This window comes from Lissotriton vulgaris, chromosome 10 (assembly GCF_964263255.1).
Source record: "Lissotriton vulgaris chromosome 10, aLisVul1.2, whole genome shotgun sequence".
NCBI classification, from domain to species: domain Eukaryota; kingdom Metazoa; phylum Chordata; class Amphibia; order Caudata; family Salamandridae; genus Lissotriton; species Lissotriton vulgaris.
The window spans coordinates 192,159,768-192,231,856 of record NC_141698.1 but is presented as its reverse complement, the minus strand read 5'-3'; positions in this window follow the sequence as shown (position 1 = coordinate 192,231,856).

Below are 72,089 nucleotides of genomic sequence, written 5' to 3'. Positions count from 1 at the left end.
AAGCAGGTGCGGAGGCCAGTGAAGAGGGTGGGGTCAGGGTGTTTGGAAGTGCCAGGGGCCGCCATGCAAATATGTATCCATTCTCAGAGGATTATTATATTAAGGATATATATTGGCGTGGCGGCGTCTGGGGTTTGGAGGCCCTGTGCAGGTGCACAGCTTGCACATGCCTAAGGCCGCCCCTGCAGCCCATCAGCCGTTCTTGCTGAAGCAGTGGTCTAGCTGTAGCCTCTCAGGGGATAGTATCTTTGCCTGATTCTTGTGCTCATCAAGAGTATCTAATATAGCACTGAGTCACATTAAAACAATGTGGTTTCATTTCACAGTTGTGTATCCTCAGGTTGCATGCAATCTCCAAAAAAGCCTCCTTAGTATTCACAGGAAAATGGATTTTGCCTTAAAACTTTGAATTGTTGCTGACATTTCCATTCAAATAATCCTCTACTTTCTTTACATCCTCTGTGTGCCTCGTCTCTCCGAGTACAAGTTACTCTAAGTCATATGTATGTTTGCCTTTATTTCTATTTCTGTATTTCTGCAAATTGCCAACACCTGATTTCAAAGATCAAAACCTACCCTTAAAAGAGCCCTATGCCTGTATTCTAACAGTAATTAATCTAATTTTGCTTATCTATTAATACCACCAACCAGGTGCATGAATTGATATACCCCCTTTCCCACTAAAGATCACGTATAAATCCTATAAATGTAATCTATCACATATAAAATGGAGTTAATGCATGAATGTGTTTCCTAAGATCACAAGGCTAATCTCATTAACTAATAACAACCATTGGAAAAAAAAATAACCTTGTGTACTGGAGCAGCATGTTTCCTGGTGGTAAGCACTTTAATGCCTCATCAAGAATAATAAGTGCTATATAAATGCAAATACAATGCAATATAGAACCTTCGAGGCCTACACAAATATTATTATGATAACGCTCAACGGTCGGGCAGTTGATTGTAGTTTATACAGGCTGCATAATAACAATTCCCTTATACTGCTTGACACAAAAGTTGCTATGGGCCCTGTCCATTGTTTAGTAGTGTACCACTTCATAGCAAAAAACCACCCAACTCCAACTGAACAGGCACAAAATAACTGAAGAGACCTGCCACATGACACTGGACAATAGAGAACGTTTATTTAGTCAACCACTTCAGGTCCCGGCAAGTTATACACTATGACTGCTTATTGATACCTCACTCTGACAATTATATATGGGATGTGTGAGAAAGGGAATCATTAGTTGGGGTGGTTGGTAGTTGGCCAAAGGTAATAATGGCACTATCTTTGTTTGGTCAAGTAAAAGTTTCAAGTAATTTAAACCTGAGCTCAGCCTCTCATAGTTATGACACAGGGCAGACAGATATAACTTATGTAATTGCATGAAGCATTTTAAAGTACCAAAATAGATCAACAGTAAAAACACAACACAATAAAAATCTCACACAAATGTATAAATAATTTAGAATATTTTAAAGAAAATTACACAAAAACAACAGAAATCCAATAAGGAGAAACAGAGCAATGAATGTAAATATTTTTAGATGAAAAAAGTGCCAAAAAGCGAAAAGCCCCAGATGCAGAAACTAGTTGCTCTAGACGGTGTGATGAGTATGGTTTAAGGTCAACAGCAATGGAGCGTGGGTCGGATGCAGAGACCAGGTTCATCCCAGTTGGAAGTTTTACCTTCTGATTTAGTCTATGAAATTGAAGTTAAAAACCATCAGTGTGGGTAAGGCAGCAGGCTGCAGGCAAGATGGGCTCCACGAGACCAGATAGCCATCAGAGGAAGTTCCAGTGTAGCTATAGACTTCTGGCGAGAAAGCTCAGAGTGGGAGAAATTCAAAAGTCAAGCCTAAGGAAGGTTTATCGCCAGCTGGACACCTGGTGAAGATTTCTACCTTTGGACTTGTCACTTTTTGGAGCTCTGATTCCTCCAGAGGAGCAAGGCAGCAAGCAGTATCTGAAAAAGGCTCCATGAGGCTGGCTACCTTCTCTGTGACATCCCAACGGGAGTAATCCCTGAATCTTTAGCCTAGCAGCTACATATCTTTGTCGGACTGGTTTGTCAGGCTAGCCCTGGTCTTCGGTCATTTGTCCAGGTAAAAATCCTTTAAAAAGTTTATAAGTCCTAGGTTTTAGGGTTAGGCAGGAGGAGTACAATCTGACACTTATCTAAGGGCCCCAGGACCTCAGAGACACCTCTTAAGGGTCAGGAGTCACTCCAGTAGAAGCCATTAGCAGGGTCTATGAAAGTTCCAGTTGGAACTAGTCAGCTGGGCTCGTCAGGATTTTGGAATTCTTGCAGCCTTTCTGTTCCTGTAGCTTAATAGGAGTTTAGCCAACTGATCCTTGGAGACAACTTTTCATTCCTGGGTACAAGTGGGAGCATGTCCAACCCTTAGGGTTTTTAGTGCAGTCTAGGTTCCCTGTGGGGAGAGGTGTCCTGCAGATTGAGTTAAGTGGGTGGTCTTGGTGTCAGAATGCCAGCGTAAGATTTCTGTGGAAGTGGACGCTTGGCTCATGGTGTGTCTGGTCAGAAGCCATTGTCACTTGTTACCACTAGCTAGGCAAGAGTACCAACGAGCAATGGAAAGTTATTTCCATAGTGTCAGTTAATGGTGGCGTATGTAGCAAAAGGGGTTCCGCCCATTTAATCCATCCAGATTTTTCACTTTTGATCAACCAGTTTTCAACCTTCACTGTGGGTGAGTCTCCTTTCTGAGTCTCATCCAGAATAATTTCCTGGTAATTGGACTGGGTGTGTCTATCGCAAGAGTCCACCTTTTTAAAATAAAGCCGCTGGGGTGTGGCTAGGGTAAGGGGCATTGGGCTGTTTACATGTGAACAAATATGCACATACGTGTTTGCACATGTGCAGGTTGTGTGTAAATTAAAAGCTGCAGCACTGACTTTGCCACCCACTGCAGGAGCACTGCAAACGGGTCTCCAGGCCTACCACTACAGCCTTTGTGTGCAGTTTTAAACTGCCATTTTGACTTAATAAATAAAACCTTTTACCACGCCTAAACCTTCCTTTTTAGTACCTACAAGTCATCTCTAAGGTAGGCCATACATGCCCATAGGGCAGGGTGCATGGTATTTAAAAGTAGAACATGTATATTCAAGGTTTTACATGTCCTAACAGTGAAAAACCGTCAAAGTAATTTTTTACTGTCTCAACACAGGCTCTCTCATGGGGAAACATTGGGTTACATTATAATAAATTATAATGTTCGATTTTAGTTTGGGATCAGCTATGAAAATGATCCAAGGACTTATTTTAATAGTAATATAAAATCCAACTTAATGGTCAAGTCAGATTTTATATTACAATTTTGAAAATTACACTTTCAGAAAGTTGCCATTTTCCTGCCTAAGACAAAAGTGCGTTGCTGCCACTGTTTAGTGCCACATGACTGGTGAATGGCTTCCCCGTGGTGGGATGTGGATTACTCTCAGACAGTGGGCAAAAGGTTAAAGTTGGAAGAGGTATTTTTCTTCCTTGAGCAGGATGGCCTGGGTGTTGTGCCCAGCCCATTTCTGAGCTTCAAAGGGTACCTACCCTGTTACTGGCAGATGTAGCTCACACCGAAGCCTGTTTCCCCTTTGTTTTCCTAGTCAGCTTGGCTCTAAACCCAATGTGGGGGGTGGGCGGGTGCGGCCGCCGACTTGTTTAGAGTGACCACAAGGTAGGGGTTTCCCATTATCCTAGCCACACCTCCCGGTGGGGGCAGGAAGTTGCAATCAAGAGAAGAATGGGTTTGCCATGTTAGATTTAGACAGAGAGAGGCACTGTGGGATAGTTTACAATATAACACACAGGAAGTACTGCAAAAGTGGGTATGGTCACCCCTGCAAACTGTTACCCCATTGGTTAGGGAGCAACCAGGAGTTTTCCCCACCCACAGGATGGCACTGGGCATCAATGTGGCATCCCCAGCACCTTTCTCAGAACACTTCTGGAACTGAGAATAACAGATGAAGGACTGCCCTGCTGTCTGTGATCTGAAAAGAGCCCTCAAGGCTGGATCACCTCTTCCTTTTGTACCTATGACTAAGAAGTGGGCTCCAAGCATGATACGGATGGCCTCTCAATAAATCGCCAGGGACACAGCAAGCTGTAAGAGGCCTTTTCCTGAAACTGCCCTTCTGGACCCTGATGCAGCCTCTACCTGCCACCATGTGAGTACCTAAGTGCCTCCATTTAGACCCCTTGGGGCTTTAGAAGTGTACTCCTGTGGCAACTTGGGACTTGCAGGACTAAAATCAGAAGGAAAAATCTTTGACCAGGACCAACCTGGTTAGTGTATCTCACCTGCACTCCCTCACAACCAGCGTCAAATTGTTTCTAGGTACTGTTCTACCATGACAATTTACCACTGTTGGCACTTTGTGCTTCTTGGTGCTGTTTGTACTTGAATATTTTGAAATTCACAACTCCGACACATCTTATTGGATTTTATTCTTTTTTCTATTATTCTTTTTTAATACATTATACTCTATTGTTCTAGTTCATTTTGAGACTTTTACTGTTTTTATTTTAACTTTACAACTGTTTTAGTACCGCATAAATACTTTACACATTGTCTCCAAGGTAAATCTGGCTTGTTTGCCAATCTACCAGAGGCTTAAGCACAGTTTTAACTAGTGACATTTTATGGTGCACCCTGGCAAGGATTGTGATTATTATTTGAGGCGAGTTCTCACCACGCAACTAATAACCCAATCTCTTACAATGACCGTTATCTGTAAAACCTTTTCTTGACTAACCCCCTCTTACAAACTCAGCAAGAACTGTATTTTTACTTTCCTATTCATTATAGGGTGTACAATCATCAAATTCCCATCATTCTTTCTTTCTATACTTTATGACCTCCAAATAATGCCTTCTCTGATATTAAAAGTGGATAACATTAACAAATCATCAAGTCAAAGCACAACCACACTATGTAGCACACATGTCAAGGTATTATCGTACAACACTCTTATATCTAGTGGTGCAAACTTTGTATTTATTCAAGTAATCACATTTACTGTTTCACTCAGTCTATGTATATCATCACCCAATACTTTCCTTTGTTTTCTGCTGTGCACCCTTTATTGCTTTTGAAATAATTCAATAAGTTCAAAAGAAAGCTTTCAAATACAATGGTGCTTGCTTGTTTGGTTCAGCCTTGGACACGAAAAGGCCTTGTTTGTTTAAACAGAACAAAATAACCATTTCTTTTTGTTAGGTGGAACAGAACTACAATGCTTCCCCATTTAGCTGTGGCAGACTTTCCTTTTGATAACCCACAAAGACCAAGATAGGATTGGAGTACAGGGCAACCAGGCAGTGCCCGATGGGCTGGTCTGACAGATAAGTGTGTGGGCCTTTTTTTGTAGTTTGTTGGCCGTTTTGTTGGCAAGGTGGGCCCATTATTACTGTTGATTTTCATGATATTCCTACAGGAGCTCACAGCGGGAAGGCCACTAACCTGGGAACTACTGTATGAGTCAGAGCATGGTCTTGTTCCCTTTAGGGTGAAATGCCTGGTGATAAGCTGAGGAGCCAACAACAACCAAAGCCACCAAAGAAGAGAGTAGGGCATGTCGGCGTTCTTTGATTTTAACATAGTTTCCCTATCAAAAATGGATAATTTTCTGCGTGTTTAGTGAGCCTCTCCCCAATTCTAGGTGGTGGGTGTTGGGTTCTTATTTTGCCCTTTTACTTTCTGGCTATTTATAACTATATAAGCAGTGCTGAAGCAAAGTAGCATGTGTTGAAATGCTCTGGCTGCTTCCTAGTTGGGGTTAGCTATTATTCCTGTCATAGTATGTAATCTCTCCTGAGGTTTACCTGTGTATTTTCTCCCACAGGATGTTTCCAGCATTTGCTCCAGTGTTTGGTTCATTTTTCTACTCTCCCCTCTGATTACATCTGGAGGGTTTTTAGGCCTTGGTCTTTTTCCTCCTTTAGCAGTGGTTTCTTCGTAAGGACACTTGCCAGCTGCTGTTTATTTCACCAGTAGGTACAGTGGCTGCAGAAAGGTATCCCCCCTTCTTTGGGGTCAAGCTGTCATGGATGAAGGAATGTTCATTAGGAATAGCCCTCGACAGATGGAGCCAACTCTATGGTCTCTAAAGTTCTGTTATGTACCTGTAACTTAGATGAATCCACAAAAGAGTGATTGAAGTCCACTGTTTCTCTCCTACTCTTTAGCACCATCATAGAAAAACTCCCCCCCAGTAGCATATTATGCACGCAAATAAATACACACCGCACAAGTTTAGACTTGGGAAAAATGCTGAAGGTTTATTACATACAATGTTATCTAATCTGGTGGGTTATCTTACGGGAGATCCAAGGGCAGGCAGCATTCTGGCCACTTGCCCGCCTGATGAGCCAGGCAGCATCATGGCGAACCACCTTTGTACTGCACCTTCTGGTGATCCCCTTCCCGGATCACATGACCATTGGTCCCTTATACTCACGCCCCTTTCAGGACGGAGTGTAGCTAGGCAAGTCCCCGGTTGCTCAGGCCCACAACCACCCGAAGGACTAACGGGGCACCAACACAGATTCCAGGAACCTCCCCTGAGGCTCCTGGGGTTAGGCTCTGGCACCCCTATGTGCCATGCAGAGGTACCCTTCTGTACCCATTTGCTTCCCCATAGCCCTGTAACTCCGCCTGCAATGAAAAAGTACAACATTACAAAGTTCTTGCCATGCCTCCTTCCGCCAACACGCCGGGTAAGCGGTAGGGTGGGAGACAAGGTGTCCAGCTCCCTGGCATCCGTGGCGTGTCCGGTGCAGCAAGAGGCAGAAAACCTGGTGAGGGGGACTTATTTACCCCTCACCCTGCCTGGCGCACCGGACATGACGCGGCACGCCCGCGACCCTGCAGGTGACTCCTCCCCAGGCCAGCCCCCCTAAGAGAGGGGGGAAGCCTGATGCCACTAGAGGGCTGCCCTCCTGAGTACCCCTCTGCGGTTGCCTCGGGCAACCGCATAGCACCATCATGGCAAAACCCTCCCCCAGTAGCATAATATGCACGCAAATAAATACACACCACACAAGTTTAGACTTGGGAGAACTGCTGCAGGTGTATTACATACAACGTTATGTAATCTGGTGGGTTATTTTACGGGCGATCCAAGGGCAGGCAGCATTCTGGCTGTAGGACGGTGGATATCTGACTATATGGTTACCCCAACTTTTTGCCTAGTGTTTAGCTGGTTTTCGACTTATTTGGTCTGGGATCCGGCTAATCAGGGCCCCAGGCTATCTGCACTCACTGTAAAATGGGCTCCATGTACTTTAGGTACATCTCCAATTGGGTATTGGGTCACCTTATGAGCCCCTGTATAGTGTACCATAGGTACCCAGGGCATAGGTGCATCCAAGGCCTACCAGGGGCTGCAGCATGTATTATGCCACCCTTGGCTGGCCATCCACATTGACACAACTGGCTGATCACTCAGCTGGGGCAAGGTTGTGTAATCACCCCTTGCTTAGGTATAGTATCCCTATACCTACCATTACATATAGACACATATATACCTATAAGTCACTCCTATGGCAGGCCTTAACAATCCTGAAGGCAGAGTGCTTGGTTTTATGTGAGATGGTGCTCTAGCATGAGCTGAGCCTGTCTGCAGCTTTCGGAACCATGTCCTTATAGCTGTTCTATGATATAGCCATACCATATACTCTTAAGTGCAATATAATCCTCGCGGTTAATGCTAACTTTGGTTTGGCTTTATCAAAACATGTTGTGTAAGGTGTCATACACTTTGGAATACTACCCCCTCACCAGTTCTGGTGACGGGGGTAGCATTCCACCCTTCTAGAGGGAGAAGACATGTTGTTCCTGTTAATCCCGGTTAAAGTTAACCAGAGCCTCAGCATCACAAAATGGACAGACACAAGTCTCACCTCCTGCTGCTGGGAGTCCTTCCAGCGAAGAAGGCTTGGACAATAGGTTTCCTGTCTTGGGTGGTGCTAGCACCACCCCAGACAGGCCATAGTGTATTGGGGCAGGGAGGGCTGAATGAAATGAGACACTGCCTGGGGCACACAAGGTGCTCTATGCATAGTCCGGTTGAAACCAGTTGCTGGGGCACTCCAGCCCCAGCTCTGGCGCGAAACTGGACAAAGTGAAAGGGGTGTATCAACCCCCTTCCCTGGTCCCACCCATAGGAGGGACCTAGCAGGTAATCCAGCCCCTTTAATTAGTATAATGCTAGGAGCTGAGTCTAGAGACTTTAGATTTATCCTGAACTGAAACTTGAAACAAAACTCTGGACCTTTGACATTCTACTGCAACTAGAATACTGAAGAATCTCCCTTGTGGTCAAGGAGTGACCACCCTGTGCAAACAGGCACCACCCAGCAATCTTTGGTTTGCTTTGTTGATGCTCCCGCTGGAGCCCGAGCACAGAGCCCAACAAGAACTGGTCTTCCAGACTTCTTTTACCTCAATCCACAGCCACAGCAAAGCTGAGACCCGTGGAGGTGACGAGAGACGTGGGACTGGCCATCTTGGAAAACTTGCTCATTGCTACTTGTGCAGCTTCTGAGACATCCTCGAAGTTGTGCATTGGGGATTGAGAAGCCCCAGCCCCGAGCACCTTCTGCACTGACGCACAGCCCTCCATACTCCACGAGTGCCGCGTGGGGCCTGCTGGTACTTTTGTGCTCAACACGTCTGTCCGGTCACTTGCCCGTTGGCTAGAGGCCTCTGTGACGATGAACCTTTGAACTTACACTGCTTGCCTGGTTGCTCCAGGCTGGCCCCTGCTTCCCTGAAAAGGAGAAGCCCCCCAGACCTTGCTGGTCTGCAACTGAACCCATCTTCGATTCCTGCGTGGGTTGCCTTTGCCAAGGCTTGTTGACTCTAACCTGGAAGCCGACAACGCCAACAGCAAGATCCTTTGAGGGACAGTCCGTATCCAGCTCCTGGTCATCGTCGGTGCAGAGACAAGCTTCACAATATCACCTGATTGCTTCACGACATCGCCTGGTTCCTTCCTGGTCACTGGCTAGTGACCCAGACTCTGTCCCCTCTGCTTTCAGGTACTCTTCATCCTCAATCCACCCTTGGATCCAACCGGACACTTTCTCTCCTGGTCGCCTGCAGCATCTTTTCACTGGTCTCCATAGGATTCAGCGACGAAACCTGACACAACTTGACACCTATGCACCCGGCTCCTGTGGGTGAGGTAGCAGGAGTACTCCGGTGCTCCTGTGGGTATTGACTATCCAAGTGTCCTAGTTTTCAGTAGCTTTCTCCTAGTCCATCCGGAAGTGTCCTAAATCAACTAGTTTCTAACTTTCATGTTCCCATTGTATCCCTATGGTAACTCGCGTGTGTGTTAAGACACTGAACACGCTTCCCGTGGGCCTCCTGCTTCCTAACCTTTGGTAGTCCAGTGTAGCCCCAGCGATTCCCTAGGCCCTGGGCCTATTCTTTGTTCGTGACGTGGTTCTTATACCACTATTTTAATATATGGTTTGCAATGCCCCTAGGGCTCGACTGTATTTTGTACAACTTATTGTATGACAATTAAGTATCTTGTTATGTGCTTGTGTCTCTGACCTCATAAAGAGTTCAGAGGGGTTGTGTTAGTAATAAATACATATATATTTTGTATATAACCTGTGTGGTGTCCTTTCATTTGGTATTCAAGGGGTTACATATGGTAAAACAGCTGGCTTCACATGCTCTCTGAAGTTTTAGCCTAAGACTGCTTTGTCCATGCTACCACTAGGATAGCTGGTCTATAAGGTTGACTTTATAACCATCACCATAAGGGTTGTTTGGACTGATACAGGGTGCCCACTAGAATAGTGGACATCACATATCAGGCCAACATCTCACACTGGCCACGTGCCCGTCTGATGAGCCAAGCAGCACCGTGGCGAACCACCTTTGTACTGCACCTTCTAGTGATCCCCTTCCCAGATCACATAACGATTGGTCCCTTATACTCATGCCCTTTTCAGGGCAGAGCGTAGCTAGACAAGCCACCGGTTGCTCAGCCCCATAACCGCCCAAAGAACTAATGGGGCGCCAACACAGGTTCCAGGAACCTCCCCTGAGGCTCCTGGGGTTAGGCTCTGGCACCCCTATGTGCCACGTAGAGGTACCCTTCTGTACCCAGTTGCTTCCAGATTGCCCTGTAACTCCGCCACAGCCCTGGAGGTGGAGTGTCCGGTGCAGCAAGAGTCAGAAAACCTGGTGAGGGGGACTTATGTACCCCTCACCCTGCCTGGCGCAGTGGACATGACACAGCACGCCCGTGACCCTGAAGGGGACTCCTCCCGAGGCCAGCCCCCCAAGGGGGGGAAGCCCGATGCCACTAGAGGGCTGCCCTCCTGAGTGGCCCCCTGCGGTGGCCTTGGGCAGCCGCTTTCTGTGCTTTTCCCTGGTTCTTCTTGCATTTGTGTGGTTACTTCCAAGTGTATGTGTAGGGATTTCGGGACGACAGGGGCATTCAGCTTCACTCCCACCCCCCACACAGGCACCTCCTCCCCCATTGGGACATTACACACTTGTATTTTTCTGAAAGGTGGAATTCCCATGTATGTGCAAGCTGTTTCAGGGAAAAAAGTCATCAATAATGAAGTACTCGACTTGGCATTCAGGCTGGATAGAGGCTGCCTCAGAAAAATGTATAATATACGAATACGTTATTTAAGAAATGAAGAAAGGTGGCTCAGCTTAATAAAGACATTGAAAAGAAAAGAAAGTGTAACTCTTTCAGCATGGAATAGTCAGTGGCATTTTTTGTTGGTTACCAGTTATACTGCGTAATTTATACTCTGAACTTCTCTATGAGTAGGTGAATTTCTTGTAACACGATTTGTGTTAGATTTGCAAATTTATACTCAAAGTAGATGTGAATTACCAGGCTTCACAAACCATGAAGTTTTGATGTTGCCAGACAGGAAGATGGTGGGAACAAGTCCAGGAGCAACTCGCCCCAATGGTCCTTGAGGCTCAACACCCCCTTATTTTTTTGTTCCTTTTTATTACTATAATGGTTGCTACAAATGGGATTTGCCAGCATTCTCTCCCAAAGAGTTTTTTTTCTTTTAAAACAACTGCAAATATAGTAAATTTTACAACTCATATGTCATAATATAAACCTGCCCCACCAACCCTTGAATAGAGGGGTGGAGATAGAGACATGGCGGCATGGCTCAATGAATGAATGAATGAATAGTTGGATGGGGAGGAGTGGGCAAATGAATTAATTCAAGAGTGGATGACAATAAATTAAGACTTTTAACCACATGGAACAAGTGGTCTCAATGTACTGACGAAGTGTAGGTGCTCTGGTTTTCATTTCAGCTTCTGCATTAAAATGCCACCCGCCCCAAACACTACCACCACCAATCCTTGTGAGGCATGCAAAGCCTGTATGTATTTAATACAGTGCACTGATTTAGCACCTCAAAGAATTAAAGATAAAGAATTAAGCTTTGATCTGAAATGGGAGAGAGCAAGAAATCACCATGTAGTGACTGAATTACACAATGTAGAACCAGTAAACCCTGGTCCTACATTGTGTCCATCAATCCTGGCTTGCACGTAGCCACATTCTGTGATCTTAGGCAAATATTTTTGCACAATGCCTCCTTTTGCTTCATTATCACATTAAAAAATGATTACATACATCAGTTCAGAGTGTGCCCTGCACAAAAAGGGTATGAAAGATTTGTACTCCATCTATAGTAACACCTTAGGCCACATATAGAGGGCAAAAGACAACTGACATCCCTCTTGTTCTCTGTTAGCATCGCCATCAGGGCAGCGGCGGTGGAGCATGAATGTTTATTTATTTATTCATTTGTAGAGCGCATGGTTACACCAACGGTGTGTCCCGGCACTGAGACATAACCTTTGGAAGATGCTGATGCACGATGCAAGACCTGTCGAATTACACTTTATTCAGTTTTTGCGAACAGCCAGATCTTCAGTTTCTAAGTTGAGGATTTGAACACTTTTCACTCTCTTTCCCCCTCTGTGGGGAGATCAGTTTGGATGAATGCCGTGGTGAGAGAAGCGAAGTCCCTTATAATTTTGCACTTGAACGATTTGTCTATGAAGTCAAACACCCCATCCCAGAACCCCTTGAGTCACATAACAATTCTTGTCTGTCTTGTATGTACACAAAATCTCATATATAAAATAATAATAATAATAAAAAGAACAATTGTCACTTAATATAATGGTATAATTTAATATACTAAATTTAAATGCATTGCAACCGTCACATTTTAAAGAAATTTACTCTTTTGAATTTTGAAAAATCTTTATATATACACACAGGACTCTCAGAGAAAAGCAGGAGTAGATCCTTTCACCCACTTCACCCTCCCTCTAGGCCAGTGCTACTCGACACGACCCCGCGGGAGAAAGGAACCTACCAAATGAAAAAGCAAATGGTTTTGAGGTAAGCATGGTTTGACTGGGCGAGCTTTGAAATAATTGGTTAAGCATTAATTGTTGGTAAAGTGCTGAAGCCCATTTCCAGCTTCAATTTTGGTTGGGAATTCCGTACCATTCAAAGTGGGTGTGGGCGGGTCCTGAAATAGAGAGACTGAGTGACTTTGATGTAATTATCAGGAGCTCGACCCGCCCTCATCCACTGTGAAAGGTACAGGATTCCCAACCAAAATTAAAGATGGAAATGGGCAAAGGAGATGAGTGGGAAATTGTTCCCACTTACTGTTTGCAGCATTGTTTGGTGCAATATGTGATTAGTCCAGAAGCGGCGAGTGCATCCAAAAGAAATTTTAAAGCGTATGAAGACTGCAGGATTTCTTACAATGGCTGTGGTGGTAGAGGAACCTTATTTAAAGTGCACTCGATATTACACTACAGCTGAAACCTGAATATGTGTACTTTGTTAAAAAAAAAAAAAAAAATTATAGAGTTTTTTGTAGTGCGAACTAGACCCATGAAATCGGGTATCAGAGCGCTTTACATGACCACCAATTTTGTTACAGATTGACATATTCATTTTTGTTATGCACAGGGAGATTAAGGGGGTTATGCATCAACCAAATTTTTTGTCGCAAATGCTGCAAATCGCAAAAAACAGCGTTTGCGATTTTAAATTCTCAATTTCAGATGTATGAGGCACAATCACATCGCAAAGTAAGAAATCAAAAAAATAGCGATTTCTTATGTTGCGATACAATAAAATCTGCGAATATCCTTGCGATTTCCTAATTTGCGATTTTCTCAGCTAGCGAAAGTTGCGAAAAGGAAATCGCAATTTAAGAAATCCCAAGGAAATGTAACAAAAAATCGCTAATTGCCATTTGGTCAAAATCGCAAATTAAGAATTCGCAATTACAACCAAGTGCATGCAGGTGGTAACCAGGTGCAAGGTATTTAAAGCTGCCCACAATGCAACTGAAACTTCCACAATGGCAGCACTATATGTGATAGCCAGGAGGCTGCATATTCTGGTTCTTGCACAAAGGACAATGAGACAGGAACATATCTTCAGACTGCGCATCACTCTGTTCCAGCAGACTGAAGAAAACATCCATGACAAGTACAGGCTGCACCCACAGATCATCTTGAAACTGACTGAGGAGCTGAAACCCTTTTTGGAACACCCAACACGCAGGACCCAAACAATTCCCACCCATGTGCAGGTCCTGTGCTCACTGCACCTCCTGGCCTCAGGGAGTTTTCAAGGAGTCATAGCAGAGGTTGATGGGGTGTCACAGAGTGCCTTGTCGTGCTTTTTCCATGCCTTTCTAGATGCAATGCTATAGAGGCTATCACATCATATATACTTCCCCACCACCCAACAGGCATTACAGCAAACCAAACTTGACTTTTACCAGATAGCACATTTCCCCCTTTGTCATTGGCTGCATTGATGGGACCCATGTGGCCCTCAAACCCCCAGCAGCAACTGAACATGTCTACAGAAACCGTAAATGCTACCATTCTCTGAATGTACAGATTGTGTGCAATGCTAAGTATATCATCAATGACATTGTACCAAAATACCCTGGCAGCACACACGACTCTTTCATCTTTAGACATAGTGGGATACACAGACGTCTGAGTGCTGGAGAGTTTGGAGAGGGATACCTGCTAGGTAAATGAATGGCACACATCCATCCATCCACTACATCTCTTGGGGGGACATTGACTTACCTATTATTTATATCCCTGCAGGTGACAGTGCCTATGCAGTGCAGGACTTCATCCTGACCCCGTACCTGGATCCAGCCAATGCAAGGGAGAGGAGATACAACAGGGCACGCAGATCTACGCGCTGCGTCAAAGAGCGTACGTTTGGAATCCTAAAGAGGAGGTTCAGGTGCCTGCATAAAAATGGAGGAGCACTGAAATACAGCCCTGAGACATGCTGTAAAATCGAGGCAAGCTGTGCAATGCTCCATAACAAGGCTATGAAGAAAGGCACCACAATTGATGTGACCGACACAGACACATCGGATGACGATTGCCCACCTCCCCCTAGTAGGGCAGCAGCAGGAGTTGGGGCAGCTGCCGGAGGTCAGAGATGGACTGAGATCACACAAAACTACTTCTAGGTAAGAAATGATGATAATAAGCCAAAATGATGTTTGAAATTTGTGATGTGTTTATTTACACTTCACAAATATTAACTGTTTCTGTACCCAGCACATGTTATGCACACAGTGCAGGTACTCTCCAAGAAAGTGTATAATCTGTATTGTTGGGTTGCATTACCCATTGCCACAAATGTGCCGTTCACCTCCTCCGGTGACGGATTGGTGCTGGTCGGTCCCCAGCCTGAGTGCCCTCTGTTGGGTGCCTAGGTACTGCACCTTGTCTGCCACTGCGACGTCGTGCTTCAGGCAATGTAGGTGTGTTGCTACTCCTACTTGAGGTCTCTTCACTCTCCCCAGAGACCATGAGTGTGCTGCCACCTGAGTTGGCGGTTTGCATTTGCTCCACTGTACTGGTGACCTGTTCCAGCCCTCTTGCAATGTCCTGGCAGCAGTGTGACATTTGCAGCTGCATTGTAATGCTGCGACGGGTGAAGTTGCTGGTGGTGGTGCAGAGGCGGTTCACGGACTTTGTGTAGTTGTGAAGTTGTGCGTTGGCACGTTGGGCAGCCCTGTCCCTGGCATCTTGGTTTTGTTTCAGTGTGTCACAGAGGTCACGTATGACACCTGCCATGGCCATGATGCCCCCCCCCCCCATGTAGCGCTGATTCCTGTAGAGGGTGCTCAGCTGACGATTAATGGAGCACAATGATTTCTGTTGCAGGCGCTGTACTTCAAGCATGTTGTTTTCCAGACCTGCAAATACTGTATGCTCCTCATACTGTATGCTCCTCATCGGTGGCTGTGCTGCTCCTGGGCCTTGACCTCCGTGTTTCAATTGTTGCCACACTGATTTGTGGTGCTTCCTGATTACGAATGTGTGTTACACCCTGCCTTGCCTCTCTGTCCTCACTCACCTCCCCTGTGGCGTCTAAATCATCCTCCAGTGGAGGAAGTAGGGGCACATGTTTGCATTTCCTGCGCATGATGGTTGTGTGCCGTGACTCTTCACTGGACTCCCCATCATCAGACTGGTCCAAAGGAATTTGTAAATCATCTCCCTCTGCACTGTCATCAAGTGCCCTGGATTGTGCTGTGGAGGTAAAGGGGGACACATGAGTTTCTGTCATTGTCTGCAATTTGGACTCAATAAAGTTTCTAAGTTTTGTGTTGTCTGACTTCTGACACTGTCTTATTCCCTTATCACAAACCCACATTTTGCAAATGATTTCCTATGTGTCATGGACACACTATCCTACATCCAACTACAACTCCCATGATGCATTGCTGTGTGTGCTGGAAGGAGTGGACCGGAGTGACATGTGTTGTTTCTATTTTACACATTCTTTACAGTGTACATGGTATGGGGATGTGTGCAGAAATAATTGCCATGCATCTTACCTTGACTGCTGGATGCAGGGTCGGAGCTGTCAAAGTCAGCCACACGACTTACACTCTCAGGCAGGAGAGTGGACTCCACAAGCTCTTTATGGGGTGTTGGCTGTGCTTCTGTGGATGTTCCTCCCCCGGTCTTGTTTGACTCCTTTAGTCTGGCTGCCACCCTCTCCTTAGACCTTTGCAGCATATCGTACCACCTCTTGCGCAGTTCTTCAACAGTACGAAGAGTCACACCCACGGCATTGACTTTCTCTTGTATTTCCAGCCAAATTTTCCTTTTCCTTGCTTCTGGGACTTTCAAAGCTTTTTTGCCAAAGAGGAGCTCATGGCTGCAGACCATCTCCTCTATCAGCACCTCCTGCTCTTTGTCAGAGAATGTATGCTTTCTCTTCCTCTTTTCACCCTCCTTGCCCTCATGTGACCTCTGGGAATCCATTGGGGTTCTTTCCGTGCTGTGCTGCCTCCTCACACTCCTGGTCAGTGACATCACTGATGACATCACTGGTGGCATCTCAAATGACATCTCAAAAACTAACTATTCACCCCTGAAACCTATGGTTTTTTCAATGAATTTCTAGTGTTTTTAAAGGATAATTCCTAACTATAACCTGCTTGAAACCTATGGTTTTTTCAGTGAATTGCAAAGGTTTTTTAAATGATAATTCCTAACTATAACCTGCCTAAAACCTATGTTTTATTCAGTGAATTTCAAAGGTTTTTTAAATGACAATTCCTAATTATAATGTTCACCACTTCCCCATATTTTCAAGAAGCCAAATCTGCAATGCTACCTAAAAAAACAGGAAATAGTTCCACTTACCACTAACAAATTAACATCAACATTTAACTAGTGTAAGACGTGAACTATGTACTGCGTGAATTACATCCAACTCACACCCATATTTAAAGAGGAATATGTGATTAAGGTACTAATTATACACTTCCAACACCCAACAAAATCACAGTACCCAGCGCCACCACCAGAACAACCACCCCTCCTGAACCCTACCCCTCTACTACCTCAGAGGCAGCGCAAAACAGGACAACTGACCTCCCCAAACAATATATCTCCTCAACAGCACACTAGCTCAATGTTCAGAGATGTGGCAACCAGCTATGTATAAGGAAAGGAACTTGCATATCAATAATAATGTACACAATGCTAACACTACTGGTGATATGCTATACACAACTCACTTGTCAAACCAAAATCTTTTCCGTGTGTAGATATACTATTGATACGTGTAGTGTACTGCATAGTGGACACAACCATATTATCTCAGACACTGGGGAATATTTCGGTCATCTAGCTGTGTTGTCTCCCCCCTGTGTAGGGATTTCGGGATGACAGGGGCATTCAGCTTCACTCCCACCCCCCACGCAGGCACCTCCTCCCCCATTGGGACATTACACACTGTTGTATTTTTCTGAAAGGTGGAATCCCCATGTATGTGCAAGCTATTTCAGGGAAAAAAGTCATCAATACTGTAGTACTCGACTTGGCATTCAGGCTGGATAGAGGCTGCCTCAGAAAAATGTATAATATACAAATACATTAATTAAGAAATGAAGAAAGGTGGCACAGCTTAAGAAAGACATTGAAAAGAAAAGAAAGTGTAACACTTTCAGTATGGAATAGTCAGTGGCATTTTTTGTTGGTTACCAGTTACACTGCGTAATTTATACTCTGAACTTCTCTATGAGTAGGTGAATTTCTTGTCACACGATTTGTGTTAGATTTGCAAATTAATACTCAAAGTAGATGTGAATTACCAGGCTTCACAAACCATGAAGTTTTGATGTTGCCAGACAGGAAGATGGTGGGAACAAGGCCAGGAGCAACTCACCCCAATGGGCCTTGAGGCTCAACCCCCCCTTATTTTTTGTTCCTTTTTATTACTATAATGGTTGCTACAAATGGGATTTGCCAGCATTCTCTCCCAAAGAGTTTTTTTTCTTTTAAAACAACTGCGAATATAGTAAATTTTACAACTCATATGTCATAATATAAACCTGCCCCACCAACCCTTGAATAGAGGGGTGGAGATAGAGACATGGCGGCATGGCTCAATGAATGAATGAATGAATAGTTGGATGGGAGGAGTGGGCGATTGAATTAATTCAAGAGTGGATGACAATAAATAAAGACTTTTAACCACATGGAACAAGTGGTCTCAATGTACTGACCAAGTGTAGGTGCTCTAGTTTTCATTTCAGCTTCTGCATTAAAATGCCACCCTCCCCAAACACTACCACCACCAATCCTTGTGAGGCATGCAAAGCCTGTATGTATTTAATACAGTGCACAGATTTAGCACCTCAAAGAATTAAAGATAAAGAATTAAGCTTTGATCTGAAATGGGAGAGAGCAAGAAATCACCATGTAGTGACTGAATTACACTATGTAGAACCAGTAAACCCTGGTACTACATTGTGTACATCAATCCTGGCTTGCACGTAGCCACATTCTGTGATCTTAGGCAAATATTTTTTTCACAATGCCTCCTTTTGCTTCATTATCACATTAAAAAATGATTACATACATCAGTTCAGAGTGTGCCCTGCACAAAAAGGGTATGAAAGAATTGTACTCCATCTATAGTAACACCTTAGGCCACATATAGAGGGCAAAAGACAACTGACATCCCTCTTGTTCCCCTGTTAGCATCGCCATCTGAGCAGTGGCGGTGGAGCATGAATGTTTATTTATTTATTCATTTGTAGAGCGCATGGTTACACCAACGGTGTGTCCCGGCACTGAGACATAACCTTTGGAAGATGCTGATGTACGATGCAAGACCTGTTGAATTACACTTTATTCAGTTTTTGCGAACAGCCAGATCTTGAGTTTCTAAGTTGAGGATCAGAACACTTTTCACTCTCTTTCCCACTCTGTGAGAGATCAGTTTGGGTGAATGCCGTGCTGAGAGAAGCGAAGTCCCTTATAATTTTGCACTTGAACGATTTGTCTATGAAGTCAAACACCCCATCCCAGAACCCCTTAAGTCACATAACAATTCTTGTCTGTCTTGTATGTACACAAAATCTCATATATAAAATAATAATAATAAAAAAAGAACAATTGTCACTCAATATAATGGTATAATTTAATATACTAAATTTAAATGCATTGCAACCGTCACATTTTAAAGACATTTACTCTTTTGAATTTTGAAAAATCTTTATATATACACACACAGGACTCTCAGAGAAAATAGGAGCAGATCCTTTTACCCACTTCCCCCTCCCTCTAGGCCAGTGCTACTCGTAACGACCCTGCAGGAGAGATGAACCTACCAAATGAAAAAGCAAATGGTTTTGAAGTAAGCATGGTCTGACTGGGCGAGCTTTGAAATAATTGGTTAAGCATTAATTGTTGGTAATGCGCTGAAACCCATTTCCATCTTCAATTTTGGTTGGGAATTCCGTACCATTCGCAGTGGGTGTGGGCGGGTCCTGAAATAGAGAGACTGAGTGACTTTGATGTAATTATCAGGAGCTCGACCCGCCCTCATCCACTGTGAAAGGTACGGGATTCCCAACCAAAATTAAAGATGGAAATGGGCAAAGGAGATGAGTAGGAAATTGTTCCCACTTATTGTTTGCAGCATTGTTTGGTGCAATATGTGATTAGTCCAGAAGCGGCGAGTGCATCCAAAAGAAATTTTAAAGCGTATGAAGACTGCAGGATTTCTTACAATGGCTGTGGTGGTAGAGGAACCTTATTTAAAGTGAACTCGATATTACACTAAGCTGAAACCTGAATATGTGTACTTTGTTAAAAAAAAAAGAAAATTATAGAGTTTTTTGTAGTGCGAACTAGACCCAAGAAATCGGGTATCAGAGCGCCTTACATGAGCACCAATTTTGTTACAGATTGACATAATCATTTTTGTTATGCTCAGGGAGATTAAGGAGGATATGTATCAACCACATTTTTTGTCGCAAGTGCAGCGAATCGCAAAAAACAGAGTTTGCGATTAAAAATTCTCAATTTCAGATGTATAAGGCACAATCACATTGCAAAGTAAGAAATCAAAAAAATTGCGATTTCTTATGTTGTGATAAAATAAAATCTGCGAATATCCTTGCAATTTCCTAATTTGTGATTTTCTCAGCTAGCGAAAGTTGCGAAAAGGAAATCGCAATTTAAGAAATCCCAAGGAAATGTAACAAAAAATCGCTAATTGCCATTTGGTCAAAATCGCAAATTAAGAAATCGCAATTACAATCAAGTGCATGTAGGTGGTAACCAGGTGCAAGGTATTTAAAGCAGCCCACAATGCAACTGAAACTTCCACAATGGCAGCACTATATGTGAAGCCAGGAGGCTGCGTATTCTGGCTCTTGCACAAAGGAGAATGAGACAGGAACGTATCTTCAGGCTGCGCATCACTCTGTTCCAGCAGACTGAAGAGGACATCCATGACAAGTACAGGCTGCACCCACAGCCCATCTTGGACCTGACTGAGGAGCTGAAACCCTTTTTGGAACACCCAACACGCAGGACCCAAACAATTCCCACCCATGTGCAGGTCCTGTGCTCACTGCACCTCCTGGCCTCAGGGAGTTTTCAAGGAGTCATAGCAGAGGTTGGCGGGGTGTCACAGAGTGCCCTGTCGCACTTTTTTCATGCCTTTCTAGATGCAATGCTATAGAGGCTGTCACATCATATATACTTCTCCAGCACCCAACAGGCATTACAGCAACCCAAACTTGACTTTTACCAGATAGCACTTTTCCCCCTTTGTCATTGGCTGCATTGATGGGACCCATGTGGCCTCCACACCCCCAGCAGCAACTGAATATGTCTACAGAAACCGTAAATGCTACCATTCCCTGAATGTACAGATTGTGTGCAATGCTAAGTATATCACAATGACATTGTACCAAAATACCCTGGCAGCACACACAACTCTTTCTTCTTTAGACATAGTTGGATACACAGACGTCTGAGTGCTGGAGAGTTTGGAGAGGGATACCTGCTAGTTAAATGAATGGCACACATCCATCCATCCACTACATCTCTTGGGGGGGACTTGACTTACCTATTATTTATATCCCTGCAGGTGACAGTGCCTATGGAGTGCAGGACTTCATCCTGACCCCGTACCTGGATCCAGCCAATGCAAGGGAGAGGAGATACAACAGGGCACACAGATCTACGCGCTGCGTCAAAGAGCGTATGTTTGGCATCCTAAAGAGGCGGTTCAGGTGCCTGCATAAAAGTGGAGGAGCACTGAAATACAGCCCTGAGACATGCTGTAAAATCGTGGCATGCTGTGCAATGCTCCATAACATGGCTATGAAGGAAGGCACCACAATTGATGTGACCGACACAGACACATCGGATGACGATTGCCCACCTCCCCCTGGTAGGGCAGCAGCAGAAGTTGGGGCAGCCGCCGGAAGTCAGAGATGGACTGAGATCACACAAAACTACTTCTAGGTAAGAAATGATGATAATGAGCCAAAATTATGTTTGAAATTTGTGATGTGTTTATTCACACTTCACAAATATTAACTGTTGCTGTACCCAGCACATTTTATGCACACAGTCCAGGTACTCCCCAAGAAAGTGTATAATCTGTATTGTTGGGTTGCATCACCCATTGCCACAAATGTGCCGTTCACCTCCTCCGGTGACGGATTGGTGCTCGTCGGTCCCCAGCCTGAGTGCCCTCTGTTGGGTGCCTAGGTACTGCAGCTTGTCTGCCACTGTGACGTTGTGCTTCAGGCAATGTAGGTGTGTTGCTACTCCAACTTGAGGTCTCTTCACTCTCCCCAGAGACCATGAGTGTGCTGCCACCTGAGTTGGCGGTTTGCATTTACTCCACTGCACTGGTGACCTGTTCCAGCCCTCTTGCAATGTCCTGGCAGCAGTGTGACATTTACAGCTGCATTGTAATGCTGCGACGAGTGAAGTTGCTGGTGGCGGTGCAGAGGCGGTTCACCGACTTTGTGTAGTTGTGAAGTTATGCGTCAGTGTGTCACAGAGGTCACGTATGGCTCCTGCCATGGCCATGATGCCCTCCCCCATGTAGCGCTGATTCCTGGTGAGGGTGCTCCGCTGATGATTAATGGAGTACAATGATTTCTGTTGCAGGCGCTGTACTTCAAGCATGTTGTTTTCCAGACCTGCAAATACTGTATGCTCCTCATACTGTATGCTCCTCATCGGTGGCTGTGCTGCTCCTGGGCCTTGACCTCCGTGTTTTAATTGTTGCCACACTGATTTGTGGTGTTTCCTGACTACAAATGTGTATTACACACTGCCTTGCCTCTCTGTCCTCACTCACCTCCCCTGTGGCATCTAAATCATCCTCCAATGGAGGCAGTGGGGGCACATGTTTGCACTTCCTGCACATGATGGTTCTGTGCTGTGACTCTTTACTGGACTCCCTATCATCAGACTGGTCCAAAGAAATTTGTAAATCATCTCCCTCTGTACTGTCATCAAGTGCCCTGGATTGTGCTGTGGAGGTAAAGGAGGACACATGAGTTTCTGTCATTGTCTGCAATTTGGACTCAATAAAGTTTTTAAGTTTTGTGTTGTCTGACTTCTTACACTGTCTTATTCCTGTATCACTAACCCACATTTTGCAAATGATTTCCTATGTGTCATGGACACACTATCCTACATCCAACTACAACTCCCATGATGCATTGCTGTGTGTGCTGTAAGGAGTGGACATGTGCTGTTTCTATTTTACACATTCTTGACAGTGTACATTGTATGGGGATGTGTTCAGAAATATTTGCCATGCATCTTACCTTGACTGCTGGATGCAGGGTCGGAGCTGTCGAAGTCAGCCACACCACTTACACTCTCAGGCAGGAGAGTGGACTCCACAAGCTCTTCATGGGGTGTTGGCTGTGCTTATGTGGATGTTCCTCCCCAGTCTTGTTTGACTCCTTTAGTCTGGTTGGCACCCTCTCCTTAGACCTTTGCCGCATATCGTACCACCTCTTGCGCAGTTCTTCAACAGTACGATGAGTTACACCAACAGCATTGAATTTCTCTTGTATTTCCAGCCAAATTTTCCTTTTCCTTGCTTCTGGGAGTTTCAAAGCTTTTTTGCCAAAGAGGAGCTCATGGCTGCAGACCATCTCCTCTATCAGCACCTCCTGCTCTTTGTCAGAGAATTTATGCTTTCTCTTCCTTTTTTCACCCTCCTTGCCCTCATGTGACCTCTGGGACTCCATTGGGGTTCTTTCTGTGCTGTGCTGCCTCCTCACACCCTCCAAACTGCCTCTAACTGTGGCTCAGGCAAACAGGTGCAGCACATCACTCCCACTTCCTGGTTGTGATGTCATCAAGCTGAACCTGTAGTGCAGATTCACGATTTTGCGATTTCTTAATTTGCAAATTTTGCAATTAAGGAATCGCAAATCAAGAATCTGAGAATTTTTTGCGAAGTTTAAGCAATCGCAAAACATTAGCAACTTTTTAAATACATCCCGTTTTGTGAATCTGAAACTGCAAATCGCAAAATCTCGCAATTTGAGATTCGCAAAACGGGACATTGATACATATGCTACTAAGTGATTTGCCCAGAATCACAGAATGTTGAGAGTCATTGGTGAGTCCCCGAGACTCGAACCTGGTTCCCCAGCTTCGAGGTCGACCGCTCTAGCCATATGGCTACATCCTCTCCCCAAACTTTGTCTTCAGAGCACTTTTGTGTAATCATGACTGTAGGATTGCATCATATTAGAGTGGCCTTATAATCAACACATTGTCGTTTTAAATGCAAATGGACTACCTACCTGTGATCAAGGCTCACTTCAGGAACTGGAATGAGACAGGGGAAAAAGTCTTGTCGTCCAAAGTGCATTTTCAATAAAGTGCCTTGAATGCTGTGATGTTAATGCAAACAGCGTCTTCTTTGAAGGGAGAGGAATGTTTGCATTTCTAATGAGGGTGATCCATCCCTCATAAGCGATGTGGCTGCCAGGTCAGCGTATGGCTCCAGAAACAGAGAGACTGTGTGGCTTTGATATACATAATTGAATAAATAAAAAAACTCACAAGGCACTGGTACCTGTCTGTGCTACAGTTTCTTTGCCTCGTGTGAAGTTGAAGTGAATTGGGGCTGTTCTTGGAAACACTCTTGAATGTATACATATATATATATATATATTCACTGAAAAAACCATAGGTTTCAAGCAGGTTATAGTTAGGAATTATCCTTTAAAAAACCTTAGAAATTCATTGAAAAAACCATAGGCTTCAAGGGTGTTATAGTTCGCTGGACATTTCAGTCATACAAACCATTGAAATTCCTCCATTATAGTTAGTTGTACTAACTGTAACTCTCGCACCCGCAATCCACTGGTGATCATGTCACATATTACATCATTCATGACATGGTCAGTGACATCACTGATGACATCACTGATGACATCTCAAATGACATCACTGATGACATCACTGATAACATCATCCAGTAAATATGGTTTGGTTTGTTATTTAAATATGTATTATATATACACCAATCTGCATTGAAGAATCAGTGGATATATAAATATCTGGATAGAGGATTTAGTAGCAGTGTGATTGATTGTGTACTTGACTAATTCATAGAGTCTCACTAAATATATTGGATAGTGACTAAACTTTGAGAATATCTGTGTTACTTTTTCAGTTGTTGTGTAAAGTGCTGTACCAGTTGGTTACTAGCTATGTGAAAGACTATATTAGTTATTGATTAGTTAACTGATTATTTGTAATGGAGTGTGAATGTGTGTGTGTGAATGTGTGTGTGTGAATGAGTGTGTGCTTCGGTGGGGGATCTGTGACTGCCCAAAGATATGAGAATAGTTAATTCAGTACGTATATTAGGTTAAGACTACATGTTATATTACTTGTTTAGGTGACTGATATCTTTATGGGTGTGGTGATGAGCAAAAACATTTCTCAATGGTACATGCTAAAAAAGTAGAAAAAATAAAAGACAGTGTATGTGACAGTTGTTGTATATAAATAAGTGTACATAAAACTCATTGATTGCATCAGTGACTGTATAGATAACTGTATATTTGTAATAGTGATTTCATAACACACTAAGTATGAGAATAAATGAAGTGCTATTTGTATAAGTGTATAGCTGAGTAAATGTAAATAGGATACATTGTTTGCAAAAGTGAGTAGGATAACTGCATAACTGAATAGGATGTGTGCTGGTGTGTAATGTTAATATAAGTGTATAAGTATTTTTGATAGTGTTCTATTGATCATTGACAACATGTATGAGTGGATCCATAGGTAATTGATTAGATGTGTGTGTAGATATAGGAATCACTGAGTGGGTTTTTAGATACTTGTATTGCTGTGTCAATGGATTCAAATATGATATTCTGTATTTTACCGTGAGTGATGAAAGGTTATACTAGTGTATGATGAGGTGTATCTGATTGTCACATGGATGTTGTCATCAGTGATGTCATCAGTGATGTCATTTGAGATGTCATCAGTGATGTCGCTGACCGTGTCAAGAATGATGTAATATGGGACATCATCACCAGTGGATTGCGGGAGCGATAGTTACAGTTAGTACAACTAACTATAACGGAGGAATTTCAATGGTTTTGTATGAGTGAAATATCCAGCTAACTATTCAAACCTATGTTTTTTTGAATGAATTTCTACGTTTTTTAAAAGGATAATTCCTAACTATAACCTGCTTGAAATCTATGGTTTTTTCAGTGAATTTCAAAGGTTTTTTAATGACAATTCCTAATTATAATACTCACCACTTCCCCATATTTTCAACAAGAAGCCAAATCTGCAAAGCTACCTAAAAAAACAGGCAATAGTTCCACTTACCACTAACAAATTAACATCATCATTTAACTAGTGTAAGACGTCAACTATGTACTGCGTGAATTACATCCAACTCACACCCATATTTAAAGAGGATTATATGATAAAGGTACTAATGATACACTTCCGACACCCAACAAAATCACAATACCCAGCGCCACCACCAGAACAACCACCCCTCCTGAACCCTCCCCCTCTAGTACCTCAGAGGCAGCGCAAAACAGGACAACTGACCTTCCCAAAACAATATATCCCCTCAACAGAACAATAGCTCAATGTTCAGAGATGTGGCAACCAACTATGTATAAGGGAAGGAACTTGCACATCAACAATAATGTACACAATGCTAACACTACTGGTGATATGCTATACACAACTCACTACACAAACCAAAATCTTTTCCGTGTGTAGATATACTATTGATACGTGTTGTGTACTGCATAGTGGACACAACCATATTATCTCAGACACTGGGGAATATTTTGGTCATGTAGTTGTGTTGTCTCCCCCCCTTGAAGCAGAAGCGGAGTAGGCTGGTCCAACGTACGCAACGTCAGAGTAAGACTATAAATAATTAGCCTGCACTTGGGCGTAGTTCACTTCTGCAAAGAAAAGAGACTCCACCACAGCGAAGGTCCTCACCCTGCCACGTGGCTGCCGCCATGACCACGTGCCTCCTCGATACAGGTCCATTGCAAACTCAGCGCCACAGCGCCGCAGACTTATGTCTGTATTGACTACTACCTTCGATCTACACTGCAGACAGCAGGGTTCACAACTTGAATTCAGCTTTTGATCTACACTACGGACAGCATTGAAGTTAGCCTTGATTTATGTAAGGCAGAGACAATTCTACTCTATGTCCTCAGACTTTGTTAAAATAGGTGACAAAAAGTCTTCATCGATATCTGTGCTGACTACTTCGATCTACAGTGCGGTCAGTAGAGTTTACAACTTGATACTAGTTGCGCATCAGCACTACAGACAACATTGAATTCAGTCTCGATTTATTTAAGGCAGAGACAATTGTACTGTGTCCTCAGATTTTGTTAAAGTATGTGACAAAAAAATCATTCCTCGATGTCTGTGTCAACTACTGCCTTCGATCTACACTGCGGACAGCAGGGTTCACAACTTGAATTCAGCTTTGCATGTACACTACGGACAGTAGGAAATTCAGCCTTGACTTTTGTATGGCAGAGACAATTGTACTGTATTTATTTAAATTTTGTTAAAATAAGTGACAAAAATCATTTGTCGATATCTGTGCTGACTACTACTTTCCATCTACAGTGCGGACAACTCAGCTTTGCATGTACACTACGGACAGTAGGGAATTCAACCTTGATTTATTTAATGCAGAGACAATTGTACTGTATGTGTTCTGATTTTGTTAAAATAAGTGAAGAAAATCATTTGTTGATATCTCTGCTGACTACTGCCTTCGATCTACAATGTGGACAGCAGGGTTCACAACTTGAAATCAGCTTTGAAACTATACTACGAACAGCAAAAAACTTAGCCTCGATTTTTTTAAGGTAGAGATAATTGTACTTTATGTACTCAGATTTTGTTAAAAGATACGACAAAAAGAATTTCTTGATGTCAGTGATGATTACTGCCTTCGATCTACATTGTGAGGGCTCACGATTCAGGTAGAATGGCAATTGCACATGATGCATTCCAGTAGACAAGAGATATTATACCACTGTGACCCCCGAACCACGAATTATCACAGGGTGCACACACGCTGAGTTCTTTCGGCACCACTAACTCACTACACCACAAGTCATCTCCACGTAGCCTTATTAAGGCAGAATTCACTAGGCAAAAAACATTGCTCCCACTGCAGCCCTCCTGCACTACGCATTATCTCAGGATACATACAAGCTCAACGCCAAAGATACTACTAACTCAGTGCACCATAAATCATCGCAAAGAAGATTGAACAGTTTTATATCACAGTGAGACATACTGTCCATTTTAAATGGAATTCATGCAGAATCCAAACGACAAAACACATTACTCCAATTACTGTGCCCCCCAACAACACATCATTACAGGATACATAGAAGATAAGCGCCAAAGGTACTAGTAACTCAGTGCACGAAAAAGCATTGTCACGTGGCGTTACTAAGACTGAATTCACAAGACAAAAAACATTACTACCAGTACAGCCTACCCGGAACACGCATTATCGCAGGCTCCACAGAACCTTGTTGTTTCAGGTACCACTAACTCAGTGAGAACCAAACTAAGTATAACACCTATCAAACCTATACAATATCCCTTTAGTATGCTTCCTTCAAAAACTTCTTTTATATCACTTATAGATTTAGTTGAATAATAAAATTCACACTGCAAGTGCAAAGACACACTTAATGTCAGTCTACACTGTGGACAGCACAGGTCACAATTTGAACTATAATGTCCCTGAAACATACATATTTCGACAATGTATTCCATACATGTTCTATATTTCATTTCAATCATGATTACAGATGATGCAGTCCACCTTAAGATCTACACTGCTGACAGCAGGGTTTACAACTTGAATTCAGCTTTGCATCTACACTATAGACAATAGGGAATTCAGCCTTGATTTAATTAATGCAGAGACAATTATACTGTATGTATTCAGATTTTGTTAAAATAACTGAAAGAAGCATTCTTCTATAACTGTGCTGACTAGTGGCTTCGATGTACACTGCGGACAGTAGGGTTCGCAACTTGAATTCAGCTTTGGATCTACACTACAGACAGCATTAAATTCAGCCTTGATTTATTTAAGGCAGAGACAAAAAATAGTGCTGTTGCACTGCTACTATGCGTAAGCACCTTCAATCGCTGCATTCTGTGAACTATGCTCACACAGAATGTAGAAGACTGAGCCAAAATGTACCTCCACCACCGGCAATACCAAGTACCTCTGGGGTATCACCTTCAACATCGCCACCAAACATACGTTCCCAATTTGAGAAAGTTAGAATGCACTGCAGGAAGTGCAATCGTTTAATTTGTTATGGGGAGCAATCAGTAGACCTAGTTTGCACAGCAGTTGATAACCATCAATGCTAGTTTTTTTTCCCCTCAAAGTTCATACAGTCCAATATGCACCAGTCAATGGTTTGAGTGCAGCCCGTTCAGACCATGAATCATCGCAGGGTGAGCACATGCTAAACACCAGACGCACCACTAACTCAGTACACCATAAATAATCTTAAAAAATAAGGGAGTTTCCCAGGGGCCAGAAAGGACCGGGTATCAACAGTATCAACAAGAGAATTTCCTTTCTGTGCTATTGTACTTTTAAATAGTGACCAAAAGGCCTACACATAAACCATGATTTACTTTTACATCAAAATATGATACACATCATTAATGCTGGATACCACAAGTGATTTACCATTTGTTTTCAATTTTTATTTACTTTGAAACCATTTACTTTATCAGTTAAAAACATAAGCAAGCATTCATAGTATATTATCACGATCACGTGCTCTGGTACATTTCAAAATTTCTAGCTAACAATTCCTGTTACGGTTACTATCTCAGAGTCACTGATCCTAGTGCTTAAATTAAACCTAAATTTGAGTCACAGATTTAGTAGATAAACTTGAATATTACAATCAATTAAAAACACAATACATAAAAATCCTTGGTCGACGCGTTTCGGTGCTTAGTATTGATGTAACACCTTCTTCAGGACAGATGAATTAAAAACCAGTGTAGTCTTCTTTTTTAGTTAGATGTCTATTGGTCCTTCTTCTCACTTTTGGCCAATACAAATCATTTAGGTCTGGAGCGCCTTCCTGCTCCCCGTGCTTAGGCTAAGCACGGGAACAGGAAGGCGGTCGATGAGAGCGGAGCACGAGCACACGGACATACAGAAAGAAGTGGGATTATTGCCTTAAAACGGATTCCAAGCAGGAAGCCTAAAAGCTGGACCAAGCGATATACCTCAAGTTTATAGACTACCGGTGCATCGAAACCGATCAGCTGTTCTGCGCAGATTGAAAGACGCAGTTACGATTAGCTTGACCGCACAAAAATGAGTCTTCCCCGTTTTTAAAATACCCAAGAGAGCGTTCATAAAATTGGCTCTAGACCTAAATGATTTGTATTGGCCAAAAGTGAGAAGAAGGACCAATAGACATCTAACTAAAAAAGAAGACTACACTGGTTTTTAATTCATCTGTCCTGAAGAAGGTGTTACATCAATACTAAGCACCGAAACGCGTCGACCAAGGATTTTTATGTATTGTGTTTTTAATTGATTGTAATATTCAAGTTTATCTACTAAATCTGTGACTCAAATTTAGGTTTAATTTAAGCACTAGGATCAGTGACTCTGAGATAGTAACCGTAACAGGAATTGTTAGATAGAAATTTTGAAATGTACCAGAGCACGTGATCGTGATAATATACTATGAATGCTTGCTTATGTTTTTAACTGATAAAGTAAATGGTTTTAAAGTAAATAAAAATTGAAAACAAATGGTAAATCACTTGTGGTATCCAGCATTAATGATGTGTGTCATATTTTGATGTAAAAGTAAATCATGGATTATGTGTAGGCCTTTTGGTCACTATTTAAAAGAACAATAGCACAGAAAGGAAATTCTCTTGTTGACACCATAAATAATCACCACATGGCCTCATGAAGGCAAAAATCAGAAGTCAAAAGACATTCCAATCCAATCCAATCCAAAAATCTTTATTTCGGTCTTTTAGACCATAAAAGATGCATAGCATATTACATTTAAACATACATATTAAAAAAAACAAGCAATTGTAAAAACACATTATATAAAATTGGTTAGCAGGTAATTCCAGACATGATGAGGATAAAAGAAACAATTCATAGTTAGAGGCGATTTCAGAATTTGGAAAGATAATTCATAGCTAAAAAGTGGTAGTTTCATGTTTTCGGCATTTGTGCAATTAACAATTTTTTTCTGATCTGCCACATAGCCAAAATGAATTTCGCCACTGCAAAAACTATATGGGGCAGAGTACTGGTTTTTAATACTCTGTACGCATGCAGATGGCTCCTGAAACCCAAGTTCCTACATAAGGGGACCAGCCAGTATTTCCTTGGTCTAAGGTATGCAGGACAAAAGAAAAAGAGATGGGTTTCGTCATCGTCATGAGAGTTACAGCCTGGACAGGTTTTATCATCCCTCTGTAGCCATTTACAAGTGAAAGCTTTAATGGGCAGAGTGCCAAACCTCCACTGTATAAACAATATCATGGCTAGGATGGGGAAGATAGAATCCATAAAACCTTCGAATTCGTAAGAATTTTTGGATTGCAGAAACCGATCAGTTAGAGTGCCGTTGTTAGTTGCGGACAGGAGAATTTCTAAACTGTTCTCCTTGTGGATTTGGACTAATCGTTTGCGGGAGAGCCTTTGGCATCCTTGTTCTGGAGCCTCCCATAACTCAGGCAATTTTAGACGATATAGTTCCTTCTTAACAAAAGCCAGCCAGGGAATTCTATCTCGCTGGTTCAGATCCATTACATGGATAAGATCAAACCTATAGTTTGCAAGCTCGCTAGTGGACCAGAGCCTATGCCAGAATCTTAATGGCTTAGACTCTAGCTCAGCAGCGATAGAGGGCAAACCCACATCCATTCTTAAGGGAAACAGGGGTGTGCCACGGGGGAGTGCCAGAAGACGTCTAAGAAAATTATTTTCCACTCTGGCAAGGTCAGGACCTGCTCTGTGTCCCCATAGTTCACTGCCATAAGATGCGGCCGCTTTAGCTTGCGTTTTGTTCATTTCTAGTGCCGGACTTATGGGTTTGAAGGTTGAAGTATTTACAACCCTCAGAATTGCACCAGATAGTTGGGACAGCTTTAGCCTGGATCTTGCTATCTGAGGGTCCCAAGATAGATTCTCATGTAAGACATTCTTACCAGTGCGGTCTGCCTGAACCACGTATCATCGCAGGCTCCACACAAACCGCCCCTACCTCAGTGCACCACAACTCATGAACCCTTTTCGATAGAATCTTCTGTGTATTATTTCACATACAGTGCTCCTGCCTTTGTACAGCAGACGTCATAAACCATTTACGATTGAATATCTGTGTATGATATTTATTTATTTATTTCTTTCTTTATGGGTTTGTACCGCGCTGGAATCGACTCCCGAAGGAGTATCTCCGCACCAAAAGCAGAAGGACAGCTAATAGGATGGAAAACCAAGGAAGCTAGCGAAGGTCCTACAATGGGAATAAAAATGTTTTCAGCTGTTTCCTAAACAACAGATAATTGGTACACTGTATAAGAGAGTCAGGGAGTTTGTTCCAAAGGCCAGGGCCCAGATAGGAAAGTGCTTTCCCACCCTGTCTAGCCCTTCTAATGTATGGAATTTGAAGAAGGGAATGGTTGCTGGAACGGAGGTTACGTACTGGGTTATAGGGAATGAACTTATCTGCCAGATATGCAGGGCCTGAACCATGTAGGCCCTTGTGGGCAGTACAGCAGACTTAATCCGCTGGCGGATAGGCAGACAGTGCAGTTTTTCCAACAATGGACGTGAGGGGGTTCTGGGAGGTGCATTTAGGACCAGCCTCGCGGCAGTGTTTTGTACCACCTGAAGCTTACAAAGAAGGCTGTCATTTGTTGAAATCAACAGTCCATTGCAATAATCCAGGCGGCTAAGTACCAGAGCCTGAACAAGAGTCTTCCTAACTGAGTCGGGTAAAAAAGGAAACACTCTACGAAGGAGTCCCATTACATGGAAACAGCCTCCAACTGTTTGATTTACATGTTCCTTTAAGGAAAGACCCTGGTCTATCCGTACACCCAAGTTCTTCATGACCTGCTTAGGGCTAGGGACCGGGCCTAGGTCTACTGGCCACCAGTCCGGGGTCCACAATATATTGACTTCCCCGAAGAGCATCACCTCAGTCTTCCCTACATTACACTGTAGGAAATTAGAGGCCATCCATCTCGCCACGTCCTTCGTACCTTCAGCGAAGGACTGTTTGACCGTGGCGTTAAGTGTCTTAAAGGGAAAAAGCAGCTGAGTATCATCAGCGTAAGACACCGGGATGAAGCAATATGTTCGCATAAGGCCTGCAAGGGAGGCCACATAGATGTTAAAAAGAGTTGGGCTCAGACACGAGCCCTGTGGCACCCCCTTGGTGAGCTCAACATATGCAGATTGAAATGCGCCCATACTAACAGACTGTGTACGGTCTGATAAAAAGCTCCTCACCCAGGACAGAGCCTGACCCTCAAGCCCCACCTCCTCCAGACGTCTGAGCAGTGTGTCATGGGATATCATATCGAACGCTGCTGATAGATCCAATAGCACCAGAATCATCGAGTTCCCCTTATCCAAGGACATTCGGATGTCATCTGTCACAGAAAGGAGGGCTGATTCAGTGCCATGATTTGTCCTGAAGTCGGACCGGGAAAAGTCCAGGCCTCCAGTTCGTTCAATAAAGCTCGACAGATGGAAGTTGACGTGCGTTTCCGTTAATTTGGTCAGAAACGGGAGGAGAGAGATGGGCCGGAGGTTGGATAATTCTGTCCAGGGAATAGCTGCGTTTTTACGGATGGGTCTAACCTGGGCCGTCTTCCACTCTTGAGGTACTCTACCCTCAAAGAGAGAGAGGTTGACCAAGGCTTGACTCATCGGGCCAAGCAACTTGCCTAATGATGGCATTCTTCTAGCTGGGATAAGATCTGAGGGGGATCCGCTCTTGATTTGGCCCATTAGAGCTTCTACCTTGCTCTGGGAGACCGCTGGAAACTCGGAAAACAAAGAAGAGTTAGTAGACCCATTCTTCTGAGATGATGACAAAGAGCAACCCTGAGGGAGGCTAGTGCTAATGATTTTATCATAAATCATCTCTATTTTGTTGGTGAAATATAGAGAGATATCATCACATAGTTGTTGAGATGAAGAATCAAGACTCTCACAAGCTATGGGTTTAGTGAAGGATTGAAGAATCCGATACAACACCTTGGGAGCGCTGCCTGCCTCAATAAGAAGCGAGGCAATGTGGGTCTTTCTGGCCAGTCTGATATTCTTATGGTATAGGGGCAGGGCGGTAAAATAGGGAGTTTTATCAACCTCAGAGCGAGAAGATCTCCAGGCCTTTTCAAGCTTTCTGCAAGCCTTTTTTTGTAAATGCAACTGGTCAGAAAACCAGACTTCCTGCCGTTGGGCAGGGCGTATCTTGCAAGGTTTTATTGGGGCTATATTGTCCACTGCAGTGAGAATGGCATGGTTATATTTAGACAATGCTGCCTCTATATTGTCCGAGGCTGCAATTAGGGGGTTAATCAGGGACTCCTGAAGAGCTTCATAAGATATTTTGTGCCACTGCCTGCGTAGCGAAGGTGGAGGAGGGGCAGGACAATTTCTGGGTTTAACTGCATTGGTCATGGCAAATTCGATAACAAAATGGTCGGTCCAATTAACCTGCATAGGGGGTTGCACACAATCATAGAGGAGTTAGACAGAACCATGTCTAGAGTGTGGCCTGCTCGGTGGGTAGGGCCCTTATTTACGCTGTGTCAATCCTAGCAAGGATAGATCAGCTAGGAGAGACTGGGCCTCAGAACTGTCCGCTAGGTCACTGTGTACATTAAAGTCCCCCAACAATAGAAAATCCCTGCTGGATTTAATATGTGGGGCCAATGCTTCTACTAATGACATGACAAATGTCGTACATGGGCCTGGTGGATGGTAAACCAAGGCCCCTTTCCAGGTAGCCATTGATGGAGTGTTAACCCGAAAAATCATCAATTCCATGAGGCCAGTATGGAAATAGTTATCCCGCTTTTATGGACTATAGCAATGCCACCACCAGTTTTTATAGGTCTGTCCAGCCTTGCCATTTTGTAACCCACAGGAATACCCAAGGTGATTGCAGAGACAGAGTGGGGCTTGAGCCAGGGCTCCGTTAAAAAACACAGCTCCGGTTGTGTAGAGGAGATCAGGTCCCAAACCTCTGTGTGATGTTTTGGCAGGGATCTGACATTGCAGAGCAGGTTCTTCCACCCCTTTAAAGAGTGTTTAGCTGCTTGGGGGGGATTAAAATATTTACTAACATACGATGCCTGAAACTGGCAAAACCGGCATGAGAACGGGCCTTCAGGACATGGCCAGGTCCCCCTTGCACAGCCCTGCAGTGGGGTGTCCCGTAGATCTAACAATGACTGGGCCGAGTAATGAGTGAGCCCGGCTACCTTATGTTATGTTATGTTGTTATGTTAAATAGGTCTTCTATAGCGCACGGCTACTCCGAGGAGTGTCCCGGCGCTTTGTACTACATGACCTAAGAAAGGACAGGCAAAACATAACAGTAAAGATAGGAAACAAAAAGGACAAGATTCCGAACAGGGCAGGAAGTCTCTAGCAGGTAAAGAGCCAAGTCTTTAAGCCCTTCCTGAACGCAAGTAAATTAGAAGTAGAGCGCAGGGTCAAAGGTAGGGAGTTCCACAGCTGCGGAGCAAACAGCCTGAATGAACGTCCCCCAATGCAGGCTTTTTTTATTCGGGGCACTACCGCAAGGAAAAGGAACTCCGATCTCAAGGATCGTGCCGGGTGGTAAAAAGCCAGCCTCCTTTGCAAGTATTGAGCTCCCGCGGCATGCAAAGCTTTGTGGGCCAACGTCATAGCCTTGAATACTATCCGTTTCCGGATAGGGAGCCAATGTAAAGCTTGCAATAGGCTAGAGGCACTGGCTCACCTGTGGAGGCCAAAGATGGCTCGCGCTGCAGCATTCTGGGCCACCTGAGGTTCCGTGACGGTTCCGTGACGACTTGAACCCGTGTTTTCAAGTTTGTCGGAAATACATAAAATTAGTATCAGCGAACCGCAAATGATCCATTTAGTATATCCTAGTGTTTTCGCTACGCTACGAGCAAGAGCACTCCTTCCACTGACACATTTCTGATATACACACGGCATCCATCTTAGATCGTGGCCGCCATTTTGTGTTTCCTTGCCCTCACATATGCAATAGCCTCTGATCACTTCATTCACTCCACTTTGATTAAGGACACGTAGTCCTAACCGGAGATTCACCTCTTACATGACACGTACACCTTAAACCAGATCACACTGAAGCTGCATGACTCGACAAAGGCTGCCTCCTCTGCCCGAGGCCAGCCCACCTGAACTGGTTCTCGTGTCCATTGTCCCGATCATGATTAGGCGGCCGAAGCCGGTAGCCTTGCCCATTTACAACCCACAAACATCTCTTATCCCGCTTTCTTATCTTTTGCACCTGGCTCTGCTCCTTTCCTTCTGGGCCTTTATTAGGGGGAGGTAACGAACTTTACGATGAGGCGGTCCGGCTCTTGAATGCAATATTGACAAGGGATTGTGATGGACTAGTGGGAACCCCTCTTCGTGATGTTTGGTATCAGATATTATCGACAGTTCCTGTGTAACGCCAAATATTTATTGTTTAGAGACACAAAGGTTTGGGAGTGTACCGACATGTGAAATATTTGCCTAGAGCATAAATTTTGGTATATAAGGAGCAACCCTCAATGTACAAATCGAACAGGCTCCTGGGTACTGACCGTGTGTAGTATCTATGACTTCTGTGTCCCTGCAGTAATAAACCTTTGGTCTTTGACGCCACCATCGAGAAGCCCGTGTTTCTGTTCATTTGCGCACCAAGGCAGGTGGAACTCCGGGGTCTTTGGGTGTTGTTCCCTGACACCTCTGGACGGAACCAAAAAGTCCAGAACTCCACACCTGTAGGCGTTGTAAAAGGTACTCCGGGAGACCAAGATATAAGATGTTCGAGTAATCCAATCTGGATCCAATGAGGGCCTGAACTGTCGTTCTCCTATGTTCCTCAGAAAGTAGCGGGAAGAACTTCCGGAGCATCCTAAGAATGCCGAAACATGTTCCTGTAAGAGCCAGCACCTGGGATTTGAGCGTCAACCCATTATCGATTTTAATTCCCAGGTTCTTGGCTGACTGAGATGAATGAGCTGGAGGGAACATGTCGGCGGGCCACCACCCATGCCAATCCGGATCAGATGGACATCCGAAAAAAAGTATCTCAGATTTATCTGAGTTGCACTTGAGGCTGTTTAGCTGGAACCAATTAAAAACAGCCCCAAGGCACCCACGGATACTTTCACCATCAAATTCTTCTCCCTTCCGGCAGGTGAAGAGAAGCTGGGTGTCATCGGCGTAGGATACGATCTGGGCCCCGAAAGACTCCACTAGTGTCGGCAAAGGGGTCATAAAGATGTTAAATAGAGTCGGGCTCAACATGGAGCCCTGAGGAACTCCGACTCCCAAAGGCGACATCTCAGCGGATCCAGGGGAGGCCCAGACCGTTTGTCGGCGGTTGGCTAGAAAAGAACGAAACCAACTGAACACCGTCCCCCTCAGACCGATATTATGAAGTCTTATGAGGAGATCCTCGTGGGGGACGGTGTCAAAGGCCGCCGACAAATCCAGCATGACCAGCATAACCCTGCCTCCAGCATCCAGCGTCTCCTTAACGGCCTCCGAGACCTCCAATAGCGCCGTCTCTGTGCTTAAATTGGGGCGGAAGCCGGATTGAGAGGCATGTAGTAGCTCGTGGGACTCCAAGAAATTGGAAAGCACACCATGTACATGCTTCTCAAGAATTTTAGTCAATGCCGGAAGGAGCGAGATAGGCCTGTAATTGGCAGTGACTTCTGTGGCAAGGCTCGGTTTTTTGAGGAGAGGGATGACCATAGCCTGCTTCCATGTCTGTGGGATAGCCCCCTGACTAAGGGAAAGATTCAGGATTGGGTTGGCTAGAGGGTTGACAATAGCTGCCATTTTAGCTATGAATTTGGCCGGGCAGGGATCACGCGGCGATCCAGATTTGAGATTCGTCATAAATGTTAATGACGAAGATATCGAGAGTGGCGGGAAAACCGCCAAAACTGGGCCAGGAGGAATAGGGTGGACTGGTCCCTCCGGAAGGATCGTAGAACCAACCGTCGGCCTAATGGGAAAATAATCCTGTATCAGCCTGATTTTGGTGGTGAAAAAATTGGCCAGGGTGGCGGCCCAAGTCTCAGAAGGAACTTCCTGAACTGAGTTAGAGCGCATAGTTGTAAATTCCCTGACAATCGAGAAAATCTCCTTGCAGGAGTTTGCTGCTTCCTCGATTCTCCTAGCGAAGTAGCATTTTTTTTCCTGAAATACTTGTCGATACTTGTCGACCTTACAATCCCGGCCTGAAGGATCTAGGTTCATGGCCCCTAGCCCCGTCCAGTAGCCGACGGGTGCAGACCGGCTTCTCTTTGGCTTGTCTTCGGCGCGTCTTAGGCGCATCCCCTGCGCGCGACCGCTGCGCGTTCGTGACAATATGGGGCTAAATAGCCCTTCCCTTGCAGCAAGTAGAGCGCTAACCGCTCCAGTGGTAGGGCGGAAGTTCCTGGTTCTCCCTGTCCCGCCCTCTGCTCAACGGTACTGGCTACCGAGTTGGACCGGGGCAGGCAGGAGCAACACTAAGCACAGGCTTCCCAACATTAAAGTAAGTAAGTGCCAGGCCCCCCTAAAATTCCCCGTATGGCACAGAGGTCAATTTCCACTTTAAAACAATGTGTAGGCACACAAATTGTCACCTTGGCATTCCGTAAGTAAAATGTTTAAAAATAAGCACCATCGAGTCAGGCTCGTAATCAGCTGTCAATCGCTATAAGCGGGTCAGGAGAGACACTGCCACCGTCCTCCTTACCGCCAATGCGCCCGCTGTTCCTTTCTGCCTAAATAGCCCTTCCTTTGCAGCAACTGGAGCGCTAACCGCTCCAGTGGTAGGGCGGAAGTTCCTGGCTCTCCCTGTCCCGCCCTCCGCTCAACGGTACTGGCTACAGAGTCGGACCGGGGCGGGCAGGAGCAACATATCATGATAACTATTCTACTTGTTACCAACAGCAACATAATAAAATGGTGTCAAGCACACGTGCCCGTACCCACTTCAATTATCTATCTGTGTCTATGTATTCATTATATTTGTGAAATGCTGCTCTTGCGCCCTTCCACATTATATTGTGCTATAAATAGCGTATACAACCAACTTACCTCTGACACTACGGGGTCGATTCCGATTCGGGTAACTAATCCGTACAACGATTCAAATTCATAGCCGTTTACGTACGAATCATACAAATCTGTCCGAATCGCGTAGTATGATCCATAGGAAAAAAATACGTCAGAATCTTTGCAAACTGTACGAAAACCATGGTGAAATCCGTACGACACAGGACCCTCACGGTGAACTGTACGAATCGTAAACATGCTGTACGACCCGACAAGTACGATCCGGACCAGGGAGCGAGAATGCGATTCGTACGGAAAACGTTGCATGAACAATTCGTACAGAGAGCCACACATTCACATACGCACCGTACCCCTGCAATCATGGGGGTACGCACCATAGCCCTATGCACCGTACACCTATGCACCGTACCCCTATGCACCGTACACCTACGCACCGTACCCCTATGCACAGTATACCTACGCACTGTACCCCTAGGCATCGTACATCTATGCACCATACCCCTATGCACCGTACACCTACGCACGGTACCTTGATGTACTGTACACCTATGCACCGTACCCCGATGCACCGTACCCCTACGCACCGTACCTCTGCAATCATGGGGTGTACTCACATACCCGGGGGGGTCCGTTTCGCATGCGGTTCGAGTCGTATGGTCCTTTGTACGATTCGTACAGAGATCTGCTTTAGGTTCGGATCGTACTTCCTCGTACCTACAGAGACGTTGAAGGTGTACAATTCGTACGGGCAAAATGCTCTGTATGGCTATTCGTAGGGGATTTTACCGATTCGAATCGACCCCTAAGTGTGGGCTATTCCTTCTTTTTTTTTTGTTTTTTAGCATAGTTATATAGCACAAAGTCAACTAAAAACTATATTAGCAATTTACATGAGCACCGTATTTACTGTATATTTTCAGGCACGCATAGATTACATCATTTCTCTACAATAACAAGATGTGGATGCGACTCTGAGCCTCGAACACTGATTTCCAGCACCAAGTTCGACTGTATACCCGAATAACCACAAATGTATATATACATTAGCTGCCCATCATGTGCCAAAAACTACATCCTAAAGCTTTCATAGCCCTGTATTACTACAGCTACAACACTCTACTGAATGTAAAAAAACATTCATATTCGTAGAAATGCGTAATGTCCACCATCTTTTATGTGTGCAACTATGAATGAATATAGGGTCCGTGATACCCCGTACCTTCCATGTTGGCCATGTAGTGGAACTTTACAGATATAATGACACATTTGTGTTTAAGACCCAGGTGACGTCAGCACTACAACACGAACACCTGAATCACTTGATGTCTCATATAGCTCATGACGAAACCACGCCCTTAGCTCCGGAATCATCGTTCACAGCCTCGCGCAGCACTGGCATACGTTTGTCCAGCCCACTCCGCTTACACTTCCAGAAAAACACAACAACGCTACATGCCCCAGATTTCCATTGTAATGATTTCTTAGTTCCAGGTCTAGTTGTCAGAACGGCACACACACACACACTCCCTCATGGCTGGTATACACCCACACCACACCCATCCAGCACATGCGTCACTACACACGTGACCCTACCAATAAAAAAGAAGAGGCACACGTTCTCTATGCCGTTTTAGAGTTGCTCCCATCGCAAGCGCTGTGATGGCCCGTCCTAGTATTTCAGACACCTCATGTAGGCCCGAACCACCGAGCAGGAGGCCCACCCCTACGTGCGTGGCCTCTTTGGTCACTGAGTTAGTGGTACCGCAAGGACTGAGCAGGTGAGGAACCTGCGATGAACATAGGTGCACAAGTATATCATTTGCCATAGTTATATCAAGACTCAGCACCAAATGTGAGACTTCTCGGTGGCAGAGCAGGAGTGCATGATGTAGAACATACCCTGTCCACAAAAAAGGTGAGCAGTGAGGCCTGGGTGCGCAGCTGAGGGAGTAGCTGGGGTGCAGAGGACTGGATACAAAAAGGCGACACAGCGATTTAGGCGTACACAGTCTTATATACCGTATCTTTTTGCATTTATATTTTTTCTTCCTTTAGCAGGAACGTGTTTATAGTGGGTCAAAAGTCGGTCGCTCGTGATGATTGAAACCACATTTATCACTGCGCACCACTTGTTTTCACAACAGGATAGAAAACATTACTACTCTAATAATTCTTCATAAATCGAAGCCCATTAAACAAGTTAGAACTGTACAAATAGTTATGGTTTTAATGTGGAAGGGAAGGTGTGTGAAAGGGCAATGTTGTTCTACTCCACATTAACATAGTGTCAATTACCAATCATAACATCTTTCTTTTAATATCTTTTAGTAGAGCTTCAGGGTGCACTATGTCCCGGCACGTGGTGGAAGACACACCGGTGACAGAAAGGTGAGCTGCGAATATTCTTTATAGTCACTCTCTCACTTCCTCTCTCCTTTGATAAACAAATGACGCACAATCTTTTCTTCCTTTTTTTATCCAACAGGTTGTGTTTCACAAATTGGCGTCCCCCCCCCAATACCTCCAAATCTCAACGTTTGAGGATTCTGCGATGATGCATGGCCATCGTAACATTGCATAAGAAGGCTGCTTCGACACGTGGTGGACCCTCTTTGAATCATGCCCATGGCACAAGGTGAGCAAAGAAGCTTGTTTCCGAAGCAACGAGAAGTCACCTGTTGGCGGAGAGAGTGGTTAGTGAGCAGAAGCTTGACTGCTAAGGAATGTACAAAAACCTACGGGCAGTGAGAATGGATAAGTTGCAACAGTCTGAGTGCGCAAGAAAAGGCACTCACCTCCGGACTCTGGGAGTCAATGGGGTGCAACAGTCTGGGTACGCAGTAATGAGAACTCACCGTTATACAGTTGGAGTGCATGGGGTATGGTACTCTGGGAGAAAAAGAGCGCACAGACACCACCTTGGAGTGAAAGTTGATGTAATACAGTATCCTGAATGTCCAAAGACATAAAGCAGAAATATACTTGTGCAGTTGTATGCACTCTGCTATTACTAACTCTATACTATCTTTCAGATCACTAAACTTGAGGGTGCGCTATGAACCGGCACATGCTTGGACACACAACGGAGGCAAAATGTGAGCTACGAAGATTTTCTCCAGTATTAACACTACCTCTCCTGTTCCATTATTACTTTCTCTCTCTCACACTTTTAATGTTGTTTTTTCTCTCTTTCTCTTTCTCACTCTCTCTCACATTGTTTATCTTTCTCTTTTAAAGTTCTGGACACTTCTGTCCACTCTGCCGATAAAAAAATCAAGGCTGAATTTAATACAGTCTGCAGTGTAGAACCAAAGCAAAATTCAAGTTGTGAACTCTGTTTGCCACAGTGTTTACACAAGGTAAGCAGAGCGGCCTACATACACAATGCCTCCAATTAAATGCGTTCAAAATAAACAATATTGTCCTGCATAATGACGTGATCTCTCACCTAATTCTGTCTCATCTCTGAATCATTTTATAGACATGTTGGTCCATACTGTAAATCTGACGCAGTAGGCACTTCCCTACAGACACCTCTTCAAATCGGGCCTATAAGAGAGGTGGAATGTATCAGGCACACTGCAGACATGCAAATAACCAAATATTGCCAAGTGTTACCTTAATTTGTGATCTTTGACCTCATTCAGTCACATCGATCTAATTTTAAACACTAATTTTCATTTTTGTTTTGAAGTTACCTACCCTCCTTACATTGGAGTCCATCTCACATTTTTGTTATTATATTGTTATGTTAAAGTTATGTTTCTAGTCATTTATTATATCGTTATCTTAAAGTTACGTTTCTAGTTATTTATTGTTGTTTTAAAAAAAGTTAATTTTGAAAAAAGTATATACGTCTTCTTTTTCAGACAACATTTCACTATTATTTAGTGTGATAATCATATGCTTAGAAAACATTAAACAATTACAAATAGAAATTATGTTTATAACTAGAAGTATAATACTGAGGCTAACTCTTTACCAGCTCTTTACTAAAGTCTGTAGCTGCAATTAACGGTTCCTATGGAAAAATCTTAAAATCTTCAGCACAGTAACTGTTTAGATTAGCAACATTGTGTGGTGAACTTATAACCTGTGTGCTCACTTAAGTGTTCCATGAACTGTTACTATGGTAACAGGCAGTAAGCAGTTTGGGGGTAGGGTTTAAAGGTACTGGCTGTACAGAAACCGTTATATTTACCCAGGATCCTCTACATGACAGAGAGGAAAGCAAGCTAAGACAGAACACTCTGTAGCAGATTTACAAGCCCCTTATGCCACTTTCGCGTCACTTTTCCCATGTTAAAAGTGATGCAATAGTGGCGCAAGGGATTTGTAAATCTGCCCCTATGTACATTACGAGCAAAAGAAGTACGCAACTCTTTGAATTCTTTATCGATCACAATTAGACAGTGTTGCTTCACGATTCACATATCACTTCACTAAGTACTTCACACCTATTTAAATGTGAGACAGGATTGTCGACATTACAAAACTTAGGGATATATTTACAAGGACGGTGTTAAAATTATCGCTGCTTTAACGGCAGCAAACTGCAACTAAAACGGCGATAATGGACTTCAAAATCCTTTGTTATCTTACTGGAAGAGTTTTTCAACATTGCTGTTTGCTATGCAAGAGTGAGAGCCGAGGCTCTCGCCCTACCATAGCAAACTTAGGGGGCATATTATCAAGGACAGTGTTGAAATGATCTGGTGTAAGCCTGGGCTTCTATTGGAATTCTCACAAATTCTCAAAAGCCTAATATTAAGCCATTATGGCCGCTTTAACAACACTTTTCTAACGCTAAAGCGACAATAATTTTAACGCTGTCCTTGTAAATATGCCCCCAATATCGCGAGAAATACAGCGATAATTTATGTTCGCAAGTGAAAAGCTTATTAATATAAGACTTTGGACTTAACATATCAATCCACCTCGCATATTAAACATGCTTAAGTCTACTTCAGAACAGATGTTAGGATCCGACATAAACTGCAATTAGCAAGAGTTTTCCTATCGGTCCTCAAATCCAGGGCCGCCTTGTAAATACAACGCTATTGTCATACCTCTCTCTTCCTTTTTATATTCTCATAGAAACACCTACCTTGCCACTGAGAACACCTACATTGCAACTCATTGGAGATACGAGGCGAGCCCTTAGCAAACTGGCTGCTAACATGCATTAATACATCTTAGCATCACCTAGTAAATAGGGCGGTATAATTTTCACTGCATTTTTGGGGTTTTTAAAAAAAATTGTGGCGAAATGGCACTTGTTAATATGCCGTCAAGTTTGCTATGGCACAGCTGGAACCTCGACTCCCGCCCTGCCATAGCAAACAGCAGTGTCCCAGGGGTAGACACCCTGAGACACAGCAGGAGCCTCTCCTTGGGGGTGGTGTTCCCCAAGGTTTTTGACTGCTCCAGAATGGAGAATACGCGGTCCCCCTATCAAAATATAAAAAGCCCAGTAGGGTGGTAATCCTCGGGGCTTAGATGGACCTTTGAGTTCCCTCACCCATTTATTTTGTAACACCGAGGAATGGCGGTCCACGGGCTACAGGCCCCCTCCGGACCCCCATCAAATGTAATATTTTAGACCCCGGGATTTGGCCCTCCCAGGTAGCTAATTTTTAAACAAGCACAGGAGCCCCAGCTTCCATTTTATTTTGATTACGGCGGATCCATTCCACTCCCCAAACACACATTTCTCAGTTTCCCCCCCTCAAAAAAAATAATTGAACCTAGGGGTCCTTGTGGGATCCCCTAAGCAGGTCTAGATGATCAAAATATTTCTTATATGCCCCTTTATACGTGTTGAACACTAGTCCCACTATTTTCTAGATCCTCGCTTCTACTGAGGCACAAAATGGCTGCCAACACTTCCTGGTTTCGAATTTTGACAACCACTTGACAGTCAATAAGTGCGTGATTGGGACGGTGCATTTAGAGTGCGCGCAAGATGCGAGGATCCAGAGGCCATAGATATATATGAACTTTTAATTGTAATTTTATCAGGAACTACTGAACGGATTTACACCATTTAAGCAAAAGTCACTGGTCTGAACCAAAGACTACCACTTTGCCAAATTTGGTGTAATTCCGTTCAGCCGTTTGGGCTGTAGCAGCGATGAACGGTTTCTATGGAAAATTGCATGGGGAAAACACGTTTTGGGACCCCACTTTTTTCTCCGCCCCCGCTTCAAATGCAATATTTTAGACCCCGGGATTTCTCCTTCCCACGCAGCTAATTTTTAAACAAGCACAGAAGCATGCACTTCATTTTTTTTTACGGTGGATCCATGCACTCAGCGCACATTTCTCCGTTTTAAAAAAATATATCTTTTTTGGGCCCTAGGGGTCCTTGTGGGACCCTCTAAGCATGTCTAGAGGGTCAAAAAATGTCTTACCTGCCCCCTTTATACATTATGAACACTTGTTCCACTAATTTCTAGATCCTCGCTTCTACTGAGGCACAAAATTGCTGCCAACACTTCCTGGTTTCGAATGTTAACAACCACTTGACAGCCAATCAGCATTCTGCGTGTGATCGGGACGGTGCGCTTTTAATCCGCGCAAGATGCGCGGATCCACCGAGGCTGTAGATATATATGTACTTTTAATTGTAATTTTCTCAGCAACTACTGAACAGATTTACACCATATAAGCAAAAGGCACAAGTCTGAACCAAGGACTACAACTTTGCCAAATTTGGTGTAATTTCATTCAGCCGTTCGGGCTGTAGCCGCAATGAACGGTACCTATGGAAAAATGCATGGGGAAAACACATTTCCGGACCCCCTTTTTTCTCAGCCCCCGCTTCACGAATCACCCCAAGACTTTCAGGATAGGACTGGAGCGTCCCACCAGTTTTTAAAATTTCGCGAAGATTCGTCAACCGGCGCCAAAGTTATTCCAAATAGAATGTTGCGGATTTCCTATGGAAAATAGGTCCTAACTATAACTACCTACTGGCGACTGCAGTAGGTAATGTATGTATATGTATATATATATATATATATATATATACACACTAATATAATAAAGAGAGAGCCCAAACCTTTCAGGCGGGTAATCTCAGGAACCACAGCACCAATCACAACACCCAATACAGCGTTGGAAAGGGCAGTTGCAGCAGAAGGACATAGGCTATGCAGACGCCCACCATATACATTTAAAAGGTAAAAGAACCGTGCCAGCAAAGTAGTCCCTTGTGGGCGTGTCTGCGTTGTGCTGTGGGCGTGACAAACACTGGGGGCGTGTGGTACGTTCCGCCCTTCACGCCATGTCTCATATCGTGTGCTGTAAGCCGTGTGCTGGGGGCGTGGCCATGTGCGGGTTGCTGGATTACGGAAAAAAAAGCGAGCGTTGTGCCCAATATTTCATTGTTTTTTCTTCCCAGGTTCTGTACATTCCAGCTCCGGGTGTCCACCCTGCTCCCTTTAAATACCCCTGCACTCCATATTCATAACCCACCCTTACTCCTTAAAATACCCCAACACCCTTAAACACTAACCCATCTTAACCCTATAAATATACCCTGTACCCCAAAATCCAAACCTATCCCTAAACCCTAAAAAAAAACCTGTACCCCAAAACCCAAACCTAGCCCTGAACCCTATAAATACCCCTGTACCTCAAAACCCAAACCTACCCCTGAACCCTAAAAAACACCTGCAACCCAAAACCCAAACCTAGCCCTGAACCCTAAAAACACCCCTGTACCCCAAAACCCAAACCTACCCCTGAACCCTAAAATACCCCTGTACCCCAAAATCCAAACCTAGCCCTGAACCCTTAAAATACCCCTGTACCCCAAAACCAAAACCTACCCCTGACCCCTAAAAATATCCCTGTACCCCAAAACCCAAACCTAGCCCTGAACCATAAAAAATAACCCTGTACCCCAAAACCCAAACCTACCCCGAACCCTAAAATACCCTTGTACCCCAAAACCCAAACCTAGCCCTGAACCCTAAAAATACCCCTGGACCCCAAAACCCAAACCTAGCCCTGAACCCTAAAATACCCCTGTACCCCAAAACCCAAACCTAGCCCTGAACCCTAAAAATACCCCGGTACCCAAAAACCCAAACCTAGCCCTGAACCCTTAAAATACACCTGTACCCCAAAACCCAAACCTACCCCTGAACCCTAAAAATACCCCTATACCCCAGAACCCAAACCTAGCCTTCAACCCTAAAAATACCCCCATACCCCAAAACCCAAACCTAGCCCTAAACCCTAAAACTACCCCTGTACCCCATAACCCAAAACTATATCTGAACCCTTAAAATACCCAAACACCCCAAAACATATACCTCAGTACCCCAAAACATATACCCTTATAACCATACTTACCTTATCCAAACATTTAAAAAAACCATGCTTTTACCATTCATGCATTTACAACGAATTTCCTTGTAAATATATGCGTGGTAAAAGCATATAAAATGTAATGCCATGCGTTATAATGGCATTGCGGAGTCATGGTACTTTCGTAATGAAATTATGCGGAGTGATGGTATGCGGAAAGAAAGTTGCGGAATAATGGGTGTTTACCCTCCCCCGGTAAGTACATTGGTGGCACGGCGGCCCACATCTTCAGCAAAATACTCATATTTTTTCACCACTAATTTGAAAAATGCACAGGTCTCTCTCATTAATGGCCAGCACCGACATACACTTTCAGACACACCTCCTGCCACAAGTTCTAGAATTGCGAACTTTAGAGCTGGGGAGCTACGTTCGAATCTCGGCATCTGCTCAACATCCTGTGATTCCAGGCAAATCGCTTTGTCTCCCCGTGCCTACCACAAATGAATGTGTTCTTCTGTAATGTAAATTGTGCTCATGCCATGTTGTCGAGTTCGCGCTATATAATATTACAAGGAAAAATAAAGTAGGGAAACTCGAGTTCACACACTACTGAACACACACTCTTAAGTGCATCAGCAGTGCACTGTGAATCGGAGCATTTCACAGGCATGTCACAGATAAGAAATGCTATCAAAACGAAATCCTACAAAACAATATACTACTGGCTGGCAGCAATTCATACCCGGACAACGTCGGGACGGGCTGCTAGTATATATATATATATATATATATATATATATATACATATATTTTTTTTGTAATAGTTTTAGTTAGTGACGTTTTTGTTTCTGATATTTAAATAATGTGGTACTTTATTTAATGTTTTACAGTTGATTTGTTAATATTTGTTGTATTTAATTCATGAACAAAGCAAGCACAAGGAGATGATGGGTTGGAGCGCTGAATCTTTTCAGGCACTCACCCCCAGTCAGATCTGTGACTGGGGGTGAGTGGTTGAAAAGTTTCAGCACTCCGTCCATCATCTTGTTCCGTATGCTATGTTCGCCCCAAGTGGCCAAGGGTAGGCCCAGACGTAGGTCTTTGCTTGCTGTGCCACTGGATTCAAGTTAGCCTGGCTTATGAGAGGTGAAATCGGTTGCAGAATGCTTGTTTCCGGTCCAGGGAAGACCTGGCTTGGCAGTTTGCGCTGGACCATTCCCATGAGGAATAGGGTCAAGAGTGATTTGCATATGGCTGGATCTGAACTGGGGTGATGAAGTAAAATAGGGAACAATGATGGGTTCAACCCAGATCTAATAGTGACTGGGGGTGAGTGTTTAAAAAGTTTTGGAGCTCTGTCCCTCATCTCCTTGTGTTTGCTATGTAAACATACACACGCATAGATGTGTGTGTTTATATAAGTATGTATTTATATGAGCATTAAATATTAGTCTATTGAATTTATATTATATGAATGTTATATATTTAAAAAAATATATAAAAATATATAACATTTACAATTTAAATTATTTATATATATTAAAAACACGCGGCAGGCAAAGCTCCAGGCCCAGACGGGATCCCAGTGGATGTATATAGATCAAACATAGACCTGTGGGCCCCGCTGTTAACAATGGTATTAAATAGCATTTGCAATTTTAAACTAATTCCTACCTGGTCAGATGCGATAGTGATACCTATCTTCAAGAAGGGAACCAGGAATGACCCTAGCTGCTATTGGCTATTTCTCCTCTGGACGCCCTTATAAAAATTGTGGGGAGAATAATTTTAAATAGACTTCAAACCTGGGCACCCGAGGAAGGTTTTTTAACAAAACTACAATATGGCTTCCGGTCGGGTATGGGAACCATAGAGCAGGGACTGAACCTGGCCTTACTTATAGACAAATATATTAAGACTAAAAGGGGGAAACTCTTTCTAACCTTTGTAGATTTGAGCTCAGCGTTCGACTGCGTTAACCACAGCATGCTATGGGCTATTTTAGAAGATCTCAAGGTGGACCCAGTTTTGTTATTGCTTATAATTGAAATGTACAAGAATGCATGGGCGAGGGTGCGCTTTTGGAAGAGGGGGGAGTGCTCGGCCAAATTCGCTATCGAAAAGGGTGTCACACAGGGGTGCATACTGGTCCCTTCCCTTTTTACACTTTATATAAATAGTTTGGGCCAACATCTCAGTAGAGACCAAAATGATTATCAAACCAAAGGGGGCGCCCCGTTCCTCTCTTAATATATGCAGACGATGCGGCGATTATGTCAGGAACACAACGGGCCTTCAAAGGGCTGTGACCAGCTTTGTCATCTACATGAAAGAGAGGCGTCTAAGAGTGAATATATCTAAGACATTCACTATGGGTTGCGGTAATAATAGAGGCACACCGTGTAACATCTTTATTGAAAATAGAAAAATAGAAAACACTGACACCTTCTGTTACTTAGGTATCACCGTCGATAAGAGAGGCACCTTGAAATCGGCGATTAAGGCTAGGAAGCGGATTTTTACCAGAGCCGTGGGGGCAGTCTTAAACTTCGCTAAAAGATAGGCGAAAGACCCGTGAAAGAATTGATGGAAGTTTACAAGACAAAATGTGTTTCCACTGGGGCATATAGGGCAGGGCTATGGGGCATTGAAGGGTCAGATGCAATACAAGTTTGTGAAAATGGTTTTATCCGTTTTCTTCTAGGCGTCCCTGCTTCCTCCGCTACCTATAGTTGCCATCAGGAATTAGGCATCCCTTACATATTAGATACCATCAAGATAGCCCCGTTGCTACTATGGCACAAGGTATGGGTAACGGACGAAACAGGTTTTAATAGGGACGTAATACAGGATTGCCTTAAGCTAGATGGGGCCAGAGAAATGGTGTGGTTTAATTATATATAAGGGTTAACGAATGCCATTGGGCATCCCGGATACTTCACTGACCCCAGTAGCCTTGAAGATATTTCCAGGAAAGATCTGAAGGCTCGTTGCCTGAAATATCTTGATGAGCAAATATGGGATAAAGAGAGAGAAAAACAAACGGTAATGGCACACCAATTGATTTTGAGTGGTGAGAGCACTTAACAATATCTTTTGATGGTACCGAGCAGCTTTAGCCATATGATACTGCCCGTTTCCAACTTGGCTCTTTTTTTAGAATGATTTTATTTCCAGTGATAAAGTTTGGTCACCTGACACACTTGTATGTCCCTGTGATAATGTATCTTTACAATCAACTTTGCACTTCACTTTATTCTGCAAATTATTTACGGTACCCAGGAAAAAATATCTTAAACCGATTCTCAGGTGCTGGAACATCAGATATTGTAGGGCAGCTTTGCTTAGATTACAGATGTTAGAATCAACAGTGATTATTCTGGCTGTATCATCGTACTTGAAAGCGATAATTAGGTCCGGGTCAACAATGTCATGTAATTTTCTATTTTTATAGTATGATCTCTCTGCCCAATTTGACTGTGAGGTTCATCCTTATCAATATCGAATGTTAAGATTTGTATTTTTTATTAGATACATTTTATAAATACTAGCTTATGTTTTTAACAAATAGATCTGGGACTATTGCAAATGAATTATGTTCTATCTGATGTAATGCCTATTTTAAATTTCATTCATGTATGTATGTACATATCCTTCTTTTGCTCTTTGTGCTTTTATGATTTCTTATGTAATGAAATCGAATAAAGCTTTTTTTACTTACTTACTACATTAAAAACAATATTTTAATTTTTTTAAAAACAATATTAGTCTCAAACGTTATCTTTTAAAATATTTTTGTACTTACCATTATAAATAAAGGGAAACTACATTTTTGTAATCAATATTTTTGACACGATATTTCTGTATCTCGATATTGTTGTGTTCGATATTGAGCCAGTGATACAACGCCAGTCCAAGTCTTCAGGCAGACTAAATGAACGGTAGATTAACTGTGTCCTAAATTCTTCAGTTGTGCCCCCTGATGTTTTGAGCTCAGTAGGCAATAATAAATTGTTCCATTTTCCAAAATTTCCTGAACCAATTGGTGAAATGGGCAGAGAAGGCTTTTGTGGACTTTATCTACTGTTTGCTTGCAGGTACACACTAGAATGCATAGTTTGAATTTTATTGTGGTTTCATGGCATGCACCACTGTGAAGCTCTGAGATGTTAAATTAGTGTCCTGCATCATGCAAAAAGACAGCACTCACCCCTGCAAAATGTGGAAATGCTCTCCTAACATGTCACAGTTTATTTATTTATTTATTTATTTATTGCTATTTGTAAAGCGCAACATATACCCGTAGGCGTCTTGGCGCTAATTGTTTGCAGTAATCTAGATGATGTTAAGTTCTCTACGAACGAATCCTTGTTGAGTTATTGAGTAAACAGCCATGTTTTGAGTCTCCTACGAAATTGGAGCAGCGTTGGACAGGTTCTGATGTCCAGCGTGAGGGTGTTCCACAGTTTTGGTGCTGCGACTGTAAAGCGACGGTCGCCCCAAGATACTGTTTTGACGCGAGGAATCACCAAAAGATTGTTATTAGAGGACCTAAGTTGACGGGAAGGCTGATATGGTCTCATTTGTTCACTCAGTGAGTGTGGGCCCTGTCCATTAAGTGTCTTGTAGACAATGCATAGTGATTTGAATTTGATCCGGTTCTGGATCGTCAGCCAGTGAAGTCGCGTTATTGCATCTGAAGTGGACACATATTTGGGAATTCCGAAAACCAGGCGAGCTGCGGCATTTTGCACTGATTGTAATTTTCTCAGGACTCTGGTTTGTGTATTCAGAAATAAACCGTTGCAATAATCCAGTGACGATAAAACCAGAGAACTAACTAAGGTTTTAATAGCCGCCACTGGAAGGTAAGGACTGATTTTTTTAATCATGCAGAGTTTATAGTGGGCTGTGGAAGCCACTTTATTTGCATGGTCCATGAAATTGAGGCCATCATCAAAGATGACACCCAAATTTCTGACCTTGGAGACTGGTTTGGGAATGGCTCCAAAACTGGCTGGCCACCATTCGGCTGACCAGCTCGGTAAAAGAGGGCCAAATATTACTACTTCAGTTTTTTCTGAATTAAGTTTTAAACAGTTAGTAGTCATCCAATCTCCTATCTCCGTCATTCCCCTCTGAAAGCGTTTGGCCACTTCTGGTCCATCTCCCCTTATGGCCATGACCAATTGCGTGTCGTCCGCATATGAGGTGAGGCCCATCCCATGTGCCTTGATGACATTAGCAAGGTCCGACACTTAGATATTAAATAGTGTTGGACTTAGGGATGAGCCTTGAGGTACCCCAAATGGCAGCGTCAGCTTAGCAGATTGGTAAGGTCCTAGGGAGACTGCTTGAGTTCTCTCAGAAAGGAAAGTGGCCAGAAGTTCCTTGGCTGTCTGGCAAATGCCCATCTTCTCGACACGGTCGACCAGGATCTTATGGTCGACCGTGTCGAACGCCGCTGAGAGATCAAGCAGTATCAATACTGCAGTACCGCCAAGGTCTCTAATTCGGCGCACATCGTCGGCGGCTTTGATTAGAGCCGTTTCTGTCCCATGATGTTTCCGAAACCCGAACTGGGTATCGTCCAGTAAACTATGCCTCTCAATATAATCTGATAATTGGATATTCATGGCCTTCTCCACCACTTTGGCCAGAAAAGGCAGACTGGCAATTGGTCGGTAGTTTTTTAACTCAGTCTTGTCTGCTCCTGGTTTCTTTAAGAGAGGTTTGAGCAGTGTAGTTTTTAAGAACTGAGGATAGTTTCCTGAGCACAGTATGGAGTTACATACCTGTGTCAAGACAGGTATTATTGAGTCCATCACTGGGGGGAGGACTGAAAATGGGCAAGGATCAAGAGTGGATCCTGACTTAATAGTTGAGACAATGCTCAATATTTGGTCATCAGTTATTGGTTTAAAATTGGGGAAAATTGGAGTTTGGTGTTTTCTCAGGGTAGAAGGCTCTGTTTGGATATGTGAAATTTCAGTTGATTTGCAGGAAAATGCCTGGTAGATGTCATCTACTTTGGAAAAGAAGAAATTTGCCAGTGCATCACACATGATTTGGGATGGTGGTGGAGTTAAATCTTGGATATGGCCAGAGAGGGATTTAGTGATTTCATAAAGCTTTCGGCTAGAATTTTTTGCTTGCTCTATTTGATCTGAATAGAAGAGTTTTTTTGCAGCTATAATCATACTTTTGTAGACGGCAAGAGATTCTTTGTAGCGTGTCTTACATGTCTGGTCATAATTTTTCCTCCATTGCCTTTCCAATTGTCTATTTTGTAGTTTTTGTGTTTTTAGTTCTTCTGTGTACCATGGTGCCGTGGGAGCCGATCTATTCTTAGAGATGGTGTTAGTGGGAACGAGAAGATTTATGGCCTGGCTCAGCCAGTCATAGAACCGCTGTGTTGCTACAGCCGAGTTGGCTGGTATGCTTGGTCTGGTGGTATCGAGCTGTTTTATTAGGTCAGGCTGTTTGATATTGTGCCAGGCTTTAACAGAGCCCTGATGAGTCATTGCGGTTGTCTTATTTGCAGGGTTGGTTATAGTCAGGGTAGAGAGTACTACATAATGATCTGTCCACGTCATAGGTAGGATATTCGAGATCTGTAGGCCTTGTGCGTTAGAAAAGATCCCATCTAAAATATGTCCGGCCTGGTGCGTGGGTGCAGTAATTAGTTGTGTGAGTCCCATGGTCTGCATATCTGAGATGAGAGTAATGGTGTCTTTGTCATTTTCTACATCTAAATGAAAGTTCAGATCGCCCAACACTGTTATAGGATTTTCTAGTGCCAGGGTTTCTAGTATTGAACTTAAGTTGGTCAAAAAGGCAGTCCTGGCTCCTGGAGGTCTGTACAGAAGTAACCCTTCAAAATTATAAAGGGGAGTAAGTTTTATTCAGTATCATAGAATTTCGCACGAGGTGTCTGGGATGTGTGAGGTCATGACTTCAAATTTGTCTCTAGCTATAATGGCAAGTCCGCCTCCTCTCTTTAATGGTCTATCCTGTCTGTAGGATTTGTAACCAGCCGGAGTTGCTGTTACCAGATCTTGTTCAGACGAGTCATCAGTCCATGTCTCTGTTATGAAGAGAATATCTAACTTAAAATCAGTTATTAAATCCGCTATTTTGTGACTATGTTTAACTAGAGACCTTGAATTAATGAGGGCTAGATTTACCATTGTATGAGTATTTGGTTTGGGACGAGGTCTATCCCAATTTTTCAATGTAGTAAACTGACAGTGCGAGCAGTTATGACCAGATCTCTTAGTATTGTTGGTAAGGTCTAAGAGTGTACAGGCTGGATCTGTTGGTGGTCTAAAGCTGATCAAGGATGCTTTTGTGTAGACTAGCTGGGAATTTGTGGGGGTTGGACCAGGGGTCTGGGCCCTCGGCCCGGATCCGGCGCGGACGGGCGCAGACGGGCTTGCCTTTGGCGCGCCGCCGGCGCGCCCGCTGCGCCCGCCCGCTGCGCGGACGGGATGTACCAGTTCTTATATTCATGGTTGGGCGGGAAAAATGGGAGGGTTCGACCAGCTCGACCGCTAACCCTACCTCCGCAATATGGCAGCCAAGGAGAGTCGGGTGAGGTCCCAGCGTCTGTATGCAGTCGCGGTGCAATCGGCCAACTAATTGGGGCAGCCTCGGTGCGAAGCGACTCTCGCGCCGAGGTATAGTATTTTTAAAAGCTTCCAATTAAAATATGTACAACTTTTAAAACACGTGAATAGTAATCAACCACGCGTGGTATTTAATGTTGGCAGTTTACACACCAAAGCAAGGTAAAGTGAAGATGCCCCCGGCTTCCGCCTCAGGGGTGAAACATACAAACAATGTGCTATGCTAGCGGAGATCCTTTAAGTAGCTTGAGAAGGGGGAGGGCTCGACCAGCTTGACCGCTAACCCTACCTCTGCAATATGGCAGCCAAGGAGAGTCGGGTAAGGTCCCAGCGTCTGTATGCAGTCGCGGTGCAATCGGCCAACTAATTGGGACAGCCTCAGTGCGAAGCGACTCTCGCGCCGAGGTATAGTATTTTTAAAAGCTTCCAATTAAAATATGTACAACTTTTAAAACACGTGAATAGTAATCAATCACGCATGGTATTTAATGTTGGCAGTTTACACAACAAAGCAAGGTAAAGTGAAGATGCCCCCGGCTTCCGCCTCAGGGGTGAAACATACAAACAATGTGCTATGCTAGCGGAGATCCTTTAAGTAGCTTGAGAAGGGGGAGGACTCGACCAGCTCGACCGCTAACCCTACCTCCGCAATATGGCAGCCAAGGAGAGTCGGTGAGGTCCCAGCGTCTGTATGCAGTCGCGGTGCAATCGGCCAACTATTTGGGGCAGCCTCGGTGCGAAGCGACTCTCGCGCCGAGGTATAGTATTTTTAAAAGCTTCCAATTAAAATATGTACAACTTTTAAAACACGTGAATAGTAATCAATCACGTGTGGAACCTGAGCCAGCACCCTCCTGCCAGCTCTGCGAACCCCAGCCAGGCCGCCGACAACCTCACGAAGTGGATCAGCATCTGCGCGGACGAGCTCGCCCCGCTGAGAACCCCGCCCAGCAGACCCGGCAGCAAGAAAGCCCCATGGTTCACCGACGAACTCAAGAGCTCCAAGAAGAACTGCCGAGCCCTCGAGAAAGTCTGGAGAAGGGAACCTACACCGGACAACAGGACCTCCTTCAAGCTTGCCACCCGGAAACACCACCAGCTGATCCGCGCCGCCAAGAAAACAGCATTCAAGGACCGGTTGGACAACAACGCACACAACTGCAAGGAACTCTTCAACATCGTGAAAGAGCTTTCCAACCCCAGCGCAGGAAACAACGACATCACCCCATCGCAAGACCTCTGCAACTCCCTCGCTTCATACTTCCACAACAAGATCGCGGACATACACAACAGCTTCACCAACCAACCAACGCACACCATGACCGAACAACCACCCCCCACCACCACCCTCCACGCCTGGACCCCGATCAGCACCGAAGACACCATCCGCACGATGAACTCCATCCACTCCGGATCACCGACCGACCCCTGCCCTCACCACGTCTTCAACAAGGCCGACGCTGTCATCGCACCCCACCTGCGAGACATCATCAACACATCCTTCGACACCGCCACCTTCCCTGAGAGCTGGAAACACGCCGAACTCAGCGCTCTACTCAAGAAACCAACAGCGGACCCCACCGAACTCAAAAACTACCGCCCCATCTCGCTCCTCCCGTTTCCAGCCAAAGTCATCGAGAAGACCGTCAACAAGCAGATGGCCGCCTTCCTAGAGACGAACGGATCCCTCGACCCCTCACAGTCCGGCTTCCGAGCCAATCACAGCACCGAGACCGCCCTCATCGCCGCCACCGATGACATCCGAGCCCTGATGGACAATGGAGAAACAGCGGCCCTCATCCTCCTAGACCTCTCCGCGGCATTCGACACGGTCTGCCACCGCACCCTAGTACAGCGCCTCAGCAACATCGGGATCCAGTACAAGGCGCTGGAATGGATCATCTCCTTCCTCGACGGAAGAACACAGAGAGTCCGCCTACCACCGTACAAGTCAGAGGCCTCCGAAGTCATCTGCGGCGTCCCTCAAGGTTCATCGCTGAGCCCCACCCTCTTCAACGTCTACATGAGCCCCCTCGCGGCCATCGTACGCAAACACAACCTCAGCATAATCTCCTACGCCGACGACACCCAGCTGATCCTCTCCCTGACCAACGACCCCACCTCCGCCAGAGCCAACCTGCACGAAGGGATGAAAGAGGTAGCCGAATGGATGACGACCAGCCGCCTGAAATTGAACTCTGACAAGACGGAGGTCCTCATCCTGGGCTCTTCACCCTCCGCCTGGGACGACTCCTGGTGGCCTCCCGCCCTGGGCACCGCACCCAAACCGACAGACCATGCACGCAACCTGGGCTTCATCCTGGACTCCTCCCTCTCCATGACCAGGCAAGTCAACAACGTCTCCTCGGCGTGCTTCAACATCCTACGCATGCTACGGAAGATCTTCTGGTGGATCCCCACCGAGACCAGGAAGACGGTCACCCAGGCCCTCGTCACCAGCCGACTGGACTACGGCAATGCCCTCTACGCCGGTACCACCGCCAAGCTCCAAAAGAGACTCCAGCGGATCCAGAACGCCTCAGCCAGACTCATCCTCGACATCCCACGAACCAGCCACATCACCGGACATCTGAGAGACCTCCACTGGCTCCCCGTCAACAAAAGAATCACCTTCCGCCTCCTCACCCACGCACACAAAGCCCTACACGACCAAGGCCCGAGCTACCTCAACAGCCGGATCAACTTCTACGCTCCCAAACGCCACCTCCGATCTGCCAACCACGCCCTCGCCGCCGTCCCCGCATCCGAAGAGCAACTACAGGAGGAAGGTCCTTCTCCTACCTGGCCGCCAAGACCTGGAACTCCCTCCCGACCGACCTGCGCCTGACCCAGGACCACCTCTCCTTCAGGAGGAAGCTGAAGACCTGGCTGTTCGAGCAGTAGCGGCACCCCCCCCCCTCCCCCCCAGCGCCTTGAGACCCTACGGGTAGGTAGCGCGCTATATAAGTGTCACTGATTGATTGATTGATTGAATGTTGGCAGTTTACACAACAAAGCAAGGTAAAGTGATTGAAGATGCCCCCGGCTTCCGCCTCAGGGGTGAAACATACAAACAATGTGCTATGCTAGCGGAGATCCTTTAAGTAGCTTGAGAAGGGGGAGGGCTCGACCAGCTCGACCGCTAACCCTACCTCCGCAATATGGCAGCCAAGGAGAGTCGGGTGAGGTCCCAGCGTCTGTATGCAGTCGCGGTGCAATCGGCCAACTAATTGGGGCAGCCTCGGTGCGAAGCGACTCTCGCGCCGAGGTATAGTATTTTTAAAAGCTTCCAATTAAAATATGTACAACTTTTAAAACACGTGAATAGTAATCAATCACGCGTGGTATTTAATGTTGGCAGTTTACACAACAAAGCAAGGTAAAGTGAAGATGCCCCCGGCTTCCGCCTCAGGGGTGAAACATACAAACAGTCACACACAAACATACAAACAGTCACACACCATCAGGAAAATACAAATGTTCTGGAGTAATCATGGGTCCCTTTATGGGTTCACCACTCCTTCAGGCTTTAGTTGCCTGCTAAACAGAGTTGATCTACATGGCAGGGTTAACTCCAGCAAAAATGCCCCCCCCCCCCATGGACATTTTCAGTTTGGCCCTGATGTTTCTTGCAGGAACTGACCAATATATGTAATTATTACACATTAGGCTGTTGTGATTTTTGCAGTTTTGTAGGTAGATGAGCACAATTTGTGGGTGATTCAAAGTGATCACAGGGTTTGAAAGATGTGATAAGAGAATTACGGCTGTCCAGGCACCCAGCAACAAAACTGGCCCCATCCTACCAACGGACAGGAAAAAAACATCTGGTGCCTGGTATATCCAGTCCATGCCTGTATACTAATAATAAATAGTAAGCTATTCGGATAATACATAATGTAGACCCTCCTTAATGAGGACACGGGTTGAGTATCAGTCTGAGGCAAGCAGTGAGATTTGTTTGATGGCTGGTGCACACGCCTGAACTCAGCTGCACCATCCACTAAACAGCTTGTCCTAGGCTGGATAATTCCCAGCCCTGTTCTCAATGGTCTCTATGCCTCCCCATTTGTGATGAGTGACAGCATTGCATGTAAAGGTAGCCCTGGGCTCATTGGGCTTAAGCCCTGTAATGCCCAAGGTTACATGCTAATGAGCCTCTCACCTTACCCTGTCCCAACTCATCACAGAGTTAAGAAAGATTGGGATGAAGGCAGGTAGGAGCTGTACCAAGGGCCAGTGGGGCACCAGAAGCTAAGATGGGACATGCACTGTCAAGTGAGGTAAATAAAAAAATATCTTCAAATTTAGTGTGCCGGTGAGAGGTTGTATGTGCCAGAGGGCATGTGTATGTGTGAAGCTGTGCCTCTGTATATGTATGATTGTGTGACAGCAAGTGTTTGTGGGAGTGGAAGTGAGTGACAGAGGGAGTGAGTTTGAATGAATAAGAGTGAGTGACAGGGAGTATCAGTGAGTCAGAGCAGGAATAAGCAAAGCTGAGTGAGAATTAGTGAATGAGACACAAAGGGGGTCATTAGTATGGTGGGTGGACTTTGTCCACCAGCCATACCTCGGGAATCGGGACTGCCCGCAATGCTTGCGGCGGACCCACACCTTCAATTAGGATGCGCCCACCACACTGGCGGGCGCATGTTGCATTTGTAACATTGAGGCGGGCAGTGCTGAAAGCACCGCCCCGCAATGCCACAAGGCAAGTTCAGCCTTTCAATGCACAATGTGACAGGCACCGCGCAGTGTCTGCCATGTGGTACATTGAAATGCAGGGGGGGTGCCATAGGTACGCACCATGTGCACCCCCACCCTCCAGAGTCCCTGGGGGCCCACAACGGGTCCTCGCAAGCAAACTCCGCATGCCTTTACGTGGCAGCAATGCCTCCACGGAAAGGCATGTTTCCGTCCCCATTGTCATATGGCTGGCGGTGTCTAACAGACACCGCCACCATATTAAACCCTTTTCTGCCCAGTCGACTTGTCGACCGGGCGGAAAAGCGGCAGACGGTCTCTCCATCCACCGCGAAGCCCCCAGCTATCGTAACATGGCGGGGGTCTTTGCTGCAAGGATGGCGGACAAAACGCCCCGCCGGGCCGGTGGTGACTACCGCCGGCCCAGCGGGGGCGATCCGCCCACCATCCTAATGCGGCCCTAAGAGTGAGTGGCTGTAAAAGAGCGAGTAGCAGTAAAAGAATGAATGAGGAGTGTGAGGGTGTGTACAGAGTTAGAGGGAGTGAGAGTGAGGAAATATGAGTGAGAATGAGTGTGGATGAGAATGAGAGTGAGAAACAGTGGTATAACAATGGTAATGTTCTGCATATGGGGCATATAGGGTAAAATGCAGCTAATGGCATACTACAGGTAATATTTGGCATATGAGTCACCCATGGTAAAATGCTGGCCCTGGTATAGTAGAGCTGTAGGGGGACAATTGTGGTGCAATGCAGGTCATAAAATACTATGGATAATACTTGTCATGTGGGACATTCATGAAAACAAATCCTAATGTTACAATACAGGAACTCATCCTTCCCGTAACTGGCATATGTGACTAAATACTGCCACTCTAAACCTAATTTTCAGCATAGAGGACACTCATGGCAAAATGTTTTTTCTGGCATACTACGGATAATGCTTGTCAAATGGGGCACCCTGGTAAAATGGTGGTGCTGGCATATTGAAGGTAATTCTTAGCATTCTGGGCACTCATAGCATATGGGGGACACTCATCATATTGCTGGCCCACGTACAATGGATGTAATTATTGACATACGAGTGGAATGTTTGGCACATAAAAAAAAATCTAGTCAACTAATGGGGAACATCAGGCTTCATTGGCTTACATCACCATGAAAGTATTTGGACATTTAGGGGTCGATTCCGATTTGTTGAAATCCCCTACGAATCATCGTACGGAGCATTTTTCCTGTACGAATCGTACACCTTCAACGTCCCCGTACGTACGATGAAATACGATTCGGACCCAAAGCATATCTCCGTACGAATCGTACGAAAGACCATACGACTTAAAAATCTGTACGAATCACATTCGGAACACGCAGTGCGCGACGTCCCTTCGGATCAAAGCAGCATTTTCCGACCCAGCAAGTACGATTCGTCTCATCAACACTCCGTACGACACTACAGGAGTTTAAAACGTCCGTAAAAGCATATTTCGACTCAAACCGTGTACAAAACAGATCCCCCCCGGGTACGCGAGTGCACCCCATGATTGCAGGGGTACGGTGCATCGGGGTACGGTGCATGGGTGTACGGTGCATAGGTGTACGGTGCATAGGGGTACGGTGCATACCCCCATGATTGCAGGGGTACGGTGCGTATGTGAATGTGTGGTTCTCCGTACGAATCGCTCATACGACGTTTTCCGTATGAATCGCGTTCTCGTTCCCCGGTCCGGATCGTACTCGTCGGGTCGTACAGCAAGTTTACGATTCGTACGGTTCACCGTGAGGGTCGGTATCGTACGGATTTTCCCTTGCTTTCCGTACGGTTTGCACACATTCGTACGTATTCTTTTCCTACGGATCGTACTACGCGATTCGGACGGATTTGTGTGATTCGTATGGAAACGGCTACGAATACGAATCGTCGTACAGATTTGTTTCGCGAATCGGAATCGACCCCTTAATGTTTGCCCTTTCAGAGCATTTGGCTTTTAGCAAATGTATGTGAAAATTGTGATTTAAATGCATGATTGAACCCTAATGGATTTCAGAATTATCTCAGGGGGAGAACACCCAAACCATCCAGGAAGAAATTGAGTTTGCTCACTTTACTCACTTGCCAGCATTCAGGTCAAGGTTTATGCCCCACCCCTTTCAAAGATCACCAGCTGCTAATGGACAAGACATACCCCTGTGAAGCAGAAAATATTTTGCAGATCTGTATGCAAGAGAGATCTGTTTGGACATTGTTTGTGGCTGTGAAGAGTGAAGGATTTGAGGTCCGGTAAGAGACTGAAGTAAGCTTGTTGAAGAAATGGTCAACTGAGTTAAAAAATATTAATAACATTATTAAAAGGGAGGGGATGTGGCTAACAACCAGAGCTGCCAACTTGGGAACCGGGTTTGAGTCTCCCCATGGGCTCAACATTCTGTGATTCTAGGCAAATCACTTAATCTCTCCATGCCTACAAAAAAATGAATGTGTCCTTGTGCTATGTAACTGTCGCTCATGTAAAGCACTCCAAAACCTTTGGGCCGAGTTCATGCTGTACAAAAAAACAGCAAAAAGAAAAGAAATAAAATAATGGAATAAATCATTGCTTATCTGCTTTATGAGGTGTGAGGTAGTCGCCAGCCGAGTGGAGGAAACTAGATGCCTTGGGGTCCATTCAAGTTTTGGCAGGCGGTCCAGCAGTGCTCTGAATCAGACGTTGCCCTGTACTCTGCCCACCAAATTTAAAGATTCCTACCTGCCTGGCAAGGATCTCTTTGCTGAAAGTGCATCCATTGCTACATCAGATGCACTTTCTGGGAAGCTGAATGTCAAACAGATGCTACCTTTTTAGTTGCTCGATCTCCAATTTTGTTTTTCATCAACAAACTCCCAAACTAAGAGTGGGTTTGTGAAAAACAAACACACAATGACACCAACATTTGGGAGATTCCTCCCTGTGCATAGGGACAATTGTTTACTTTGTTATAACTTTTCCGTCTCCCATGCCTGGCATGTCGGATGTGGGCAGGGGGATTAGGCAATGGGAGGAGAACCCTCAATAGTTTGTCCCACTGGTTGGATTAAAGGCAGAAACTCAGTGCTGGCTGGGTCACCAACTTTGATAGACTGTTGACATAGCCTCTAAAAAGAGCTGGGGATCCACAAGTTTTGCAGGGAGGGGAGTTCAGTCAATTTGAAGCGGCTATGCAATCCCTCCAAACTCAAATTAACCACCCTTAATCTGCTCTCATCATATTTTCGCAACACCGTCAATGCAGAGTTTCACAGACAGACCAAGGGAGGTCAAGATTTTATTGGGATACTCATGGCTTAACTTTGATTGAGCTGTCTAAGCAAAAACTTTTGCCCCAGAAGTGCTCGGGTGCAGAAATCATCAAGCACTATGCATGAGTCAAGAGCTGGAGGGACAGACGTTAGGTGATATTAAAAATAGACACCAATTATTAACTAGCAACCACAAGAAGGTTGAGAGTGATCATAGAAGAAATTCTTACAAAAAATAGAACAACACATTTAAAAACGTTAGGCTCTGGAATCTGTGTATTTATTTTGCCAATATACTCAGTCTATGAATGCACAGAAATATTTAGAAATGTTTTAAAGTGCACTTATGTGTCTTTTTAGCTGCATCAAGATCGATCAGTAGCAAATAACTGTTTGGCTTGTGGTTGGGGTTTGGCTATCTGGAAAAAGATATCTTTACATTGAGAATTTTTTTTAGAGTTCAAGTGATTGGGTGCCAAGTGATCTTAAAAGCAAATTCCACAATCTCATGTCCATGGAACAGAAGAGTCCCCATTAAAATTGACCGATATTGAAGAGCACTCGAGGACGGAGAAATTCTTGCCAGAAACCAAAAGCAGAATGCAAAGTCAACAAACCTATGCAATGTGTTTCACAAACTTGGTTCTTGTCTGAACAGCTGCCCAAAGTTAAATTCGCCTATTGAGGCGTATGTTGTACATGGGGTTCAAAGATGGTTCCAAAACTTCAGACCAGCGGAGCAGGCACACATTGTCCAGAGTCATGAAAATGAAGGCAATTCTCCAAGCAGAAGCAGTCTCTGCAAAAGCATGAGATTATGTCTTTACATCAACATGGTGATCTTTTGTGAGTGCTGAAATAGACTTGGTGTGGGGTGGTTGTATATGGCAAACAAAGTAGTTGCACAGTCCTTGGCTGGGATCAACCAGCCATTTTCGGTCACACTCATTATCATTTTAGGAATTTTCTAACTTAGCTTGTTATTGGAATGCGTAGTGCCAGTGTGAACGTCAACTTAGTTTAGTGACACTATTTATTTAGTGTTTTACAGAGCGCGAACCAGACCAGTGAGGGTATCAGAGCGCTTTACAGTAGTATCAGGTGGGGTACAGGACAAAGGGGGAGGAGAGCCAAGGGATAGGGAAACAAATAGATACAGTATTTGGCAAAACAAACAACCATAATATCCAACTACTTTAACCCCTTCCATGCTGGGCCGTTTCCGCCGCTGTGCGGTAAACAAAAGAACAGGGCGGGGCCGTGACGAACACCAGCCGTCATCAGCACACGAGCGCCGCAGAGCGTGACGGCTGGGGTTCGTCACCAGCATGGAAGGGGTTAATAGATAGGAGCAAAAACGATGCAATAAACTAGAAAAGCAGTCTCTTCACCCTGAAGGATTGTTCGGAAGTGCAGGGTGGGTAACATAAGGGGAGGCAGCCAAGGAATAGTTCAGTGACGAAAGGTAAAGTCAGGTTGAGGGGGTGATTGTAGCGTGAACGTTAGGAAAGGAATTTGCCCATTAGGAAAGTTTTGGTCTCCTTTTTGAAGTGAGATAGCGACGGTATTCTTCTAATGGTGGGTGGGAGTGAGTTCCATATTCTTGGGGCGGCCCCAGAGAAAGCCCGATTGTATGTTCTTTTTTTCTTGAATCGTGCAAGTTGGAGCAAAAGGGCTCTGGCAGACCGGGAGTTTCTGGCTCCTACGGATAACACAAGTTTCTGTGCGAGAAAAGCAGGGGACTTGGAATAGAGAGCCTTGTGGGTAATGCAAACCAGCTTAAATTGGATTCTGGCCTCAAGAGGAAGCCAGTACAGAGCTTTAAGGTGGGGCGAGATGTGGTCGAACTTCTTAGAGCCAGTTAGAAGTCTGGCAGCGGCGTTGAGCAGGCTTTCAAGGGTGCCAGAGAGATCTTGGGTAGGCCTGCGAGGGTGGAGCAACCATATTCTAGCCTAGTGATAACTAACGCCTGAATTGCTGATTTTAGATCAGGGGGGTCGAGGAAAGGTTCCAGGCTTCGTAGGTAGTTCAGGTGAAATCTGGCGGTTTTGGCCTTCGCGTTGATATGGCCCCGCATGTTCAGGTTGCCGTCTAAGGTAATTCCCAGGGATTTGGCAGAGTCCACAAGGATAGGAGAGCAGTTTAGCGCTGTAATAGCCTTGGTCCAAACTTGAATGTCTGTATTGGCGTTAGGTGGAGAGATTAAGAGGAGTTTAAGCTGATTAGATGTGAGCTAGTGAATGATTCAAGGAACTCTTCTGCTGAGCTTCCTAAAAGAGCATAGAGGATGGGCTGGAGGTTCTTTCTGCCAGCATTCTAGCCAGAAGGACTTTGGACCGCAGCCCCCACACTCTGGGGCCAAAGGGCCTCTGCACTCATGGCGGAGGCCCCACAGTCATCGTAGGATCTCCGAACTGCAGTTTCTTATTGCGGAGGTCCTGCTATGAGCGAAAGCCCACCGCCATGACTGCGGGGCCTCTACCCTCAGAGCAGAGTCCCTTTGTGAATCGGGCCCTATGTTCAGATTTCTTCCTGCCACCTAAAGAATAAGATATTCCCAATATTTCAATGATGAATACAAGGCCCTGCTACACTGGGGACAACATCAGGGGACTTAAAAAAATCAGCAATGGAAACAAGGGCAATCCAGCAGGACATCAAGGAGACAAAACAGCTTTTAAGCTGGAAAAGGTACAGAGGAACTGAACGATTCCGAAAGTGGTGGTATTCAGGTTAAAGGTTATCGGATGAAGTGATTGCTGTATTTTTAACGACTTCAACTTTCCAACACTAAACCTTTGAACTATGGTGCCCATCTACGTTTTGTGACAGAGAAGAACTCAGAAATCGTCAGGTTAGGTACCCTAAGAATCACCCCATTTTAACTCTGAAGCCAAGATGACAGAGAACAGTCAAATTTTGATGAAGTTTATGGTTTCTTTACTGTCAGCTGCTTAAAATATTCAATGGCACCCTCCTGCTTTGATAATGCATGCAAGCTCCACACACACAATTTATTTCTGATTAAGAATTAAATATTGTTCATCTGAGAGTTTATTATGACCTGCCTCGTGCAACCTAGATAGCCGAGCCACTACTTCAACTGCAACTACATTGATATGCGTTAAATGTAACTTACCACTACTCTAAACTCATAATATTGACTCTGCTTCAACATTGAACCTAGCTCTAATTCTAGCCCTAACACTACATTCAACTTAAATGAATTACATTAAATTACGTATGATCTCATTGTATGATTAATCACATAAAATGTTTTTTAAAGAAATAGTATATAAACAATCCTAATTCATAATTAAAAAATTAAAGTTTGCTTGAGACAAGAAACAACTGTAGTCTCTACCTTCACTTCACTCACTTACTCTATAAATTTTAATTATTCGTGTGAGAATTTTTATGTGACATAAAGGCATCATGTTGAATCTGCACTCTAGACTCGGCACAGGGATAACTTGTAACACTAGATTAAAGATTATGGAATTTAGCGCACATTTTCTAGTTACAATATGACCTAGCAGAAGTTTTGCTTACTGTGTAACCCTATTTTACTTAAACACGAAGGATCTTTGTTTAAATTAGAAAACCATGAAGGTGCGGCGAAAATACCCAGATGCCAAGCCTCGACAGAAGTCCAAAATGGATTACAGTTAGTCAAGTAAAATGTCTGAAGGTAGAGAAGAGAAAAGAATGAACGGAAAAAAGCCTTTACTATTCCAGATGAAAGACGACTATTGATTTAAGCCTCAAACACCATCTGTTCACCCCTCAAGCCCGGAGTCCATCTGCCGTTAAAGAATGTGATTATGTGTATAATAAAAACCTTGAATCAATAAACTTGAAATCCAAATGTCGAAACTTGATAAATAACCTAAGTTCAGTTTTTTTTAATCAGTTTGGTATGAGTAAGACATAGTAAGGAAAGGCAAACTTACCCTAAAACAAGCACAATTCCGCCATAACATCATGAAGTAATTGTTTTTACATCATATGCTTCTTATAAAATAGTGCATCAAAAATGTTTCAATTGAAAATCAAATTGTTGTCATGCTGAATAATAATTGTGCTGCAAATTCCAACTACCCTTAGTGTTTCCCCAGTTATTTGTTTTTTGGACCCCGGTAGGTTTATTTTGGATATTCACGCTTTTTAATTTTGTTACTTGTGCATCGAATGATCACTTTTTGAGGACAAACCTAAGTGATTTTGCATTTATTTGTCGATTGTGATTAGTAAGAAGCTTCTCTCTGCACTACTCTCATAGATGTTTCTTGATACCTTGGCTAGTTGATTCATGGTATTGAAAGCAATATTGGTTTACTGATTTGTTTGATGACAAAAAACGTGTTATTAAATAAGTCCACCATGAAGCACTGTGTTTGTTCTTTGCCATAATTACCCCGGATTTTACAGTGGCATAATGCAGGTGTAATATGCGCAATTTTGGAAATCTTGATTATGTTTGTTACGTAAAATTCCAGAAATTGGGCCAAAGGGCCATTTTCCTTAATTACAAGCCATTAGCGGTAAAAATGTATAGTGAATGTGCGATTTTTAGTTGAAAAGGGCCACAGGCGCATAGGAAATAAAGAACACGAAAGGCTGTTGTTTGCAGAGTTTTTTTTTTAATGAATCAGCGTGCCAAGAATTGGCACAAGGTTGCATTTCAGACTAAAATATAGTGCAAAATGACAGACTTGAATTTCACATAGTTACGCATAATTTTGCATAATTGTGCATTATGTGTACAATTTAGATACACCAAACACACTCTCAAGCAATAGACTGTGCATCCTGTTTGCTACATTTGCCTGGTTCATACAGTACATTGAATACTATATATAACGATTCCCTACACCAAACACACCTTGCAGCCTCAGGCTGCTAAAAAGAAGGAGTAGTTTCTTTTCTGTAACTCCAGTTCTGTAGTAGGGGTATCTCTGTTATAGTCATAATCTAGTGAATAGTCCCGCCCATGTGCGTGGACCCCGGAGCAATCAAAAATAATCTCTAAAGTGTCGAAAAAATGCAGAACTGCACAGACACTTAAGAGAGAATTTAAAGACATATAATGCAGCCTATAAAAGGCTACACTGTCCAGTACTTCAGCTAGAAATTCCACCAAAAATCCACAAAAACAGCAAAGCCTGTCCAGATTTCCTTTGTCTTCAGTACAAACCCCTCTGGAAGATAGAGAGGAAGGCATGGACAGACAAGCCCCATAGGCTGCCATTATGTGGCTCAGAATAGGATACTGTGCCTTTAAGAGAACTTTCCAGAACTTCACAGTATCCCAGAATGCCTTGCAGGTCTCTCTTACTTTCAGTTCTTTTTGAAGGCGTAACACGCCCGACCTGTAGCATTCTTTACATGAACATCTCTCCACCGGGGAGGAGGGAGGGCGCTTATGACTATAACAGAGATACCCCTACTACAGAACTGGAGTTACAGAAAAGAAACTACTCCTTCTGTAGTAGGGGATCTCTGTGTATAGACATAATCTAGTGAATAGAATGGCAAGCCCATCCCCACACCAAGCGGCGGTGGAGAAAAGAAACCAACACCATTATTGTGCGAACAAATTCCGCAGCGAAGCCTGTCCAACCTGAGCATCTGCTCTGGCATCAGCGTCCAGACAGTAATGCTTAGCAAAGGTATGAACTGACTTCCAAGTGGCGGCCTTGCAGATTTCTGCAATCGGCACATTACGGAGCAAGGCTGTCGTGGCAGCTTTGCCCCTGGTGGAATGAGCCTTAGGCTTACCCCCTAAGGTCTTATTAGCTTTCTGGTAACATAGTTGTATGCAGGACACAATCCACCTAGAAATGGGCTGCTTAGAGGTCGCAAGACCCGTCCTGACTGATCCGTAATTGATAAACAATTGGTCTGACCTACGAATATCTTTAGTCTTATCCAGATAAAATTTCAACACCCTCCGAACATCCAGGGAATGCAAGGACCTTTCCGCTGGAGATGAAGGATTCTGAAAAAACGTAGGCAAAGTTATAGTTTGATTGACATGAAAGTCAGAAATAACCTTGGGAAGAAATTTAGGGTGAGTACGCATAACAACCTTAGCAGCATGAAATACAGTATAAGGTTCATTACAACACAACGCCTGAATTTCACTCACCCTGCGGGCCGATGTAATGGCCACGAGGAACGCCGCCTTCCAGGACAGGTGCTGCAACGAAGCCTTATGAATAGGTTCAAAAGGCTCCTTCATCAAACTGGACAGCACCACATTCAATTCCTATGAAGGCGAAGGAAGCCTGACAGGAGGGAACACTTTCTTCAAGCCTTCCAAGAAGTCTTTGATCACAGGGATCTGAAAGAAGGAAGTCTGTGAAGGGCTTTTCCTGTAGGCAGTCAATGCAGCGAGATGAACCCTAATAGAGTGAACATTAAGGCCAGATCGCGCCAAATGTAGAAGGTAGGGAAGGATGACATCTTCCTTGCACGTCGTAGGATCACAGTTCCTGGACACACACCAGATACAAAACCTCTTCCACTTGTAAGCGTAGGATGTCCGAGTGGAAGGCCTCTTAGACTCCTTCAGTATGTCCATGCAATCATCTGGTAGATTCAAATGGCCATATTGCACTACCTCAGGAGCCATGCCGCCAAACTCAAAGACGAGAGGTTGGGGTGCACCATCTGCCCCCCGAACTTCGTGAGAAGGTCTGGCCTGCACGGCAACCGAATGTGTGGAAGGAGGGACCGGTGTAGGAGATCCGTGAACCACCACTGTCTGGGCCATTCCGGGGCAATCAAGATCATTCGTGCCCTGGATCTGGCCAGCTTGATGAGCACCGCCGGAATCAGAGGGATAGGCGGAAAAGCGTAAACAAAGCTGTTCGACCAGTTGATCCAGAGTGCATTCCCCAGCGTCCCTTACTGGTAGTACCTGGAGGCGAAGTCTCGACATTTGCTGTTTTCGGCGGTGGCGAACAGATCTACGTCTGGAGTCCCCCACCTTGCGAAGACTTCTCCTAGTACGTCGTCGTTTATGACCCACTCGTGATTTTCCTGAATCAGTCTGCTCAGTGCGTCCGCCTGAACATTCTCTACACCTGGCAGGTGGGTAGCCGTTATCGTCAATCCTCTTGCCAGAAGCCAGTGCCCGACCGCCTGCGCCTCCCGAGACAGGGTGCGCGATCTCGACCCCCCCTGCTTGTTGAAGTAATACATTGTGGTCGTATTGTCCGTCTGTACAAGCAGAGAGTTGGTCCGGAAGGACGGATGAAAGGCCTTCAGCGCCAAGTGAACAGCCCTAAGTTCCAGGAAATTGATGTGATACGTGGACTCCGTCTGAGACCACGTGCCTTGGATCTGTAAGTCTCCCGAATGCGCTCCCCAGCCCTGGAGAGAAGCATCCGTCACGATCGTCTGAGTAGGAATGTCCTTGTGGAAGGGAACCCCTCTGAGGAGATTTTCCGCTAAACACCACCACTTCAGAGACTGAAGAGCATGCAGAGACAGTCGTATCTTGTTGTCCCAAGATCCTTTCCTCTGGTCCCATTGATCCTCCAGGCACTCCTGCAGAGGTCTCATGTGTAGTCGTGCATGAGGAGTGAGGAAGATACAAGAGGCCATCGACCCCAGTTGAGAAGACACCGTCCTCACTGTTGTAGATGGAGCGGTCATAAGAGCCTGAGCCTTCCGAAGGATCGATCTCCGTCGCTCCTCCGAAGGAGACACGCTTGCTGACAGCGTATTGATGGTGGCTCCCAAGTACTGAATACATTGGACCGGGATCGGGACAGACTTGGACATGTTGATGTGCAACCCCAGCTTGTTCAAGAGAACGCACGTCTTCCGGAAGTCTGCTTGAGCTTCTGAGAAGGAGGAGGCCTTGATCAACCAATCGTCCAGGTACGGGTAGACAAACACCTTGCCTTTCCTCAGGTGTGCCACTACCACTGCCATGCACTTCGAGAATGTCCTGGGTGCAGATTTCAGTCCGAAAGGCAGTACCGTGTATTGGTAATGATTGGCGCCGACTTGAAATCGCAGAAACTTCCTGTGCTTGTGCGCTATGGGCACGTGGAAGTACGCATCTTGTAGGTCTATGGCACAAAGCCAGTCCCCCTGTTGCAGCTGAGGATAAATCTGATGCAACGACAGCATGCGAAACTTTTCTCTGCGAATCCGCTTGTTTGCCTGCCGCAAGTCCAGAATGGGCCTGAACTCGTTCTTGTCCTTCTTGCGAACCAGAAAGAACCGGGAGTACAGACCTCTTCCTCTTTGAGACAGAGGTACGTCTTCTATCGCCCTTTTCCTTAACAGAATATCGGCCTCCGCCTGGAGCTCGCGTAGTTGATACTGCGAGCTGACCGGAGGGATTGCCGGAGGAGGGCTGATGAACCGAAGACTGTATCCATTGCAAACAATATTCAGCACCCACTTGTCCTGAGTAATTTTTCTCCACTCTGCCAGAAAAAATTGAACGCTTCCCCCCACCGGAGTGGGTAACGGATGACGGGGAAGTAACCGCTCAGGGTCGAGACCCGGCCGGGCCCTTGTTCGCGGTAGAGGGCTGCTGTCCACCTCTACCCCTCTGACGTTTTTGGAAAGGCCTTCGGAACTGCTGCTGTTGTTGCTGCTGCTGGTGTCCCGAAGACTGTCCTCTTCCTTTCCCTTGCGAGCCGAACCGCCGTTGGAACTGGCGGTAGGGTTTCTTGTCCTTGGGCTTCTCCAAGCCCACCGCCGTCAGGGTTTCCGCCTCGGCCTTCATCCGGGCCATCTCGTCATCTGCGTGTTTACCGAAGAGCGTGTCTCCGGAAAACGGCAGGTTGGCCACTCGCTGTTGAGCCTCAGGCTTAAGGGACGTAAGCCTGAGCCATGCATGACGGCGCTGGTTGATGCCGTGGCAGTAGCCATGTGCAGCTAGCAAGGCGATATCCGCCGCGGCACTGATGGCCTGGTTCGAGACCAGCATCCCCTCCTTGACAATCTCCATGAAGTCCTCCCTTCTGTCACGCGGCACGAGGTCCGCGAACTGCTCCATGGAGTCCCAAAGCGCACGGTCATATCTTCCAAGCAATGCCGAGTCGCTGGAGGCCTTCATCGTGGTGGAAGAAGTCCTGCATGCCTTCCTTCCCGCCGAATCAATCCAGCAGCTCTCCTTGTCTGGAGGCACGGTGGAGGACGGGGAGGTAGCATGCTGTTTTCTGGCCGCCGTAACTATCACTGAGTCGGGGACTGGGTCCATCCTCAGGAATGCCGGGTCCGAGTCTGGCGCCCTGTACTTTTTCAAAAGTCTAGACGGGGCGGCCTTCACCACCGCAGGTGTAAGAAAAAGTTCTTGTGC